General features: G+C 46.4%; 1 long non-coding RNA gene across 1 annotated transcript; it reads right to left on the bottom strand.

The window, feature by feature from the left end:
* Positions 1–62,500: 62,500 nt before the first annotated feature.
* Positions 62,501–70,485, bottom strand: LOC138102737 (uncharacterized). Its single transcript, XR_011147502.1, has 2 exons — positions 69,847–70,485; positions 62,501–65,424 (listed from the first exon to the last, which is right to left on the bottom strand). It is a non-coding gene; the product is annotated as an uncharacterized lncRNA (long non-coding RNA).
* Positions 70,486–72,089: the final 1,604 nt, after the last annotated feature.

Raw genomic sequence — 72,089 nt, 5'->3', positions numbered from 1 at the left:
AGTAATAATATTACTAGTCCTACAGTAATTAAATGCTACAAGAGTGAAACTAGCCATAGTCCTAAACCTAGTAACTTTAACCATCCTTCTAAGCTGAGACTGTCTTCTTTCTGTAATTGTGTGGTTAATTGATGTAACTCACTTATCTGCTTGTGAATCAGGACAGAGTGGTCAGAAAGATTCATACAGCACATACCTTGGAACTCTTCACAGCCGTGGCTGTGAGCTAGTAGTAAAAAATCAATGGCTACTTAATTTTGTAATATTGTATGTCTAACACTAGCAACATCTACGCTTAACTCATCAAGCATCTGCGAAGTTATGTTTAACTTATCCCTCACCCAGCAAGCAAGTTTATGCAAAATAGCGTAAGCCCTGGCTGCTGAAGTACCAGGTAAAAACATAGATGCTAGCTAAATTGACTGCCTTCACTTGATCTAAATGGGTGGACAGCTGATTGAAAATGTCCACTAATGCTTCTGTCTCAAGACAGTCAAAAAACTAATTCCCTACTCTATTTCTGTGTCTGATGCTATATCTAAAAATTTATGCAATTCTCCTTCTTAGTTTTGTCTTTGGAGAGGGTTCCCCGACACCCACCACCAGTCACTAGCAACCACCTAGGGCAGCTGTTACATTCGCCACAGTCTCGCTATTTCTCCTGCTACGGAGAGTGGTGGATCTGGCAAGTTCTCAGCTTCTTCACTCAGCCACGTCTGCAGCCTCTCCCAAGGCTTCTCGGGACAGAGGTCTCAGAGTTCCAGCTGTTGAAGTAGTGGCATCACTTTCCTCAGGAGCTGATGCTGACTGCGCCTTCTCGCTTCGGGGTCCTGTAGTACGGCACCACTTGCTGGGCACAGCTCTGGTCAGTGCTGCAGCGATGACTTGTCCCTGTTGTTGCAGGACATTCTGCAGTGTTGCAGTAAAAGCAGCTGTTTGAGATGACTGTTCTGCACAGGTAGCATGTACGAGCATCTTGTTTACACTTGCTCCTTGGGGCAGCATGGCAAGAATTGTCTTAGCTTGCCTATTAGCATTTTCAAATGCAAGTATTTGGAACATTTGCTCTTGGAGCTCTTCAGAGAGCTCAGTTGCATCCTTTAAGGCTGCTGACAACAAGGCTTTGTGGACAAAAGTCTGTGACAACTCATGAATGACTATGGGCATGGTCAGCTGTGTCACCGTCTCTCCATAAGCCCCGCTCCCAGTTAGCATGTCAGCTTGGAGTGCATACAGTGGGTCTTGTGTGTCACTTTGATGTTTGCTAGCTTCTTCTTGTGCTAGCTGTTTCCATGTTCGTTCCCAGAGCAGGAACTGTGAAGGGGTTAATAACAACTGTGCTATGCTGATACAATCATTCGGACACAGGACATCTGCTGTAAAAATAAACTGCAAAATGCTTCGTGTAGATAAGTCAGCAAGCTTTTTGATTACTTCTTGCATCATTTCTTGGTGCTTCTCCCCCTCCCGGGGCTGACCCCCAGCAGCCCCGGCTGGCTCTGGCTTTGCAGGGGACGAAACCGCAGAAGCTGCTCCGCAGCCAGACGTTACTTCGCTGTTCGGCGGGGGGGGTTGCTCTCTGCCGCTTTTGGCGGGGAGTTAGGACCTCTGGGTTGCTCTGCTGCTTTCGGCCAGGCAGCAGGACTGCCTGTGTCTCCTTGGCCCGCCTGAGCCCCGCCCCCTGGGTCGGGTCGCTCTGCTTCCGCGTTCGTGGTCATTACTCTCTCAGACGTCGGAAGGATAGCATCCTGCCCTGCTGAGTTCAGCAGCTCCTGCAGTGAGCGGACGGGTGCTGCTGTGCTTTTAATTGGTTTTCTTGTGGCCAGCCCGAAGGACCGTGCTACCCTGGGCTTCGCTCCGGTCTCTACCCGCCGCTCCGTAAGACCCCCGTCTGTTCCTTTCTCGGAGCTGCTACAGCCAGCGCTGCCACTCTCTGCTTTCATCTCTGCAAGAGTGCCAGTTACTGCTCTCCAGATTAAACCGACAGCTTTTGCTTCTTTAGCTTTCTTTTTAAACGATCTTGGATCAGCTAGTTCCTTATAAAGGTTTACTTCTTTAACTCCCCGCTTTTCTAAAAAGCGTAAAAATAAATCAAGGGTCACCTCTGTTTCCATATCTGCGTCCTACAGCGATCTGCGTCTTTCCGCAATCCCTGTCAACAGGATTTGTGCAGCCTTTTCCCAGGTTTAGCCCTTGTCAGCCGATATGGCGGACTCCTGTGTCAGGTCAGTCCAGGCACGGATCAGACGCTTGCCTGCAGCTGCTGATCATTTGCCCCCCAATTGCTGCTTATCGGTGCCACGTCGGTCTCCCACCATAGTCAAGAAAATGAAGTCCCAGTCTCTGCTTGGGCACCAAAATGCTGACTTCGGTGGGGGAAACCATGCAGACAATCAATGTGATTGGTAAAGCAAGCTTCGTTTATTAGCAATACAGAGGCACTTATATAGTACTGAATACAAGCTTATCAGTTCTTTAATTAGTTTAAGCTTACAAAGGTGCATTCTTACTTCTACATAATTTGGTTAGATAAAAAAAAATACATTTGGCAAGCTTTATGTTTTGTCTTGAGAGATCAAAGTCTTTCCTCTCTTCTCATGGTCAGCACATCTTTATCAGAACAGCACTGTACCTCCTAAAAAACTCCCTTTTTGTTCCCAGGCCTGTTTCTCACACAGGCACTTTCTCATGGAGGTTTTTTCTTATGCAGGCCTTTGCTTGCAGGCCTTTGCCTTGTACAGTTCTGTTATTGATTTATTCCTTTTATTAATAATCCATGTCCCTGATCCTCTAATCATTCTGCAACAGCTGCCCATTGGACATATCTGCCAGATGGATGAGCGCAGCAGAAGACACTGAGTCCTCTCCTGGGTTCTGAAAAAATTAGTCTTTAATTTATTTGGGGGAGGATCAGGCTCCTGCAGTAAAAGTGAGAAGGGTGTCCTTTGCCTCAGTTGGTACAGGCAATAAGAATCCCAGTGTCTAGCTATTTAGGGACCAGTGGTGAGCCTGTAAGGATAGCCTGTGCTTACTAAGGAGGGTGATCACAATGATGGATTTTAATCATTAAAATTATTTTATAACAAAGAAACAAAGGGAGTTGGTCTCCTCTTTCTTGTGAGCAATATTAGCTTTGTAGATATTATTCTTCTTTCTTGGATGGACTTTATTTTCTGTCATGGACATTGGCCAGGCAGAAAGGGATCTGGAGGTACTGGTTGACAGCCGACTGAACATAAGCCAGCAGTGTGCCCAGGTGGCCAAGAAGGCCAATGGCATCCTGGCCTGTATCAGGAATAGTGTGGCCAGCAGGACCAGGGAAGTCATTCTTCCTCTGTACTTGGCACCGGTGAGGCCGCACCTTGAGTACTGTGTCCAGTTCTGGGCACCGCAATTTAGGAAGGATGTTGAGATGCTTGAACATGTCCAGAGGAGGGCAACAAGGCTGGTAAAGGGCTTGGAACACAAGCCCTATGAAGAACGGCTGAGGGAACTGGGGTTGTTTAGCCTGGAAAAAAGGAGGCTCAGGGGAGACCTTATCACTCTCTACAACTACCTGAAACGTGGTTGTAGCAGGTGGAGGTCAGTCTCTTCTCCCAGGCAACTACTGACAAAATGAAAGGACACAGTCTTAAGCTGTGCCAGGGGAAGTTTAGGTTAGATATCAGAAAAAAAATCTTCACTGAAAGAGTGATTGGGCACTGGAATCGTCTGCCCAGGGAGGTGGTGGAGTCACCATCCCTGGACATGTTTAAAGAAAGACTGGACATGGCACTCAGTGCCATGGTTTAGTTAATGAAGAGGTAGGTTAGGTCACAGGTTGGACTTGATGATCTCAAAGGTCTTTTCCAATCTAGTTCATGCTGTGATTCTGTGAATGTTTAATTTTAATAAATTCTATTTTAGCCTTCTTTTTGCCTTCATCTTTTTCCCTTTTAAGTAGGCAGTGATGGAAGTTAATATTTCCCTTTTTTGCTTAAGCAGTGATGGTACAGTTTGTCATGAGCTGCAATCATGACAATAGTTTGATTCAAAGCATCTCAGCTTCAGCATACAGGAACTAAGCCCAGGAGAGAAAAGCACTGACAATGGGAGACTAAAACCAGCCTCTGACACTTGATAAGATTCTTATTATACAGTGCAAAAAGCATTTGCTTTCTTTTCTGCTGCTTTGCAAACATCATAAGATTTCTGCATAGTTAGTTTTTCAATTTAGAAATTACCACATTATGTTAATGCTGAATGCTGCAAAACACAAACATATGCACAGAGGGCTCGAATATTTGAAGTGTTTTAGTACTATAGGGAAATTATTTTGTTGTCAAACTGTGGCAGAAATAGTAGTGCTACGGGATACCTGACCATTTCATCAGGACAGTGTCAATGATGGCCTATGAACACCCAAGGGGGGAAATCATCTTTTATCACTATTGTGTAGCATGCAGGTCCAGATGGAGGATAAAACATGCATGAGTTGCCCGCAGCTCTAAAAATAATTATACTCATTTGCCAGAAATGTAGGAAGTGCATCCAACCAAGTTACCGCCCATCACAGTGTCACTCCATTTGCATACTGATGAAGTTTAAAGCCAGAAACAATGATGTTGGTATCAATAGTGGAGGCGGCCTTGAATCACCAGTAGTATAGGAATAATAGTGCCATCGTTTTATATTATCCAGCATTCCATTTATGCTGCATACCAAAAAACTCCTGGCACTGATCCTCACTTAGCTGTTTACAAGATTGGTTTGATTTAAGACTCCAAACATTACAAGAGATTCTGGTGAGAGAAGACTATTATATCCACCCCCTGTGAAAGGCTTCCTGGAAATAACATGTGATGTGCTATGAATGTATATATAGATCTATGTGTGTGTGCATGTGTGGCAGGGGAGTCACACATGCTATGCACCCTTGCAGTCTCTCTCTCCAGAAAACTGCACTGGAATATGAGTGAATTTAATAGGAGGGGGGTCCCGGGTGCAGGGGAATCCAGCCAGAGTCACAATACGAACACCGATACGATTTGAGCATCGTGCTTCAGTTTTATTGTTTACTAACACCAAGTTATACTTTGCAAAGTTCACGCCCCATTCCCACAAGAAAGCCTCTAAGCAGGGGGGAGCTGACCAGTATATACCTTTTCCCAAGGCTGTTCAAGGCTGCCGGCTAGCAGGTGCCTTGCAAGCCTATCTTCAGCCTGAGGCCCCATCAGGGGTACTTCTGCAACAGCCCTGGGATGCCCAAGCTCTCCTGGGGTATCCTATGCCCCTGTTCCACAAGGAATTCCTCTACATATCCCCCGTTTTCTTTTTGGGCAACCCAGGTCTGGTCGATGATTTTTCACAGCCCTGCTTTAAGGCAAGAAAAAATACACCCAAGTATTATTAAGCCTAACATAACTACAAATAGCAATCGGCAGCCTTCTACTTCCAAGGTACGCAGCCATCCGGTGATACCCAGACTCTTAAGCCAATCTCCAATAGGGTCATCTGTCTCTTGAAGGTTGTGCAGGCCCCTCTGGAGGTCAGAGAGGTGCTTGTGAATGGAGACAGAGTGGTCAGAAAGATTCATACAGCACATACCCTGGAACTCTTCACAGCCGTGGCCGTGAGCTAGTAGTGGAAAATCAATGGCTGCCCAATTTTGTAATACTGCATGTCTAACACTAGCAACATCTGTGCTTAGCTCGTCAAGCATCTGCAAAGCTATGTTTAGCTCATCCCTTGCCCAGCAAGAAAGTTTATGCAAAATAGCATGAGCCCTGGCTGCTGAAGCACCAGGTACAAACATAGATGCTAGCCAAATTATATCACGACTCCAAAAGACAGGCTCTTCATTTCTTTTACATTGGAGCTCATGGACTGAACGCCACACCCGGGTTTTAGTGCAGTGGGTGATATTTAAGAGTTGATGAAGGTTTGGGTGGAACAGGGTGAGTTTCCCTAAGTAGCACAGTCCCCCATGTGGGCTGGCGGGAACCCCATTCCACGCGCAGTCCCCCCATATTAAGAACGTACCACTGGGGAGGCGCTTTAGGGCTTGACCCGTGAGGTTGATTCAGTTGTAAATTGCTTCGGACTTGTAGTTTCTCAGAAACCAGTCTGCAAGAGGGTCAACAGTGGCCCAAATGCACCTATTAACATTCATTTGGCTGGTAGTGGGAGGCTCGAATGTCATGTAACCATCCCCAGTTTGGTTTCTGGAACCCAGTAAATCTAACTCTTCTGGTGTTCCCATGGTGACATTGATGCTTTTCAAGAATGCACCTTGCCAGCAGGCACGCTGCTGCGCAGGCTTGAGTCCGATCAGCCCTGAATACTTGCCATTGTTTGTGGCGTTCCCTATCAGGGAGCTATTGTCTAGCATCCCTTGGAAGTCTTGCGGGTTAAAATATGGGACCCCGATTAAACAGGTGCGAAATGGGTCCCCTGGCGTGGCCAGGCTCAAACACATGGAGTCTTGCCCTGTTAATTCAGCTAGGGTGACCCACATGTTTTGTCTCTTTTGGATTGCTGTCAACATTGCTTGGGACCCGGTTAGGATGCTTACAAGAAGCAAACCTCTCAGAATGTTTGCGGGTCCAGTGCTGCTTTGTTGCTTCCCAGTGCTCAGGGGCCACCACATGCTGCTGCGGAATCCCCGTAATATGTTTTACCCCCCACTGCTGCATAAATTTTGTTAGGCGACTGCTATTGTATGCTGGCCCATTGTCCGTTTTGATCTTTTTGGGTACCCCCATTACTGCGAAACACGAAAGCAGATGCTGCTCCCCATGCAATGCCTTCTCTCCTGTCTGAGCGGTAGCCCACAGGAAGTGTGAAAAGGTGTCAATTGTTACATGGACATAGCGCTGTCGACCGAACTCAGGGACATGAGTGACGTCCATTTGCCAGAGCTCGAGGGCTTTCAAACCCTTGGGGTTAACTCCCACACCCAACCCCGGGCTGTGGTGGCTACAGCGGGGACAAGCCCTCACTATGCCTTTCGCTTCTGTCAGCAGAATCTTAAACTGTCTCTGCGGGGATTTTGCGTATTGATGGAACAAATCATGGCTACATCTGGCTTGCTCAAAAGTGTTCGCAGGCAGGAGATGCACTATGGGGGCACAGGTCACCGCCTCGTCTGCATGGGCATTGCCCTCTCCCAGCCCGATGTTCCACTGATGGCTTCCAACCTGCAGGATACAGTAGGGGTGTGTCCGTTGTTGCAGGGTGTGCCGCAATGTAATGAGCAGTCTGCCCAGATGTTCGTTGTTGGCACGCCGGATTTCTGCATCATGGATCCATTGGGCTACTCCAATGATATATAAGGAATCACTGACTACATTCACCAGTTCCTTCAACAACTGTTGTAAGGCCCATATGATGGCGTGCAGTTCGAGTGTTTGCAAGCTGTCGGACGGTTCTCCCGCTATAATATGAGTCTTCCAGTGGTCATTCTCTTTCCACACACAGGCGGCCCACTTCGTCTTCCTCTCCGCATCCGTGAACACTGTGCGCCCTAGTACCGGCCATTCTACATTCAGCGGGCGGTCCAGCCACTCATAGCGCCCCAGCAACTGCGCCAGCCTTCCCTGTGGGTGCTTGTTATGGACCACGTCAGTGAATCCGAGCAGAGCTTCTTGCAGTGCCTCCGCATGGCGTAGCATCCACTCCAAGTCCCCTGTTTGGACTGGTATACTGATGTCCTCTGCCTCTCTGCTGCCCAACTCCACCACTCGATTGCGACTCTTTTGGATTAAAAACGCCACCATCTCTACCCTGGACTGCAGTCTGAAGCGTGGCTGAGTTGGTGGGAAGATCCATTTGAGAATCCGGATGTCCTCTCCCTTTTTCTTTTGCCATTGATGGATGATGGCATGTGAACCTGCTGCACTGATCAGGGTGATAAGGATGGTGAGTGGGACTCCTTCTTCTCTGCGTGATACCCATGCGTGCTGCAGCTTATCTGCGACCTTGGTAAGAGCTGCTGTTTGGTCCAGGGAGCATTCTCGAGGCTCGGCAGCATTTGTCCCATGCAGCCATGGCAGGAAGGGGCCGAGGTCAGCGTTCGTGATTCCCACGACCCCATGGACCCATTGCAGATCTCCTAACAGCCATTGCGCATCATGGAGCATGGAGATTTCTGTGTGTAGCTCGATCTTTTGGGGCCTAATTTGTGATTATGATATGAGCCAGGCCAGGTATTTCCATGGTGCAGTCCGCTGGATCTTCTGGGGGGCAATCTCTAATCCAATCTCATGCAGGTGTTCTCTGACCCATTGCATCTCTTGGTCTGAGAACTCTGTGGCAGTAGCTATCAGGATGTCATCCATGTAATGGTAGATGAGTGCTTCTGCGTAGCGTCGTCGAATCGGACGTAGCGCCCAGTCAACATATAGCTGACACAGTGTGGGGGAATTTTTCATTCCCTGGGGTAGGACAACCCACTCATAGGGCTTAGCAGGCTCACTGCGATTCTTTATGGGCACTGTAAAGGCAAAACATTCTGTGTCTTTTGGATGCAGTTGGACTGTAAAAAAGCAGTCTTTTAAGTCAATTACAGTGATTTGCCATCCTTCTGGAATCATTGTAGGAGCCGGTAGCTCAGGTTTCAGAGCCCCCATAGCTTGCATGCATGCATTCACTTGGCGAAAGTCATGAAGGAGGCGCCATTTTCCTGACTTCTTTGGGATCACAAAGATGGGGGTGTTCCATGGGCTGACTGAAGGCTTGATGTGTCCTGCCGCTAGCTGTTCTGCAACAAGCTGTTCTACTATCTTCAGCCTTTCGTGTGGTACTGGCCACTGCTCGACCCAAACAGGGTCATCTGTTAACCAGGTGAGAGCCTGTATGGGCGGCTGATCGGCAGCGGCCATCAGCATAAATGCTGGTCTGTGGTGAGCACAAGGCCTAGCTGCGCGAGGATGTCACGTCCGATCAGGCCTTGCAGGGTCTGAGGCAGCTTCATAACATAGGGGCGACACACAATAGTTTGATTGTCCTCAAACTCTAGGGTAATTGGGGTTGCACTTACTTGGGGGATTTGTGTTCCTCCCACCCTGTAAGAGATGGTCCGAAGATCCCTCATCTGCCTCACGATCATCGCCGAGGACAGAGACTGAACACAGGAGTCCTGGCCTGGCTGAGGTGGGATGTCTGCCAAGTGTTGCCTACAGGTGTGCCCACTGGGAACTGGTAGGCATTCCTGAGGAAAATTAGTGCAGGTAACAATGGACTCCACCGTTCTTGCTGTCCAGGCGGGAAGGACTGCGCTGAAGCGGAAAGGAACGACCTGTCCTGTACACCTCTCCTCTACACCTGTCTTGTGCATCTGTCCTGTACCTGTTTCCCAAAGCAACGGACCCCATAACAACAGCTGTAGATTTCCCAACCTCTTGGCCAGTTGCCCCTGGCTTCTGAAAAGGACTATAAAGGGACTTTCTGAAATAACCAAGTGCGAGATCTCCCCACGGAAAGAAGACGAATCTATTGGCGGAAGACCACGAGGACTTCGTCTCATCCGTTGGTAGCTATTGCCCCCCCCCCCCCCCCCCCCCCCTTTTTCTTTCTCTCTACTTTGTGTTTCTTTCTCTCTCTCTCTCTTTCTCTCTTCTATTGCATTACTGTGTTGTGGGCACTTAATAAAGGCGCACTGTTTTGACTAAAACTGAAATCTCCTGTGTCCTTTTACACTCTGAGATTGATAAACGAACCATCACGACCCCCGCTTGCATTAGCGGATCGTGACACACCCCTACCAGTGTGGCCGCTGGTTTTTCCAGTCCCCAGCCAGGTGGCCATACCGCTTGGTTGATTATGGTAACGTCAGCACCTGTGTTGAAAAGTGGCTGTATTTTGATGGCTTCTGCCCCCCTTCGCAGGATCACTTGCCGCTGAGGTCTCTGGGCCCGCTTCAATGTCCAAAACACGTCGAACCCAGAGGACCCAAAACTGTGGTCTCCCCGGACATTGTTTCTGGTTCCCCCGTTGGTCATTAGGGGAATGGGGACGATTTGGGCAATGTGACTGCCCTGCGGGATAGTCATGGGTGGTTGCAGCGCGTAGGCCATGATCTTAATTTCACCGGTGTAGTCAGCGTCGATGACTCCAGGGACCACCACTACTCTCTGCCGGCTGGTTGATGACCGCCCCACGAGTAGGCCTCCCAGACGAGGGCCGTCTGATGACAGGGGGCCCTTAGCTGTGGTTGGGATCAGGGTGACCTGGCAGTCCGTCAGCGTGACTTCTATTGAGGTTGCCATGTCCACTCCGAGGCTCCCTCGGGTGGCTGGCTGGTTCTGGTGAAGGAAACCACTGGGGTTGCACTCGACTTGTGGCTCTTTGGGGCTCTCATTTGTGTCTTGGTGCGAGACCCCACCGCGCTGCGCTGGCCGTTTCCCACACGACAGCATGCTATGGTGGCATGGGTGCCGGAATTGCAGTTGTGGCACCACACCAGTTTCTGGCAAGTGCGCCTCAGGTGCCCCTCTTCACTGCATCGGAAACAGGTTACTTTGCCCGTCTGGGGAACAGGAGGTGGGCCAGCAGCCTTCGCCCCCTTTTTTCTTGGCGCCCCTCCGATCAGCCCTGCGGCGATGACTTGTCCCTGTTGTTGCAGGACATTCTGCAGTGTTGCAGTAAAAGCAGCTGTTTGAGATGACTGTTCTGCATGGGTAGCACGCACGAGCATCTCGTCTACTCCTGCTCCCTGGGGCAGCGTAGCAAGAATTGTCTTAGTTTGCCTATTAGCATTTTCAAAGGCAAGGGTCCGGAACATTTGCTCTTGGAGCTCTTCAGAGAGCTCAGTTGCATCCTTTAAGGCTGCTGACAAACGGTCGATGAACTGACCATATGGCTTTGACAGCCCCTGTCGGACTGCTGCATACGGGGGAGACTTCTTTTCAGGTACTGACAACAAGGCTTTGTGGACAAAAGTCTGTGACAACTCATGAATGACTACGGGCATGGTCAGCTGTGTCACCGTCGCTCCATAAACCCCGCTCCCAGTTAGCATGTCAGCTTGGAGTGCATACAGTGGGTCTTGTGTGTCACTTTGATGTTTGCTAGCTTCTTCTTGTGCTAGCTGTTTCCACGTTCGTTCCCAGAGCAGGAACTGTGAAGGGGTTAATAACAACTGTGCTATGCTGATGCAATCATTTGGACACAGGACATCTGCTGTAAAGATAAACTGCAGGATGCTTCATGCAGCTTCAGACCGCAAGCCATGCGTGGTGACTGTTTGCTTGGCTTGCTGCAAGAGCTTCCAGTCATGGGGTTCCCACTTTGCAGTGTCCCCTTGTATCTGCACAGGGCAAGCAAGAGCATCCACTGCTTGCCAATCACCCTCAATGATTGCATCACGGATAACTCCATTCCATCTCCTTTGCAATGGGTCAGTCCTCCCTGTCGGGGCTGATGGAAACGATGGCTGCACTTCCCCTCGCGGGAAGGGAGGGGCTGTAGGAACTGTGCCCAATTCTCCCGATGGGAACGTAGGAGCTCTGGGTGCTAACTTGACCGGTGGGGCCACGGGACGCCACGGTGCTGATGGTGTAATATCACAAGCTTTGGACTCCAGAGCGTCCTGCGGTGTAGATAAGTCAGCAAGCCTTTTGATTACTTCTTGCATCATCTCTCAGTGGTTCTCCTCCTCTTGGGGCTGATCCCCGGCAGCCCTGGCTGGATCCAGCTCCGCTGGCGACGAAACCACAGAGGCTGCTTCCCTGCTGGACGTTGCTCCGCTGTCCGGCAGAAGGGGGTTGCGCTCTGCCGCTTTTGGCCGGGCATTAGGACCACTCGTTTGCACCGCCGCTTTCGGCCAGGAGCTAGGACCGCCTGTTTCTCCTTCGCCCGCCTGTGACCCACCTCCGGAGTCGGGCAGCTCCGCTTCCACCTTCGCAGCCATTTCTCCCTCAGACGTCGGAGGGTAACTTCCTTCCCTGCCGAGTCCAGCAACTCCCACAGCGAGCGGACGGGTGCTGCTGTGCCCTTAATCAGTCTGCCCACGGTCAGTCCGAAGAACCGCGCAACCCTGGACTCCGCCATTGTCCCCAGCTGCCGCTATCGTAAGACCCCCGTCTGTTCCCTTCCCAGAGCCACCACACCCAGAGCCGCCACTCCCTAAAGCCTCCATGGCGGCCGCGGCCACTGTCTTCTCTGCTTTCATCTCTGTGAGAGTGCCAGTTACTGCTCTCCAGGTTAAGCCGAGAGCTTTAGCTTCTTTAGCTTCCTTTCCACCCTCAATCGTGGACAGCCACAATTCGTTTCCTACTTCCCACCATGCTTTGGTCCAGAACAAAAGCGAAGTGTATTTCACACACCCATGTTACCGGGCCCACGTAACGAGGGCATTGAGATCTCGGTCTTTCACGATCTTGCCTCTCTTAGGATACTAGCTAGGAGTCGAGTCCCCACCTCATAATCCATAGCTTCTTACTTGCGGGTACCCGCTTAGACACACGAAATTGCGGTCTCCGGCCACTCAGCTTTGAGGTTTAGCCCCCGGCTTTACTCGGCTTTTGGGCTTATCCTCTGGCCTTCTATTCAGCTTCGAGACCGGGCCCCTGGCTTCACTCGGCTTTGGGGCCACCCGCTCTGGCTCCCCTGGCTCCGCCGCACTGATACAATGAAATTTGGAGTCTTACCGCATTTAAGTGAACCTGCATGTAGCAAAACTCACTCGGGTCCCTGTTTGGGCGCCAGGTTTAGCGGGGGGGGGCGGTCTCGAGTGCAGGGGAATCCAGCCAGAGTCACGATATGGACACCGATACAATTTGAGCATCGTGCTTCAGTTTTATTGTTTACTTTACACCAAGTTATACTTTGCAAAGTTCACGCCCCATTCCCACAAGAAAGCCTCTAAGCAGCGGGGGAGCTGACTAGTGTATACCTTTTCCCAAGGCTGTTCAAGGCTGCCGGCTAGCAGGTGCCTTGCAAGCCTATCTTCAGCCTGAGGCCCCATCAGGGGTACTTCTGCAACAGCCCTGGGATGCCCAAGCTCTCCTGGGGTATCCTATGCCCCCGTTCCACAAGGAATTCCTCTACAAGTGAAAGATAATATACACATGCTAAGCTCTGGTGTCATTGCAGAGTAATTGATGAATGGGTTTGTAAAGTGTAGAATAAGAATGAATACAAGTAGGACCCAGGAGAATAATTCTTTATATTGCAATCAGCACTGCTTATATGGGGTTGGTTTAATAGTAGAAATCAGCAGTAAAGAATACAGACTTTGCTATTTAATTCTTACCAAGTAAAAAATAAAATTGTTTAGGAATACTTCTTCCATGATTAGAGATATTATTTTAAAATTTCATCATTCTGGGGCATTATTCAGTTTTAAATAACCATCAAGTAAAATAACCAATCAATGCTATCATAAAATGAGATGATTTCTTTAGTTTCTTTAAATATTTAGTTCAAGTTATGTATACATATATAGACATTATGACATATACCAAATAGGCATATATGCCATTTTGGCTATTACAGTACTCCTTGCATTCCTTAAAATATTCATGCTAAAGTAGTCTCAATATGCTCTTGAATATGTGCTTTTTATCACGTCTAGTTAAAGTATGCCTCAAAAAATAAAATAAAATAAACCCTGAAGTATTTATTTTTACTAATTGATTTATATAGGAACATTTCCTATTCCAATGAAGAACTTTAGGTGCAGCTGCAAATATGTTGGCAAACATTAAGAAAAGAATGTTAATGTAGCATGTACCCAAGTGTAGGCAGAAAAACATCTTATTTGTATATAAAATTAATATTTTATATTTTTTTCCTGGCTACTCTATAGTATACTGCAAGCTAGAGGATGCATCTAATAAAAATGGGTAAGCAGCTATGTTTTATAAAAATATAGTTTGGATTTCCGATATTATTTTAGTTTTGATAAATTAGTATGTAATCATCATAATGACACAAGGACCCAAGATGACCTCTGATATAATTCTATAGATCATTTATGTGATGCTGGCAATGAATTAGACCCATGTGTTTTATCATTTGATAGAATTTCAAGTTTGATACTTTATGCTTTCAACACTTTAAAAAATATATTTGGAAGGAAAATGGATGATAGAGTAATGAAAATGTGTTTCCTCAGACTGATCTGGATCTAAGTATGCCACTATGCATTATTAATTCTTGTCTCATATAAACAAAAAAGAGCAGAGGAATTATGGGCTTTGTGGTTTCACTGCTTGTGGGTCCATTTCCTTTTCTTGGTGACACATTTCCATAATTGATAAGGCAGTTTTTAAAGTCCAGCTGTCATCACATGCTGCAGGAGAGCATACACTGATGTTGTCATTAGTGTACACTGTTGTTGGAGGTTAGGATTTTTCTTTTTTTTTCTTTTCTTTCCCTCAGGGAATTTTCTCCCATTTGTTGCCTAAGAGATGGGAAGGAGTGATACTTAAGAGACAAAGGATGTGGCTGGGAGGAGGAGGGGGAAGGGTGCAGTTGGCTACTCTCTTAGCTCGGGGCCTTTCTCTTGGGAAGGGCAGAGATAGCTGAGATTTTGGCTGGGGAGTGAGGGGCTGGGCTCAGCTCTGAGCTCTCTCTCACTCTCGGGACCGGAGGAGGAGACGGTGCTGTTGCTGCTGTGGGGAGAATTTGCTGCCATCGCGGCGTTCCGTCCTTTACTGCTTCTTCCTTACCGTGAGTTATGCTTTGCTCGTAAGAGTGGCCGTTGAACTGGGACCTTATTAACATCTGATCTCACTGGAAAGGACCCTCACCATCTACTTGGGTGCCTCAGGGGAAAACCTGGGACACCGATATCCTCCCTCCCCGTTCTGAGGGAGCGTCTCCTGGCTGTTTGCGGGAGACTGGCTGCCGCTGCCCAGCCCCGCTGTTTTCTGCCGCCGCTTCGGTTTTTTTCGCTACACTTTATTTTGACACCCTGTATCTGCCCGACCCCCGCGACTCCTGCTATGGCTGCGGAGTTTCTGCTACCTTTTGTTTGCCACCCCGGGGTCTGCTCGCCTCTGCCATTCCAGCCTAGTGCTCCCAGGTTCCTGCTACAGCCCACTTTGCCATCCGGAGAGGCACCAGGATCACCTGCCCCCCGAGAGTTTGTAAAGGAAGCCCCTTTTCTATCTCTCCCGCTGGCGCACCCGCCATTACCCACGTGAGAGAGACAGCTGAGCTCATGCCACAGCATCCCCTGCAGCCGCAGGGAATCATCGCACCTACCCTGCTTCGCCGGGAGCCAACAGTGCCTCTACACCAAAGGGGAAAGTGCCTGACAGCCAAGAGAAAGCTGTTACTGGGTTTCTGGTTTTGTTTGTTGTTGCTGCCATTGTTGTTGTTTGTTGGTTTTGTTATACATATATATATATAATAGTAAAGAACTGTTATTCCTTTCCCCATATCTTTGCCTGAAAGCCCCGTAATTTCAAAGTTATAATAATTTAGAGGGAAGGGGGTACATTTTCCATTCCAAGGGAGGTTCCCGCCTTCCTTGGCAGACACCTGTCTTTCAAACCAAGACAACTGTCTTATTAACATGCACTGTATGCTGGTATAGGGAGACTCCTGGCATTAGGATGGATAATGAATTAAAGGAAGTATCTTTCAGTTATTTAGCCAGCAAAAAGCAAAGATGGTCATTTGAATAAGGAAAAATCTAGGAACTGACATGCACCAAGATCAGACCTGTAGAGCAAATTCCAGGGCCAAAAGGATTTAAAAAAAATACCTAATTGAAATAAGGATAGTATCAAGCAATTTAAACTTCAATAAGAAGAGACATTCCTACCAGAAAAACCAAGCAAGTTCAAAAGATTACTTTCAGAGCTAATTTGACAATATAATCCAACATCTAAATGGAAAAAAACCCCACAACCCTTGCAGCAACAAAAAAAAGGTTTAAATCACACCAAACATAAAACATGAATTTACACAGTATTTCTGCAGCCATAAAAACAGAGGTACTCAGATGAATAACTAAGCATAAGGGCAAGGCAGATGTGTCTAGGGGTGGAAAATACCAGGCTTGCCAGTGATGAGCAATGAGATGGTATGCCAAAACTTGAGGAAATGAGCACTAATGGGATCCCTCAATCTGCTTCAACAGGTGCTGACTGCAATGAACCACACCTGAAATATTTCTACACTAATGCACACAGCATGGGGAACAAACAAGAGGAGCTCCAGGCCTTGGCCCAGTCCAAGAAATTTGACATAATTGGCATAAGTGAAACCTGGTGGGATGAGTCCTGTGACTGGAGTGCCATATTGGACAGTTACTGGTTCTTCAGAAGGGATAGGCATGGCAGAAGAGGTGGGGAGATGGCACAGTATGTAATAGAAAGGTTAGAATATATGGAGCTCACAGTTGGCAATGGCACAATTGAGAGCCTCTGGATAAGAATCAAGGGACAAACAAATAATGCAGATGTCATTGTGGGAGTCTACTATAGACCTCCTAGACAGGACAATGATGCCAATGAATTATTCTTTAAAGAACTAAAGGACGCTTCCAAGTCAACTGCTCTTGTCATATGGCGGACTTCAGCTTACCAGAAATTAACTGGGAGAATCACACAGCTGGTACAACCTGGGCCAGAATATTCCTAAGAAACCTGGATGACAACTGTATGAAACAGGTCCTAAGGGAACCGACTAAGAAGGATGCCCTCCTTGATCAAAAGAGTGGATCTCATGAGTGAAGTGGAGATTGGGGGTGTCTTGGCCACAGTGACCGCAAAGCAATTGAGTTTAAAATCTCTGGCGGCAGAAGGAAAAGTGCCAGCAAAACCTCAACTCTGGACATGAGGAGAGCTGACTTTGGGCTGCTCAGGGAACTAGTAAGGTCCCCCAGGAAAATGTTTTTGCAGGTGCTGGGGTCCATCAGTGCTGGTCACTTTTTGAACATCACCTCCTAAGGGCACAGGAGCAGGCAATTCCCAAATGTTGGAAGTCAAGCAGGCGAGGCAAAAGGCCAGCTTGGCTGAACAGGGATCTTCTCTTGGAAATAAGGCAAAAAAGGGAGGTGTACGGCCAGTGGAAACAAAGTCAGGTGATATGGGAAAAATACAGAGATGCTGCTCACCACTGTAGGGAGAAAGGTTGTGCAGCCAAAGCTCAGTTCGAGTTGAACCTGCCAGAAATGTGGGAGACAATAAAAATAATTATTTCAAATATATTAGCGGCAAAAGGCAGTGTAAAAATAACACTGGCCATTACAGAATGAGTATGGTCACCTCACAAACAGGGACATGGACAAGGCAGAGCTGTTTAACCCATTCTTTGCCTCTGTCTTCAACAGAGATGATGGGCTAAGGGGGTCCCAGTGCCCTGAGCTGGAGGACCATGGCTGTGAGAATGATCAACTCCCAGTCGACCCTGAACCTGTGTGGCATCTGCTGCTTCATCTTGACCCCTAAAAATCTATGAGGCCTGATGGGATTCATCCAAGAATCCTTAAAGAGGTGGCTGATGTTATTGCAAAACCTCTCTCAATGATTTTTGAGTGGTCTTGGGAATCCAGAGAGCTCCTGATGCCTTGAGGTGGCCACCTAAAAACAGAGACTAGACAAGAATAAGGGAATAAAGGTAGGTATTTATTTGAAGGGCATTCAAAGGTACACCCTGGGCAGTCAAAAGGCTACACCCAAGATGGACCCTGGGTCACGGGTTCTTCACACTTTTATAAGTTTGGTCCATTTGTCTATCAGGGTTAATTCACCAATTATAGCCTTACTTAATGATGTAATTACCCCAAGTTTGCCCCTGTCTTGGGGTGACCTTATGATGTGTATCCCATATCGCTGCCTATGCCCAGAAATTAATTTTTGTACCTTTCTATGCCTCTAAACTGAGCCTGACAGGGGGAAGGAAAAAACTGAGCAAAATTTTCCAAAGCAGTTTGCAGCTTGTTCAAGGTCACACAGAGATAGCATTTTTTTTTTTTTTCCCAGCTGTGGCAGGGGAGGGAGGAGGCACCCGGCTTGCTATTTTCCCAGTCAGCTTTTGGCCAGTGGTTCAGCTTCTTTTTCTCCGGAGAGAGACTGAGAGTTGAATTTTTTTTTCCCTTCCCTGGAATTTCAGATTATCTCCCTTTTCCACTTGACTGCTACAATATTAGAACACATTGGGAGGACTTTCCACTGAGCACAGAGGGCCTGGCCCTGGGCCAAGCCCCAGCTCCGAGGATACCAAAGGGAGGACTCTAACACTTTCCCAGGTTTTTCTCCACAGCGAGAGATTTTATTATTTAGCATTATTTTCCTTTTCCCATGTATTTGTTAAATAAATAGTTTTTATCTCCTTCACTTTCCTTTGAGGAAAATTTATTTTTTCTTTCCCGAACCTGGTGGGGGAGGGGTGGTTGTGCCTTCTCTCAGAGGATATATTTCTAAATTTGGCCAAACCGGAACAGCCCCCCTCTTCAGAGGCTTTTAGTTTAAACATTTTGGGGTCTGGTGTCCTTGAAGAGAAAACCTAGAGAGGGTTTCTTTTGTCTAACCAGCATGAGAGAACGGTAGCTAACAGACCACATGAAACTTCAGAGTTACATGCTAGGCAGTACAGGATTTGAAAAATATAAAACTTAAAACCTAAGGCATCATTTCCCCCTTTAGAGACTCGACAAGGCCTCTACCTTGTCGACACTATCCTTAATATTCTAAATATCTACTCTAAGAGCAGTATACATCTAACAATACTATATATATATATATATATATAAGAATTATAATTACAACTACTATGAACAATTCTTTAATCCAGGGCCAGTTTGGTAACCATGAAGTCAGGGTGTGGAAGATATAATCAGAGCTCAGTGTGTTATCTTTGAATGCTATCTAATGTAAGATCTGAGTTGGTTCTCAAATTGTAAACAAATTTTGCTGATCTTTCCACTTTGGTTTACATGTCAATTTTTAGCTCTGTATCCAAATGAATGTCTTTGGATACACTTTGGACTAGAATCAAATGCAAATTTTGGTTCCAAACCTGAGTCAGGGTTACCAACTGTGTAGATAATAAGCATAGGAAAAAATAATTTAAACTACATCATCTTCATTTGTATCAGTCTCTGTTTTCTCAGTTGTTTCAGGAGCAGAAGCCTTCTTAACTCTGGAGTAGTGAATCCAGGGTCCTTTGCCAGCAACTTTGACTGTGGGGAGGGTGGTCAACAAAATCTGGAATGGTCCTCTCCACTTGGCCTGTAGAGGATCATTGTCCCACCCCTTAACATAGACCCATTCTCCAGGCTGGAAGGGATGTGCAGGTGTGTCCAGTCCTATGGGTCTGGATAATTCTGGTAGTTCTGGAGCTTCTGCAAAGTAGAACCTAAAGCCATTAGATATTTCTGTATATCAAGTTTCCCCCTCATATGAATTTCACCCGGAGCATGCAGAATTTGATATGGCCTGCCATACAATATTTCATAGGGACTGATGTTATCCCTCCACCTCGGTTATATGCAGATCCTCAGTAAAGCTATAGGCAAGGCCTGAACCCATGTCATTAATGTCTCTTGACAAATTTTGCTAATTTGTGCCTTAAGGGTCCCATTCATGCGTTCCACCTTACTGCTTGCTTGGGGTCTGTAAGGTGTATGCAGATCCCAAGAAATTCCCAAATTCCGACTCACTTCTTGAATCACATTTGCAACAAAAGGTGGTCCCCTATCTGAGGACATACCTAAAGGAACCCTAAACCTTGGTATTATATGATTAAGCAAAACTTTCACCACCTTCTTGGCTGTGTTAGTGCGACAGGGGTAAGCTTCAGGCCATCCACTGAAGGTGTCAACTAATACCAATATGTACCTGTATCCCTCTTTGTGTGGTAACTCAGCAAAATCTATTTGCCAGTAATCTTCAGGAAGATCCCCTGCCTTTGTTACTCCTAACACAACTCTTTTCCTTGTATCAGGATTGTTTTTGCAGCAGATTTCACACTTGCTCACTACTGATTGTACAATATCTGTCATTCCCTTTCCTATTACTACCTTTTTCAGATGTTTCAGAAGATTTTCAACCCCGAAATGTGCGCTTTCATGTTCTCTTTGAGCTAGCTCTCAAAGAATTAGAGGTGGGACTACAACCTGATTTGCTGGTGTAACAGCCCATCCATTTTCTGTGATCTCAGCCTTAAGAAGCTTAATTAACTTGTGGTCTACCTAATCATACTTTGGGGTGAACCCTGACAAATCAATCTCTTTTTGTGGAATTACTGCAAGAATACCTTTTTCTGCAACTCCTTTTGCTGTTTCATCAGCAAAGCGGTTTCCCAATTCTGGAGTGGTTTTCCCTTTCTGGTGACCTCTACAATGCATGATGGCTACTTCTGTGGGTTTTTTGATGCCGTCCAAGAGGGCAAGGATTTGCTCAGCGTGTTTGATCTGGTTACCTTGAGCGTTCAACAGTCGAGGAAGCACCCGGCTTGCTGTTTTCCCAGTCAGCTTTTGGCCAGTGGTTCAGCTTCTTTTTCTCCGGAGAGAGACTGAGAGTTGAATTTTTTTTTCCCTTCCCTGGAATTTCAGATTATCTCCCTTTTCCACTTGACTGCTACAATATTAGAACACATTGGGAGGACTTTCCACTGAGCACAGAGGGCCTGGCCCTGGGCCAAGCCCCAGCTCCGAGGATACCAAAGGGAGGACTCTAACACTTTCCCAGGTTTTTCTCCACAGCGAGAGATTTTATTATTTAGCATTGTTATCCTTTTCCCATGTGTTTGTTAAATAAATAGCTTTTATCTCTTTCACTTTCCTTTGAGAAAAATTTTCCCCGAACCTGGTGGAGGAGGGGTGGTGACCTGCCTTCTCTCAGAGGATATATTTCTAAATTTGGCCAAACCGGTATAGTCTGATAAGCCCAGTGCTGGAACTGACATTAGAGAGTGTTTCAGCTGTTTAAATGCAGCTCTTGTGTTCTCAGTCCATGTAATGATTCCCTTTTCAGCTGCTTTTAATGCTCCATACAGGGGTTTTACTAGAAGTCCATAATTTGCTATCCACAAACGACACCAACCTACCATTCCCAGGAAAACTTGCATCTCTCTCATGGTGTGCGGCTCTGGAAGTCAGCAGATGGCTTCTTTCCGTTCTTTGCTGAGCTGTCGGTGTCCATGGAAGATCACAAGTCCCAAATAAACTACTGCTTCCTTGGCAATCTGCGCCTTGTCTTTGGAAACTCTGTATCCACTCTGTCCCAAAAAGTTTAACAAGCTTACAGTGAGTTGGGTGCAGTCATGTCTGGTCTTAGCTGCAATCAAGATGTCATCAACATATTGAAGACTAACCCTTCCTGGCTCTTGTCTCCTCCAATCTTCCAATTCCTTTGCTAGCTGGTTTTCAAATATTTTTGGGCTATTCTTGAAACCCTGGGCTAGGACTGTCCAAGTAAACTGACCTTTCCTCCCTGTCTCAGGATTTTCCCACTCATAAGCAAAAAGCTCCTGGCTGTTTTTATGCACAGGAGTGCAAAAAAGGGCATCTTTCAGGTCCACAACAGTAAACCACCCTAATTCATCTGTCAGTGTGGTCAAAAGAGTATAGGGGGTTTGCTACCACTGGGTGTATGTCCTCTGTAATTTTGTTAATTGTTCTTAAATCTTGCACTAATCAATAACTCTCACCATCAGCTTTCTTTACTGAAAGGATTTGCGTGTTATACCTGGACTCACATTGCACTAATAACCCATGTTGGAGGAATTTTTCAATTATAGGTGCCAATCCTCTACGACTTTCTAATTTCAATGGGTATTGTTTTTGCCTTACTGGTGTGGCTCCTGGTTTGAGTGCAGTGCTCACTGGTTCTGCCTGTTTGGATCTTCCTGGAACATCACTGGCCCACACAATTGGGTTGACAGCATTTTCAACTTCAATGGGGATTTCATCACATCTGTCCTGTATAAAAAGTGCAGTAACTTCGACAAATTTAGTTTCTGGAATTATAACTCGTACACCCTTCCCTTTTTAGAATTTAGTTTCAGCTTCCAATTTCTCCAGTAAATCCCTCCCCAGCAATGCTTTAGGGGAGTTAGGCATATAAAGGAATTGATGAGTTACCCAGTGTTACAGCGGGGATTACTGTAACACGCATATATCAAACCAGGAGTCCCGTGGAAAAAGAAATATCTATGGACAGATTCTTGATAGATGTTTCAGAGATGTTTATTTCTCCAGCCGCATGGCCGGGGCTCAGCTCAGGAACTCTGCAGTCACGGGACCCCGGGACCTTTTGCTCATCCCGGGGAACACAAACCAACCAATGGGGAACGAGGCTGACAGGGGCAGGGAAACCCCGTGTCTCTCCCCCCCAGGGCCCCTCCCCCAGGGCCCCATGGCAGGGTGAGGGACCCCAACATCTCCCCCGTTTTATTTTAATAAAATGAGAATGAAAACAACTGGATAAACATAACAAGAACAGTTTCAAAACAAAACAAGCCACTCTCCTGAGTCTTTAAATGTCCAAACAGATTCTCTGGAACATTTTACGGCTGACAGAAGGGAGACAGAACTTTCTGAGCATGCTTTGTGGGGAAACTGAGGCAGGAGAGGGCTTGATTTCTTCCCTCCCCCTTTTTATCCCCCCATCGGCATTGAAGAGGAATTGTAAGGAAATGGAACTGTATAAGGAAGCCATGGGGTGAAAAACGGATTAGGAATAAACTGGGGATAGGGTAAACTTAGGAAAGGGTTCATATTGGGTATAGGGTAAAAGGGGAAATTAGGCTGCGGGTAGGGAAATTGCTGGGATGGATATTGTTTATAATTTTGTGCATAACGGCTGCCTTTGACAGGAATACCCCCAGGCTCAGTAACATTCGCTGCTTGTAAACCCTTCTTTCCTTGCACTATATCAAATTGTACAGCTTCTCCATCTCCTACACTTTGCAGGTAATTTTTAGGGTTATTCCTTTTAATGGCAGTTCTATGGATGAATAAGTCTTCCCCTGTATCATCTCGTGTTATAAATCCATAGTTGTTTTTGACATTGTACCATTTCACAGTTCCTGTGATTTTCGTGGCTACAACGTCTCCTATCACTTGCTTGCGTGTTCGTCGTGGGTGCCGGTCTCGCGTGGCTGCTGCCTCGCCGACTCCGACGTCTCGGCCGGGCCCCCGCGTTGCGGCCGCTCTGCGCTCTCTGCACGGCCCCGCTCCGGCGCGTGTCTGGGCTCTGCACGGCCCCGCTCCGGCGCCTGTCTGGGCTCTGCACAGCCCCGCGCTGCCATCGCCGCTGGCTCCGTGCCCTGTGAGTGGTTCCGCTCCGCAAACTCCACGCCGCTTTGAGAGCGGCCCCGTTTCGACTCGGCGCTGCGCTGCGCGGCTTCTCGTGTCACTGTGGAAACCGCCGCTTCTCCCTCCACAGGGCTCTCCGAGCCAGTCGCTCAGAGCGGCCTGCCACGCCGAGCCCCGGTTCCTGGCTGCTCGTGGCCCACGACACCCGCGGCGCCTGCGGTGTCGCTCCCTCACTCGCGGCCGGGTGGCTGGGGACCCCGAAACAGGGATGGGGTCCGCGATAAGGCGCGCGCTCCCGAGGGGGCCGGGCGCATCCAGCGCAGGCACCTCCGCTGGCACGGCTGCAGTCATGCGCTCCCGGGATGGCGGCCGCGTGGTCTCGGCCACGGGAGAAGTATGATCTTCTGCTTTAGGGGTAATGGGACCATACAAATGCTCTTCAAGAGCGTCCCTGATTACAAGATATGCACGGAAAGCTTCGCTTTGATCCCATACCTTATCCCAGATCTCGTCCCAGAAACACCCCTCACAAGATTCAGGAGGTTCGATATCAAAAAGTAAGTCTCGGGAAATATAGGGGAACCTTTTGAAAAGCCACATAAAGAAGTGTTCTACATCTCCCGGTTGCATTACTTTTTTGTTTTGTTGTTCAAGAATTCCTTTTACTTCTAGATACATTTTTTTTTGTGGCTCAGAGAGCCCCATTTCCCACGATTCTTCCATAGTCCAGAGAGAATATCCAAACCAAGATGAGAAGAGAGAGGCCTAGAGTTGTTTTTTACTCACGAATTTCCTCAGGGATCGGTGTCTTGCCCGCATTCTTCCACCAGTTGTTACAGCGGGGATTACTGTAACACGCATATATCAAACCAGGAGTCCCGTGGAAAAAGAAATATCTATGGACAGATTCTTGATAGATGTTTCAGAGATGTTTATTTCTCCAGCCGCATGGCCGGGGCTCAGCTCAGGAACTCTGCAGTCACGGGACCCCGGGACCTTTTGCTCATCCCGGGGAACACAAACCAACCAATGGGGAACGAGGCTGACAGGGGCAGGGAAACCCCGTGTCTCTCCCCCCCAGGGCCCCTCCCCCAGGGCCCCATGGCAGGGTGAGGGACCCCAACAACCCAGTGCTTCCCCAGTTTAAATTTTAAAACTTCTAAGAAAGGCCATGTTTCAGTTACCCCTGTTGCCCCAACAACATGAACAGTATCTGTTACAGTGGGGATACTGCAACACGTGTATCAGACAACGAGGCCCGTGGAAAAGAAATATATATGGACCAATTCTTGATAGATGTTTCAGAGAGATGCTTATTTCTCCAGCTGCATGGCCGGAGCTCTGCCGAGGAACTGCTCAATCACGGGACCCAAGGGTCCTTGCCCACACAGGGGAACACAAAACAACCAATGGGGAATGAGGCTGACCAGGGGCTAGGGAAACCCCATGTCTCCCCCCCAGGGCCCCTCTCCCAGGACCACATGGCAGGGGGGAAAAACCCCAACAAGTATCTTGACTCAGTTTCCCTTCTAAAGTATTTAACACAGAATCCGCCGCTCCAGTATCTACCACAATTTCGATCTCATCTTTCTCCAGCTTAGCTACAACCCAAGGCTCTGCTGGAGGAGAATCCTTTGGTCCCCATCCCTCTGAGTCTTGTCCCACTGTGAGTTGGGGAACTGGGGGTTTATTCTTCAACATTGAACAGTTGGCTTTCCAATGTCCCTTTTTTTTTGCAATATGCACACTCATCTTTGTCCAGAGAGGAAGATTTTCTGTTGGGTGGCTTCTCCTGACTAACCCTCTTGCTAGGACAGTGTCTGACTCTGTCACTTGGGTCTCTGTTCCGATACACCTTCCAGGCTACTTCTAACAATTTGCTTATGTCCTGAACCCCATCCAACTTTTGCAGTTTTCTTCTTTTATCGTTTGTAGCTTGACCCATAAACAAGAGAACTAGGTGTGTTTTCCCCTCAGCTGAGTTAGGATCTAGATTTGTATATTTAATAGCAGCTTCTCTTAACCTATTTTAAAAAATCAGTGGGAGATCCATCATAATTTTGCTTTACTTCGTAGAGCTTTGACCAATTAGGAGCTTTAGCGATACCATGTTTTAACCCATATACTATGAGAGTCTGATATCGTTTTGATGCCATGATGATTTTTTGCCTTTTCTTTTATACCTGTTATACCTTTTTATAGCTTTTGTATTCTTAGTGTTTTTTCACCTACATTCTTAGACTTATTTGTCAAGCTAAGAGACTAAACATTTTAGAAGCTTCGTAGTTAGGGATCAGAATGCCCCAGACACCAAGGTCCTCTCCAGAACACATTCTGTAAACCAAGATAGAACCATCCAGGGGAAGGTTCCTTGGGGAGGGGGGTCACTCGAGCCTCTCATTGGGGAATCTTTGATAGATATGCTAATTAGTAAGACCTATAATGTTATACCAGATCTTTTGTGGGTGTGCATTGTGGTGTGCATTTTGGTGCATTCAACCTGGATGTAGTGCACGTAAGGATCCTTAAAATAAATACAGAGGTAAAATCCCTTTTCCTCTTCTAACCGTGTTTAATTCTTAAGACCAGGAAAAGGCATCAGTTTTAATCTTGCCATGTGTGCTGGCACATTTGGGTCCCACCCTGGATTATCTGTTGGAAAAATTTCCACAACCATACCTTGTATTGTCCCGCTTGCTATATTTGATTTCACAGAGTCTATAATAGCTTTATTAACCATCTCAGTGGGATCAAGCAATGTCTCTATCATAGATTTCAAATCACTCCAGTCAGGGTTTTGTGTGTTAATTGCCCTTTCTACCAAATTAGCTACTTTATCTGGATTTTCTTTATATTTTCTGACACTGGACTTCCATTGCTCTAACTCTATGAGAGAGTACAGAACTTTTATATAGATGGGTCCCTGGTTGCAGACTGCTTTCCTCAAAGGGGCTTGCAGCACTGGTTCTTCGCTCTTTGACCTAGTACTTTTGGCTATTGGGCTGCACTCTCTTATGGCCCTTCTCGCTGTCTTTCCCCTCTTTTGCCTGCTTAAAGCAGCTACTATCTCATCTTCCCCTTCGGAAGAGCTACCTGAGCGAGGGCTGTCCAATTCCGTTGAATCTGCTGTGTTAGATTGTGGGCTATGCCCAGCCCCTGCCCTGGAGGGACGTCTGCTGAGATAAGGAGAGTGCTTAACCTCCCAGCAGGACTCCCTGGAGAGGCAGCCACTTTTCAGTTACGGTGAGAAGAAGACAAACCCAAAATCCTCTGAGAGACGCTATGCAGATCCTTTGTAACCTATTGGCCTTTACCCTCTGACACCCACCCCCTGTATCCCTAGAAGAGCTAGCCCCCTGCCCCTGCGAGGGGAGAGAGATGCTCGTCCCTGGCTCCCCTTTGCCGGACTAATAAAGCTACCTCGTGTGGAACAGCTACACTGGCCTCTCGTCTCTCTCTCCCTGGTCTGGCCTAGAGGCTGCCCTGCAGAGATGGGCTGAAATCACGGGCTGACAATCACTAAAGAGCTGACAGCCTCAGCACGGCCACTCCAGCTAGCAGCTGAGGGAAGACACTGGGCCCCAGGAAGACGATCTCTCTTGGGACCATCTCTCCGGACCGGTCACAGCTTCCTGGGTCAGAGCTACTGACCCCACACCAGCTGCATTATTAGATCTGCCTCGGCCAGTCCTGGTAGCAGGAATCACAGACCAGGACTTGCTCTGTCGCAGGAGCCGGACGGTGTCCCTGGGCCTGCACGCTTCGATGATATCATCTCCTGAGCCAGCCCCCCGGCACGCAGTGTTGTCATGGGGACTCAAGGGCCTGAGAGCGGGAGGGACGCCACTCCCTCTGAGAGAGGTTCCCTCTCTGCCCTCCTGGTGGAAAGCCCAGCCCTCCGGCTCCACCCCTAGGGGTGGTGCCGTGGGCTGCACACGCTAGCTGTCTCCTCCCCTCGGTCCCTCCCACCCAAGAGTGAGCAGGGGACGGGGGGGAGGAGGCAAAGACAGGGAAGGCATCCAACCGCAAGCCAACGAGGATGCATGTGCCGTCCACGGTGGACAAAGCCACTCCCCCTCCACCTTCTGTATTGGCAGGGGCCCCGCCGAAGCTACAACCCTCCCCCAGGCGCTCCCGCCCATGGCGGCTGCGGCGGTGGCAGCGGCATGGCCAGAGCAGCCGCCAGGACTGCCGCTAGGACCCTGAGCGGCTGAGGGGGCGGCGGCGGGGCCAGGGCCCCGGACGGCCCAGGCCTCAGAGTAGGGGCCACTAAATCTGCTTCCACCTCTTCCCTGGCTCCCCACAATGGGTCTAACGTAGGTTCTCCCTTCCCATCCTTTTTCCCTTTTTTCTTTAAAAGCAGTATGTGCCCTTCTTTAGACTGTTGCATCTGTTTATTCTGCGATATAACCATAAAAAGCCTAGCATAATCAAGTACTAAGAAACAGAGGTCTTAATGAAGGTGAGATATCAAATTCGATATTAATTCTTCATCTAGGCTACCAAACTCAGCCCATCTCTGATTGCTGTCTAATTTATAAGATGGCCAGATTAGTCTGGAGAACCAAATCAATTCTGGTTTCATAAGGAATCTATATTTGCCAGTCAATTTTTGCCAGTTTTCTAATACTAAACTCAAAGGCGTGTTCTCTGGTACTTCAGTCCCTGCCCGAGAGAGATTACAGCCCATTGTTTATGCTTATAAACAGAAAAGATCACAGAATTAAATCAAAGCAATCTAATTACACACTAAGAAGCCGAGAGAGCAAACAAGGAAAAGCAGGATTCAAACTCACAAGCCCAGGCTTTCTAAGGGTGGCTGGCAAGGGCTCAAACCACTGCACCACCACTGGCTTTGAGCCAAGAGGTTGTCACTGTAGTGCTAAGCCCTCACGAGCTAGAAGGCTAACTATTACCGTATCCCACAGCCGTAGGGAGGAGAGAAGATCCAGCAGGCAGGAATTGTGCAGCAAGATTGATTTATTTAATTTTTTTTCAAACTCTTTTATAGACTTTCTTCTTCATAGTCTAATTGGACAAAGGATCAGCCACCCCCTGGGTTGATTGGCTAGAATCCTAAAACATCTGTTGGGGTTTTAAGAGGTCTAGTTTTTTTTCTGTTAAAGGAATTTTCCCCCATTCTGTTACTAAGATACAAATCGCTTGGTGCTTAAGAGAAAATAAAAGACCTGGCTACTCTTTTGTTTCACCTGGGTGTGGGGTCAGTTCACTCTCAGCGTTGGGAGAGAGAGGAGCTGCTGGTTCTTTTTCGGCCGCTTTTTCTTTCTGCGGGAAACAACGCCGGGATCCCAAAGCCGCCTTCCCTGCCCCGCTGGAGGCCGGGCCGTGGCCGCCCTGCCCTGCCGCTGCTTCGAGCCTTCGCTACGTTGTAGCCGTGCTCGCCCTGCCTGCCCAGATCTCCGGGGGGTTCCCTGCTTTGATATATGGCTTCTGCCACCCGGGATTTGTGTTCGTCCCTGCCGCTCCAGCCCGCCATTCCAGCCTGCTGTTCCCGAGGGTCTGGCCAGGGGTTTGTGAAACCTTTGTTCCATCCTTCCCCGGGACCCCAGGCCACCGGTGCCGCGTGCTCCCCGAGCTCGCTCCGGAGCGCCCCCTGCAGCCGCGGGGAAACCATACCACCTGCCCTGCTCACCGGGAGCCGCCAGCGCCCCTGCCGGCTGCAAGCAGAACTGCACCCAAGGGGAAAAAGGGCCTGACTGCTGAGAAGGCTGGGACTGGGTTTGTGATTGTTTTCTGTTACTGCCATAGTTATTGTTGTTTGTTTGACTTGTTATATATATAATAGTAAAGAACTGTTATTCCTATTTTCCCACATCTTTGCCTAAAAGCCCCTTGATTTCAAAATTATAATAACTCAGAGGGAAAGGGGTTACATCTGCCATTCCAAGGGAAGCTTCTGCCTTCCTTTGCAGACACCTGTCTTTCAAAACCAAGACAACATCCATTGTCAAAATATTTTTCTACTGTACCATAAACATAGTTCTACAAGGTCGCAGGTATTCATAGTTTATAGAACTCTGCTACTATCTTTGTGAGAGAGAAAAGTATCTCACGGGATTAGAAAGAAGCAGGAAAATTTCTTGCTAAGAGCATTTTTGTATCCACAGCTAACAAAGGGTGAATCAAATGAACTAGAACCCCCCTTGGACCCTCTCGAATCCCCAGAAAAGCTCTCACAAGCTGACAGTCTAACAGGCTAATGAAGGGGGGGTTAACAAACGAACTAGAACCCCCTTGGACACACTTGAGTCCCCAAAAAAACTATAAGAGATCGCTTAACACCCAACCGAGGTGCTAATAACAAAATACCAGCTTTATTCACTTGCTCACATGCCTCTGGAGAATATTTGAGTTCTTGGGCTCCGCCGCATTTTGGACTGTGGCAACTGCCCCCACCCCCAGAGGTGCCAGCAGTGAGGGGGGAGCTGAGCTAGATCTTTCTCAGTCCAGAAGGGTTTTTAATTAATTTTCTCTGTTTCTGAATTTCAAGTTCTTTTACTCTGAGTTTGGATTATCATACAGGAGATGCCAGGCTTTTCTTCTAATTGATGTTTATTATTTTCTTATCTATAGCACAGCTGCACGGTATGTGCCTCCTAGTTGGCAGGGTGGAAAATGGCCGTGAGTCTTAATTTACAAGGCTTTTTAAAGTCTAGATTAACCAATTATGAAATACCAAGTAATATGGTTTTACTTATAATCCAATAACTGTGGGAGTGTGTTTGTTTTGGTTCAGCCCGGGTCTCCCCTCTATGTTCTTTAAGTTTGGTGTACCCCAGTTGGTGCCCCCCCTGTTTTATTAAAATCACCCTATATGACAATTTTGTCTCCTCCCAGGACCCTGTCTGTCACTCTGGCACCCCTCCTAGGCTTCTGGAAAGTTCTAGCCAGGGGGCCAGGTGACTGGTCCTGGGAAAGGAGTCCCTCCCTTCCCCTGTTACAGTTGGTTCCCTTATGTGTCCCTCGTTCTGTTTGCCGCACCCTTCCCTTCCCTGGTTGGTTGTTCTGTACCCCCCCTCCCCCCCCATGCCTCCCCCTCCCCATAAAATGCCTTGCACGAGATCCGCAGGTGCGCAGAATTGGGCACCCCCTGATGGTTGAGGTCCCCCCGTTCGGAGGGCCAATAAACTTTCTGGATTTAACCCAACTCTGAGCCTCCCCCCTTTCCTCTGCCATCTGCCTTTATCGCCGCGGTCCCTTGGAAGGACCCACGAGCCAGACCTCTGTTCACTCCGATATCAGAGGCTGGCCCCCACAGCCTGCTGTGTCCCGAGCTGACCGGGCTGAGTGGGAACTGTTCCCAGAGGACACAAAGGCAAATCAGGATATCTATTCAAGATCTGCACTGCAGGTTTTTTGATGCAATAACAGAACCCCTAGATTTGTGAAGAAGAAGGAGAAAGGAGAAAGGAAGAAGAAGAAGATCCACACCCAAAATCCTCCATATTGTCACAAATATATACATTATGATCCCAGAAACCTAATTTTTCTAAACCCAGGGTTCCAACATCTCCCCCTCCTGTTTGAACTATGAACATTGCTTGACCTGCTTTGTTAAACCATTGTCGGATACACTGAAGTAGACAAGGTACAAGTACCATGATGACTATAATGACAATCAAAACACATGCCCAATTTCAAAAGCTCTCCACAATGGAGCGAGGCTCAACCAATCAAACAGATCATCCAACCATGATCATCTTTCAACTTTGAGTTTGGTGAAACCTTCTTCTAATTGTTTTTCAACCAGAAATGCAGCATTTGTGGTCCTCTGCAAGGCCCTTTGCAGAAAGGAGAACAAACACAGCACAAGGAAGAAAATGAGAAAGATAACAATTATAATTAGACATCCCATTTTTATGAGATCTTTGATCCATTTAGTAATTTGCTAGTTACCAAGCAGATCATTAAACTTAACTGGAATCATTTTCTTCTCTTAATTTTGAAAGACCTATTTGCAGTTCTTTGATATTAGCAAAAACTGACTCAAAGTGGTCAGAAAGATTCATGCAATACATTTGAAAAAAAAAGGATCATGTGTGAGGATCGAACTCATGACCTTCAGATTATGAGACTGAGGTGAAATTGTACCAAGATGTCGCATTTTCATACAATGCATGATTTAGAGAGACACCTGTGATTTTGTTTTTATTCTGTTTTGACTCAGGAGAATTAAATATTATGCAAAAATCCATTCTTACTGTGAAGAAGGGGCAGTCAATAACTATGTAAGCACAAGTTAACTATTGGGAGACAGCAAATGTTAGTTCAGACAAAGATGTTAATTACAAAGCTTGAGAAGCTGAATTCATCCTAATCTTGTCAAGATAGAGGGGACAAGGATCATCTCAGAGACTGCTGAATCATTCCTCAAAGGACTACGCTTGCCCAGGGAGAAAGGTGAAAAGTTCACTGAGAGGATGACTACTGGCCTTCATCAGAAAAGACCCCTGAGGAAGAGAAGAGGTCTTCCTCAGTGCGACCACCAGGACACACAGCACATGCGTGGCCCATATGCTAATGACTTCCAAGAAATAATTTGTATAACCACACCTGTCCCACGGAATGTGATGGATATTCATAATTTGACCCTTAATACTGTGTTGTAGAGAGCACCAGGTGTGTGTGTTTGGAGGAGAGATCCCCACACACCCGGTGCACCGAATAAAGCAAATACCCACTTCTCTGACTCTGTCTCTGAAGTGTCTCCTGGCCCAGTTGTGGCACGACTCATCTGGCACCCCGAAATGGGACCCACTCTGCCCGGCTGCCAGATCCATGGGTAAGCAGACCTCCCAGTCGCGACCCTGAATTTTCAGGGGGAGCTCAGCTGTCCTTTGGCTCACGGCGGGGGCAGACAAGGACCATCTGCACCAAATTAAGGTATTTGCTCTTCCTTTTAAACACAAAATACCTGCTCGTCCAGGGTTCGAGTCCCTGAGGGTGGGTTGAAAGTCCCGAGGAAGACTGGGTCTCCCAAAATTAGTCCTGGGCAAGAGGAAAAGTACTTTTAAGGGGTTGGACCCCGACTTTTAAAGGGGTTGGACCCCCCCGGGGTTGGACCCCGCTGTAAAAGGTATCTTTAAGGGGTTGGACCCCACTGTCATGCTCTATTGTACTGCTATTTTTGTTTTGTCTGTTGCTATTCTGCTGCTGTGTGAGTGAGAGTGGATGAGACATGCTGTCAAAGTACAAAGCGAGTGAGGAGCTCTATCTGCGGTTCCGTACCCCGGCGACGGGCTCGGCCAGAGAAAAGCGAAGTGTTTGGCAAAGAGTGAATGAGGATAAATCATATAAACCGTTGGTTTAGAATTCAACCTTACTGTCCGAAGAGGGGCAGATTTTAGAGGAGAAAAGATTTTAGCTATTGAATTGAAAACATCCAGACCCCCAACGCCTTTCTAATGTAGCTCCATCTGATTTCCCTTTTGAAATCCCGTGTTTAGTGTATGAAAACAGTTGTGAAGCTTGTATTTGTGTGCATGTATTAATTGTAAGAGAAAGTGGTATTGTACTTCTACTAGATGGAGTGGGTGGTGTCCAAGCTGCCAGAGGAGAGAGCTTGGTATCAGACTAGAAAGAGCAAGAATAAAAAAAAATGAAAGTGCAGATAGTGTTAGAGTAAGGGGAGAGTGGCAGAGAATAGTGAGAAATTTGAGAGGAACTGGTTAGAAAAGTACAGCAAGTGTATGTAAGAAGAGATGAGGAAAAGGCAAAAGCAATGGCAAAGGTGATGGTAGAAGTTGTAAGAATTGCAGACGTAATTAACAGGTTTGGGTGTGCAGAGCTGTAAGGCTCCTGTTTGGAGGGGACCCGTGCCCCTGTGCCTTTCGTGTTTTGTTGTGAAAAGCCAAAATTGTCAGGTTTCAGACCTGAGGAGAATCTGGAGCTCCTATCTTGTGGGGAACCCCGCCACCAGTCTGTGGTTTATTGTGGAGAACTAGAATTGCCAGATTCTAATCCTGAAGCCAATTCTGCAGTTGCAGCCTTGTGGGGAAAATGTTTTGCTGTCCTTCCTTGGTTAATTTGTTAGCCACCTCTCTACTCCTGGGGTAGACTTGGTAAAAAAAAAAAAATAAAAAAAAAGGAAAATCAATAGAACAAAAGGAGCAAACTGATAAGGCAAACTGCTCCAGGGTGAAAAGCAGAAGCCTACTAAAACCCTGAAGAAAAAAAAAAGGCAATCCAAATGCCTGATTCACAGACTGCAACTCTTGCAAAACTTTTAAAAGCAGTCTCACTCCCTCCACTGAAGAATCGGTTGGAAGAAACCCCACCGAAAACCTGTGGGAGACAATAAAAGTGATGCAACAAGCACTTCATAGAATAAAAACTAAAACTCCACTTGAATAAGTTAATGCAATTAAACTCTTGTTTCACTCAGACATATTTTTCATTTTTTTTCGGGGAAGTTTGTTTTCTCTTTTCTAGGAATGTCCTATGTCCCGACATCAAAGATAAAGAAAGCAGTTTGAGAGCAAGGAAACTGCAAGCAGCAAAATCACACCTAAATATGATAACCATTGCTTCACTGTCACTTTCTGTTAGCCCCAAAAAGTTTTACTACTTTTTTAATAATTGCTCTAGTGGGCCAAATTTTCACTTTTCTTTTATAGGAATCTACCAACACATGAGATGGAGCTGTATGAAAACCAATGAAATGTAAAGTGTCACCATAATTGCTTGCATTGTCAGTTAGTTAATGTTTGTAATTTGTTTGTGTTTTCATTGCAAGTGACTTGGTGAGAGATCAAATAGAAGTTAAAGCATTCTACATATTCTTGAGTTTAATTTTTGTCTAACTTGTTTTGTCTTTTTGCTGAAAAATGGTGTGGTTAAAGTCTTATAGATGTATAATTTGTCTCAACCAATAATATCCTGAGAGTTGGCATAAAAATTTATACATATTTGACATCCTACAAATATGAACTAACCTTCCCGGTTCTGCCTCAGAAGGCTTCAAAATTATTATAATCTAGCTAAATTTTTTGGATTTTCTAATTAGTGAATTAAAGAAGCTTGACAAAACACAAGCAAATGCTACATGAGAAATGATTGAATCCCCCTTCCTAAACCAAGAGGGGTAGCCATGGACTGCAGACAGGACATGAATAAAATACAGAAAAGCCTTCTACCAGCTTTCAAACTTATGTGCTGTTGAATCTCATGCCTTATGTCTTAAGAGGGTCTTTTAACTTTGCCTGACACCTCCCATTTATAGCACATTCTGCAATCTCAATTGAAGGTGCAGAATGTGATGAAGGCAATTTATTCACTAAAAAAAAAAAAAAAAAGGCTACTTAAGGTAATAAAACTAAGTTTGAAAGAGAATTCATTTCATTTTTAATCCCACCAAAAATAAAGCCACAGTTTGTAGTTTGTGTCAAGATTAAATTACAAGAGTGCTATAATCTGTCTCCTGGAAAACAGAGCATAGCCCTAATGTAAAGATATGTTTGCATGAGAACATCTTGTATGACAATGTTTTGTGTGTTAGTTTTGTATCATAAAAACTAATCCTTCATAATGTATAGAATTATACAGCAGAGTAAGAATATTATTATAACCAAAACTGTATAAAGAAGCTACAACCAAAGAAGCCTCCTGAAGATTCCTGACTAGGACTTTAAAGTGTAAGTTAAACCACTAAGATTAGATAAAGGAAAGAGAAATACCCATAGATAGTAAAATAACAAATCAAGTGATCCCATTAGTAGATGTTGAAATTCCAGAGATCAAAATGGGCTCCCCCAGTGATTATTGAACTACTGGAAGGGGCACAACCAGTGTCAATTAAACAATATACACTAAGGCATGAAACATGAGTAAGAATAGAACCAATAATTACTAAATTTATTAATCAGAGGTTGTTGAGAGAGTGTAGATCTTCCTGCAATACCCCAATTCTACCAGTACAAAAGCCAAATAAAAGTTATTGATTAGATCAGGACCTGAGGACACTTTACTCACAAAATTACAAAGTGACTGAGTGTGGTTTTCAGTTTTAGATTTAAAAGATGCTCTCTTTTGTCTGCCATTAGCTGAAAGGAGTCAGGAAATTTTTGCCTTTGAATGGCAAAACCCCAAAACAGGGAAAAAAAGACAACTTACATGGACTGTATTGCCACAAGGATTCAAGACCCATGATATCTGGAAATCAATTAGCCAAGGAACTGGAAGCCTGGACACCGCCACTTGGAGAAGGTACATTTCTGCAGTACGTTGATGATCTACTGATAGCAACAAGGACCCGTGAAGACTGCAAGAACTGGACTGTAAGTCTTTTAAATTTTCTGGGACTAAGTGGATATAGAGTCTGTCCTGAAAAGGCTCAGCTAGTCCTCCAGAATGTTACATATCTGGGGTATAAACTAGCAAGAGGGGAGAGAGCCTTGGGAGACAACAGGAAAGAGGCAATTTGTCAAATGCCCAGGCCAACCACAACCAAAGAACTGAGAACCTTTCTGGGAATGACAGGATGGTGTAGATTATGGATCTACAACTATGGACTCATTGTGAAACCTTTATACCAACTCCTAAAAGAGACTGGGGGAACTCACCTATGCTGGACACCAGAGACTAATAATGCAATTGTAACTCTGAAACATGAGTTGATGCAAGCTCCAGCACTGGGCATACCGGATGTCACTAAACCTTTTCTGTTGTTCTCACATGAGAGACAAGGACTGGCGCTGGGACTTTTGGCACAGAAGCTGGGACCATACAAAAGGCCAGTGGCTTATTTCTCCAAGCAGCTGGACGTGGTCAGCCAAGGATGGCCCCCCTGCCTGCATGCAGTGGCAGCTGTGATCCTGAATATAGCAGAAGCTTGCAAGTTCACACTGGGCCATCAGATAACTGTTTTTGTCTCTCACACAGTGTCAGCAGTGCTCACACAGAAAGGAAATCACTGGTTAACCCCATCTCGCTTTCTCAAATACCAGGCTGTCCTAGCAGAATCAGAGGATGTGAGTATCCAAGTAACTAACGTTTTAAACCCAGCAGCTTACCTCTAGGGCAAGGCTGCTGAAGAGCCTTTACAGCATGACTGCATTGAAACCATGGAGGCAGTTTACTCCAGCTGCCCGGACCTAAAGGACTCTCTGCTAGAAAATGCAGACAACTGGTTCACTGATGGGAGCAGTTATGTCAAGAATGGTAAGCGGCTTGCTGGGTATGCAGTTAAAACCACAGACGCTGTCATTGAGGCAAAACCATTACCTGTGTGGACATCAGCTCAAAAGGCTGAAATAATAGCCCTAACTCGAGCCTTGGCGTTGGCCGAAGGAAAACCTATCAACATTTGGACTGATTCAAGGTATGCTTTTGGGGTGGTACACTCTCACAGGGATATCTGGAAAGAAAGAGGTTTATTAACCTCACAGAAGGAAGAAATCAAGCATGCTACTGAAATCATGCAGTTACTGGAAGCAGTGGTAAAACCTTCAAAAGTGGCTATAATGCATTGTAAGGGACACTCCCAGGGTAACACTATCCCTGAACTGAGAAATGCTATGGCAGACAAAACAGCAAAGGCAGTGGCCAGTAGAGTTCAGATCCAAGCCCTAACTCTAATTATGATTTAAATTAGATACAAGAAAAAAAAAAAATGAGCACAGATGGGTGGGCTAAGATAAAAAAGTCTCATAGCCATACCCAGAAAACTGTTAAAATTATTTATCCAAAGTGAACATTGCATCAAATCACCTTAGATGACACTTCTTGAAGGCTTAAAGAGGTAGGAGACACATCATGGTTACCCAACTTATCCTGGCTTAAACAATTGTTTGTAATAGCTATTTGTGTTATTGCATTCTTACTTACTGTTTGTATTAGTAGTTACTGTTGTATGATATTATGTACTTAGAATCGCGATGCTTATGCCCAATGGCACAAGCACAAACTTAGAAATAAGATAGAGAAGGGTTCTTACTTTAAAGACATGCAAGATTTGAAAAGAATTACAAATAACCAAAGAAAAGGGGGGATTGAACAAGGGGCAGTCAATAACTAACTCATGTAAGCACAAGTTAACTATTGGGAGACAGCAAATGTTAGTTCAGACAGAAGATGTTAATTACTGTGCTAGTTTGAAAACAAACCAGTGGGAGGCACCAAGTCAGAATAACAATTTAATGGAAATTAAAGAAAAGGAAAAGAAAGTAAAATAAAACACGGACAGAGTCAAGATACAACCTGAGTCCCTGTTGGGCAGGGTGGTGGTAGCAGTCCTCTGAAGTAGTGATCCTGTAGTAGAAGGGGCCTGCTCTTCCTCAGAAAGTCCAGTGGTGGCTGTGTAGCTCTTGTCCTCTGGAAATCCAGTGGAAAGCCTGCCTCTGGTGTTTAGAGTCCCAGATTATATCCACGATGGGATGCTTGGTTCCTCCCTCTGGGTGGAGCATCTCGCAATAGGGTAATGAGTCATGAGGCCAAGTGTTGATTAGGCTCATTAACAGAAGATAGTCTGGAGGGAGTTATCTCTGACTCATGGGGCAGGACAATGATGGGCCATTAACAGCAAGATAGTCTGGGGGGAGGAGGCAAGGAAACACTGCCCCACCTGATTTCCTCAGCTCATGAGGATGGTAATAGAATACACCTCAACCCAGGACATTATCTACCCCTTATTCTATTACCATCTACATCATCCCAAATCAATACCTTCTTAAACTCTAAACACACATACTTATATATATACATATACATACATACATACATACATGCATATATATACACACATATACAATGAAACCCTACACACCATTCTCACCTAAGATTAGGTCTCCTTGTGGTACACAACGGGTTTCCCCATCTTTCTGCATTACCCACCAAGTGCAACCAGGTCCTTGAGCAAAGACAATCCCACGGATGGGTTTGCCTTTGCCTGAGGTGGGATTAATCCAAACAGTCTTTCCTAAAATACCTCTCAGCTGTACCACACGGATTCCATCTCCATCCACTGTGTGCAAGGGTTCAGACTCAGCAGGACCAGCTCGATTGATGGACCCTCGGGTATTGACCATCCAGGTGGCCTTTGCTAAGTTCACTTCCCAATTCTTGAAGGTCCCCCCACCAAGTGCCTTTAGGGTAGTTTTAAGTAGTCCATTGCAGCGTTCAACTTTTCCGGCAGCTGGTGCATGATAAGGAATGTGATATATCCATTCAATACCATGTTCTCTGGCCCAGGTGTTGATGAGGCTGTCTTAAAATGAGTCCCGTTGTCTGACTCGATCCTGTCAGGGGTGCCATGTCTCCACAGGACTTGCTTTTCCAGGCCCAAGATGGTGTTCCGGGCTGTAGCATGAGGCACAGGGTAGGTCTCCAGCCATCCAGTGGTTGCTTCAACCATGGTCAACACGTAGCGCTTGCCTTGGCGGGTTTGGGGAAGGGTGATGTAATCAACTTGCCAGGCTTCCCCATACCTGTACTTTGACCATCGTCCACCATACCACAGAGGCTTCACCCGCTTGGCCTGTTTGATTGCAGCACAGGTCTCACAACTGTGGATGACCTGTGAGATGCTGTCCATGGTAAGGTCCACCCTTCGGTCACGGGCCCATTGGTATGTTGCATCTCTCCCCTGATGACCAGAGGCATCATGGGCCCAATGAGCTAGGAATAATTCTCCCTTGTGCTGCCAGTCCAGATCCACCTGTGATACTTTCACCTTGGCAGCTCGGTCCACCTGCTTGTTGTTGCGATGTTCTTCATTAGCCCGACTCTTGTGTACGTGCGCATCCACGTGTCGAACCGTCACGGTCAGCTTCTCTACTCGGGCGGCGATGTCCTGCCAAATCTCAGCGGCCCAGATGGGTTTCCAGTTGGCTTTTCTCCAGCGAACCAGCCATCCCCACAGAGCATTAGCTACCATCCACGAGTCGGTGTAGAGATAGAGCCTCGGCCACTTCTCTCGTTCAGCAATATCCAAAGCCAGCTGGACGGCTTTAAGCTCTGCAACCTGACTCGATCCACCTTGTCCCTCGGTAGCTTGTGCAACTTGTCGTGTGGGGCTCCATACTGCAGCTTTCCACTTCCGGTTAGCGCCTACAATTCGGCAGGAACCATCAGTGAAAAGGGCATAACGTCTTTCAGTCTCCGGTAGCTCATTATATGGTGGGGCTTCCTCAGCATGAGTCACTTGCTCTTCCTCTTCTTCAGAAGTTAATCCAAAAGTCTCACCTTCAGGCCAGTTTGTTATAATTTCCAGAATCCCAGGGCGATTCGGGTTTCCAATACGGGCACGCTGTGTGATGAGAGCAATCCAAGTTCTCCATGTGGTGTCGGTGGCGTGATGCGTGGAAGGAACCTTTCCTTTGAACATCCAACCCAGCACCGGTAGTCGGGGCGCCAGGAGGAGTTGTGCCTCTGTGCCAATTACCTCTGAGGCAGCTTGGACTCCTTCATAGGCGGCCAAGATTTCCTTCTCTGTGGGAGTGTAGTTGGCTTCAGACCCTTTGTAGCTTCGGCTCCAGAATCCCAGTGGTCGGCCCCGAGTCTCACCAGACACCTTCTGCCAGAGGCTCCAGGACAGGCCATGGCTCCCGGCTGCAGAGTAGAGCACATTCTTCACCTCTGGTCCTGTCCTGACTGGGCCAAGGGCTACGGCATGAGCAATTTCCTGCTTGATCTGGGCAAAGGCTTGCTGCTGTTCAGGGCCCCAGTGGAAATCCTGCTTCTTGCGGGTAACCAGGTAGAGAGGGCTCACAATCTGGCTGTACTCAGGAATGTGCATTCTCCAGAAACCTATGGCACCTAGGAAAGCTTGTGTTTCCTTCTTGCTGGTCGGGGGACACATTGCAGTGATCTTATTTATGACCTCAACGGGAATCTGACGTCGTCCATCTTGCCACTTTACTCCCAGGAACTGGATCTCTCTGGCAGGTCCCTTGACTTTGCTCTTCTTGATGGCAAAGCCGGCTTCCAGGAGAATCTGGATGATTTTCTCTCCTTTCTCAAATACTTCCTTTGCTGTGTTTCCCCACACGATGATGTCGTCGATGTATTGCAGATGTTCTGGAGCCTCACCCTTTTCCAGTGCAGTCTGGATCAGTCCATGGCAAATGGTGGGACTGTGCTTCCACCCCTGGGGCAGTCGGTTCCAGGTGTATTGCACACCCTTCCAGGTGAAAGCAAACTGGGGCCTGCATTCTGCTGCCAAAGGAATGGAGAAGAAGGCATTGGCAATGTCAATAGTGGAGTACCACTTCGCTGCTTTGGACTCCAGCTCGTACTGAAGTTCCAACATGTCCGGCACAGCAGCGCTCAATGGTGGCATGACCTCATTCAGGCCACGGTAGTCCACCGTCAGTCTCCATTCTCCGCTGGACTTACGCACTGGCCATATAGGGCTGTTGAAAGGTGAATGGGCTTTGCTGACCACCCCTTGGCTCTCCAGTTTGCGAATCATCTCATGGATGGGAACCTCAGAGTCTCTGTCGATGCGGTATTGCCGACGGTGCACTGTTGCTGTGGCGATTGGTACCTGTTGTTCTTCACCTCTTAGCAGTCCCACGGCAGAGGGGTCATCTGAGAGGCCAGGCAATGTACTCGGTTGTCTGATATCTTCTGTCTCCACAGCAGCTATCCCAAAAGCCCAACGATGTCCTTTTGGGTCCTTGAAATATCCATTTCTGAGATAGTCTATGCCGAGAATGCACGGGGCCTCCGGGGCAGTCACGATGGGGTGTTTCTGCCACTCGTTCCCAGTTAAACTCACTTCAGCTTCCAGTACAGTCAGCTGCTGGGATCCTCCTGTCACCCCAGAAATAGAAATGGGTTCTGTTCCCACATACCTTGATGGCATCAGAGTACATTGAGCACCAGTGTCAACCAAAGCCGTGTATTTTTGTGGGTCAGATGTGCCAGGCCATCGGACCCACACAGTCCAAAAGACCCGATTATCCCTTTCCTCTACCTGGCTAGAGGCAGGGCCCCTCTATTCCTGGTCATGTTGCATGTTGCTCCCTTCTGGTGAATACGTTCCTGAGGTCCCCTCAAGAGGATCGGTCATACTATCATTCCTATACCGTCTGGAGTTCTGTGTGCAAGAGACCGGAGCAATGTTGGCTCTAGATGCGCTTCTTGTGGTAGTTGTCCCTCTTTTTAGTTCACGTACCCTGGCTGCTAAGGAGGAGGTGGGTTTTCCATGCCACTTACTCATGTCTTCTCCATGTTCCTGAAGGAAAAACCAGAGATTACCTCGTGGGGTGTATCCTCTCTCCCTGGTTGGGGAATGCCGGCTCCTAATGGCAGAGACTCTTGTTGGTTCTGGCGAGATCTGGTAAATCTCTTCCTTAAGTTCCTTTTTCAATTTCTGATGGCCTTCTTCAATCAAGCTCCGGACTTGCTCAGCTGAAAGACTTGTTTCCACGGATGAGACATGGGTGCGAAACGGGGCTGTGACGGTGTCCTCGTAAATCCTCAGCTTGTTCACCAAGACACCCACCCTGTCCTCACCTTCCCTCCATTGCAGCGTTGCCAGGTAACGGGAGTACATCTCTGGTCCCAGGCGTGCGAACCTCAACCACATCTGTGATGTGCACTGGACACCATCTGGGCTCTTAGGAAATCTCTCGACTTCTGAGAAAATGATCTCCAACACAACCAATTCCCTCAGGCACCGGATACCTTGTTCCATTGTGCTCCATTTCCCTTGGTGCACCTGGAGGTCTTCTTTACAAAGGTACCTGTCCCTTACACTTGTAAGCAGTCGCCGCCAGAGGCTGAGAGTTTCTTGGGTTCTCCCGATCCCCTGGTCAATGACCACATCCCGGGACAGAGATCCCAGCTGCCTGGCCTCACTTCCGTCCAGAATGGTGTCATTGGCTGCAGCGTCCCGAATGAGGAGCAGCCAGGTCAGGATGGACTCATTTGTCTGGCGGGTGAATTCCCTCCGCAGGTCACGCAGCTCACCCAGGGATAGCGACCGAGTGATGATCTCTGGCTCTGCCTCTTCTGCTGGGTGTGAAGGTCCTGCTGCATCCTCGTCAGTCACTATACGGACTGACTTGCTTTTTGATTTCTTCTTCTGAACGGGGGCAACTGCAATCCATTTAGGCTGTTCTGGTTCAGTGACAGTTTGTGTGGAGATGCTTATAGCTCCTTTGGCTTTTTCCTCCTCTGTGACAGTCTGCGTGGACATGGACGCTGTGGTCTTGCATCTGGGTTCTTTCTCCTCTGTGACAGTCTGCGTAGACATGGATGCTGTGGTCTTGCGTCTGGGTTCTTTCTCCTCTGTGACAGTCTGCGTGGACATGGACGCTGTGATCTTGGGTCTAGGTTCTTTCTCCTCTGTGACAGTCTGAGTAGAGATGGATGCTGTCACTTTGCTTTTGGTTCCTTTCTTCTTTGCGACAATCTGTGTAGACATTGTGCTTGTTGCTTGGCTCCTTTTTTTTCCTCTCATCCTGAGGATGCTGTGCCATAGCTTGATCCTAAGCATGGTGTACACAGTGCAGGTCCTGGAGAAAAAAGAGAAAAGAACTGACAAGAAGATTATGCCATCCTTAACATCCACAGGGAACTCAATATTTTCAAAAACTGCTGTGTCCGGTCTGAAAGGCTGGAAAAAAACATTCTTTAATCCTACCCCCAGGGGCTGGGTGTGATTGTTGAGGCCCGAGATGTAGCAGCCTAAAGTAGGACAAGCAGACAAAGTTGAGTATATATTCCGAATTATGTTCATTGTCTCGGAGGTTATCATGCAGTAGGCATAATACACTAATAAAGCAAATTTTATACCATACCCTGGTCTACACAGGAGCATTACAATCGGCAGATAGTTCCCCATGTGCAGAAAAATATAGAGAGCTAGGTACAAGACCCATGTAAGCATGTTGAGCATCATAGTGAGTAGGTGGCTTCTATAATACAAAATTGTAATTCTGACTTTTCTCAGCAGTTGGGCCCCACATTGGGGGCCAAATTATGTGTTAGTTTGAAAACAAACCAGTGGGAGGCACCAAGTCAGAATAACAATTTAATGGAAATTAAAGAAAAGGAAAAGAAAGTAAAATAAAACACGGACAGAGTCAAGATACAACCTGAGTCCCTGTTGGGCAGGGTGGTGGTAGCAGTCCTCTGAAGTAGTGATCCTGTAGTAGAAGGGGTCTGCTCTTCCTCAGAAAGTCCAGTGGTGACTGTGTAGCTCCTGTCCTCTGGAAATCCAGTGGAAAGCCTGCCTCTGGTTTTTAGAGTCCCAGATTATATCCACGATGGGACGCTTGGTTCCTCCCTCTGGGTGGAGCATCTCACAATAGGGTAATGAGTCATGAGGCCAAGTGTTGATTAGGCTCATTAACAGAAGATAGTCCGGAGGGAGTTATCTCTGACTCATGGGGCAGGACAATGATGGGCCATTAACAGCAAGATAGTCTGGGGGGAGGAGGCAAGGAAACACTGCCCCACCTGATTTCCTCAGCTCATGAGGATGGTAATAGAATACACCTCAACCCAGGACAATTACAAAGCCTGAGAAGCTGAATTCACCCTAATCTTGTCAAGATAGAGGGGACAAGGATCATCTCAGAGACTGCTGAATCATTCCTCAAAGGACTACGCATGCCCAGGGAGAAAGGTGAAAAGTTCACTGAGAGGATGACTACTGGCCTTCATCAGAAAGACCCCTGAGGAAGAGAAGAGGTCTTCCTCAGTGCGACCACCAGGACACACAGCACATGCGTGGCCCATATGCTAATGACTTCCAAGAAATAATTTGTATAACCACACCTGTCCCACGGAATGTGATGGATATTCATAATTTGACCCTTAATACTGTGTTGTAGAGAGCACCAGGTGTGTGTGTTTGGAGGAGAGATCCCCACACACCCGGTGCGCCGAATAAAGCAAATACCCACTTCTCTGACTCTGTCTCTGAAGTGTCTCCTGGCCCGGTTGCAGCGGGATTCAACTGAGCCAAGGATTTCCAATTCTTGAGGTTCATAGGGTGTCTCAGGGAGAAATTTAGTACAAACACCCCATTCCTCTGTGGGATTCATGAGAAATCATGAAAGATCTGAAGAGACATTTTTTGGTATTGGCCAATTGTCTACTGGTAAATCGACTAAGCTGATTGAAAATGGCTTTTCTGGACTTATTCAAGTCAAACAAATGGTATCCAAGCTGGAGGCATTGTCTAAGGTCACCCAAACATTGGTTTTAGGTTGACTAGCTGGGAAAGCTACACCAGTAAAAGCAGACAAAACAAAAGAAGCAAAAAACAAACTTAACATCTGATTAAACTTCATGTTTCTTTAAAGCTATCATTTGGCAAAAGATTATTTTCTTAAATTTTAATTTTTTAAATGAATTTTTAAGAATATTCTTTTGTATTTTTCAATCTTGTTCAAACATCACCTAATGATGACGCACAAAGGTACTTCATGCCTTCTTTAAAATGAGAAAGTGAGGATTATTTGCCAAAAGAGCTTTACAATATTCTCTTTTTTTATACTCTTTAAAGTGACATAAAACCCAAAGTTCACGGTTTTAACAATAAAAACAATACATTGCAGTTATGAGTTGTAGTCTCTGCGTAGTTCACATCTGTGTACTTTCTTCTTTACTTGTGGGGTTGTCAACGTGTTTCTGTGGGTGGTATGGCTTCACATTCTTCGCAGGAAGCCACCTGGGTCTTGTACCTGTAGAAACACAAGAGTACCCTTTGCCCCAGGTTATTAGAGGAAATGGACCTTCAATTTGTCCTTTCTCTGGATTTCTAATTAGAATTAAAGGATTTTCCTTTAATTTTGCATGTATGCTGCTAGAAAAATGTCTGATTATTAGCGAATTTGGTTCTGCAAAAGAGCTGTTTAAAAATTTAAAACATATTGCGCTTTATTCAAGCTCTGCCTACTCCCTTTGTTGTTTATCCAAAAGGGATTTTAAAGTGTGGTGTGTTCTTTCAATGATTTCTTGCCCTGTAGGAGAATGAGGAATACTGAAGGAGTGACGCACACCCCAATTCATTAAGAATTTATGTAGCTCTTTTGCTATATAAGCTGGACCATTGTCTGTTTTTATTTCTTGAGGCACACCTAATGATGCAAATGCTTGCAGAAAATGCTGATGTGCATGTTTTGCTGTTTTTCCTGTGTGCAAGGAGGCAAAAACTGCATTGGAAAATGTATCCACTGGCAGATGGATATTTTTATATTTTCCAAAAAATGAGTATTTGGTGATAACTGTTTGCCACTCTGTCAAGAGCCTTTTGATCCTCAGGAGTAAGAGTCCTGGGAGACATGATGTCACAGTCTCCTCTTAGCAAGTCAAAAACTGGAGCAAGTTCATCATTGGTGATCCCCAAAATTGGCCTGATTCAATTAGTTTCTCCTAACAGCTGCTGTAGATACTGTAGATTGTTGATGCAGGTTCTAAGTTGTATCTTCTTGGGCTTGTCTGCCCAGTTGGTAAAGTTAGGCATATCTTCTGAAGAATTACTTGGATTATTGTTTGAAAACATTGCTAACTCAGGAGGAAATATGACTAATTCTCTATTTGCATTCTGTACCTTGCTTGCATTGTGTATATTTGTGCCTTGTAAAGATGCTTTTCCCTCTGGCTTCGAAACTGCATTCATGCTTTCTTCCCCTGTGCAGAGATTTGATTGTTCTGATGATGCCTTTTCTTGGTCTTAAAATCAAGAGTCATACACGGTTAGAAGAGGAAAAGGGATTTTACCTTGGTATTTATTTTAAGGATCCTTAGGTGTACACGTCCAGGTCATATGCATCGAGATGCACCCCGCCGAGTCTATCTCAGTCTCTCCCAACATTGGGTATATCATTATAGGTTTTACTAATTAGCATATCTATCAAAGATTCCCCAATGAGAGGCTCAAGTGAGCCCCCCTCCCCAAGGAACCTTCCCCTGGATGGTTCTATCTTGGTTTACAGAATGTGTTCTGGAGAGGACCTTGGGGTCTGGGGCACACAGATCCCTAGCTACGAAGCTTCTAAAATGTTTAGTCTCTTAGCTTGACAAACAAGTCCAAGAATGTAGGGGAAAAGCACTAGGAATACAGAAGCTGTAAAAAGGTGTATCAGGGGTATAAAAGAAAAGGCAAAAAATCTTCATGGCATCATTTCCCCCCTTTTAGAGACTAACAAAACTCTATCTTGTCTGGTCTTTACTCTATTTTTTTTTACCTGCAGAACCAGTTTACACAACCGGCTGCTCCACAGGATATTACACAGAAAATAACTACAATAACAACTATTATGAATATTTCTTTTATCCAGGCCCAGTTTGGTAACCATGAGGTGAGTGTATCAAAAATATGATCAAATTTAAAAGTGTTATTTCTAGAAGCCACTTTGTTGGGGAATAGAATTATTGGGATCAATAAAAGAACTGTGCAAGCTATTGGGCTGGAGGTTTTTAGGCTTGTGTGTGTGAGAGACATTTTCCATGGGAAAGTCCCTGTGTGAAAGTAAACAGTTCGGCCTGAGAACATACAGGGAGTAAAGAACTTGCAGCTATGCTGTCCGGGAGTGAGACGAGGGAGGCAAGCACAAAATTCTTTTTGATCATAACAAGACTGTGGAAAACTGCCAATGTAGTCCAATTATGTAGAAATAGAAATGTGTCTTGATAAGCTTTAAGCCACTTAGGAGCTAACAAGCTGGTATACTATATAAGTGCCATCAGACTGCTAATAAAAGGGAGTTCATTTATTCAACCATATTGGTTTGGCTTCTGTTTCTCGCTCCCCCCGCCGGGGATCCGGACTCTCCGTCCCGCGCGACTTCCAACACCACTTCATGTAGAATTTGAGTTTTCTTCTAAATTTCATCCAAATCTTTTTAAATTTTTTTATTAAAATGCAAATTAATGGCCAGTGACCCTTCCCATCTAGGGGTAGTAACTGAGTACAGATCCAGCAATCGCTCTTATTAAGAATTTTGGACACATTTTGGACCACAGCCTTATGCAAATCATGGGGTGAACCCTGAACCATGGTTACCAGTTGGGCAAACAGCAAACATGTAAAAAACAGTTTCTACTGCATCTTTCTGATTTGTATCAGTCTCTGTCTTCTTGGTGGTTTCGGGAGCAGAAGCTTTCTTTACCCTGGAGTAGTGAATCCACAGTCCCTTCCCAGCAACCTTGATCGCAGTAAAAGTGGTCAGCAAAACTTGGAATGGTCCCTTCCACTTGGCTTGCAAGGGGTCGCTGTCCCACCACTTGATGTAGACCCAGTCTCCAGGCTGGAATGGATGAGCAGGTGTGTCCAATCCTATTGGTTTGGATAACACGACGAATCTCTGGAGCTTCTGCAAAGTGGAACACAGAGCCATTAAATATTTCTGCAAATCATTTTTACCTCTCATATGAATTTGCCCTGGGATATGTGGAACCTGGTATGGCCTGCCATATAATATTTCATAGGGACTGATGTCCCTTCGCCTTGGCTGTATGCGGACCCTCAGCAAGGCTATAGGCAGGGCTTGAACCCATGTCATGGATGTCTCTTGACAAATCTTGCAAATCTGGGTTTTGAGGGTCCCATTCATGTGTTCAACTTTGCCACTTGCCTGGGGCCTGTATGGTGTGTGCAGGTCCCAGGTAAGTCCCAAAATCCTGCCAACTTCCCCAACCACTGTTGCAACAAAATGTGGTCCCCTATCTGATGACATTCCCAAAGGAACTCCAAATCTTGGTATTATATGATTGAGCAAAGCTTTCACTACTTTTGCTGTGTTGGTGTGACAGGGAAAAGCCTCAGGCCATCCACTGAAGGTGTCAACTAGTACCAGTATATAGCTGCATCCCTCTTCATGTGGCATCTCAGCAAAATCTATTTGCCAATAATCTCCCGGGAGATCTCCTGTCTTTGTCACTCCTAACACAACTCTCTTGCTTGTGTCAGGGGTGTTTTTACAGCAGGTTTCACACTTGCTTGTTACAGATTGTACAATATCAGTCATTCCTCTCCCTATCACTACGTTCCTCAAATGTTTTAAAAGATTTTCTGTTCCCCAGTGGGTACTTTCATGCTCTCGTTGGGCTATTTCCCGAAGGATCAGGGGTGGAACTACGACTTGTCCTACCGGGGTAACAGCCCACCCACCTTCTTTGATTTCAGCTTCAAGGAACTTAATTAATTTGTGATCCCTCTGATCGTATTTTGGGGTAAATGATGACAAATCTATCTCTTTCTGTGGTACCACTGCAAAAATGACTTTTTCTGCAATCTCTCTAGCAGTTTCTTCCGCAAAACGATTTCCCAGTTCGGGGGCTGTTTTCCCTTTTTGATGACCCTTGCAGTGCATGATAGCCACTTCCGTAGGCTCCCAAATGCTCTGTAAAAGTGCAAGAATTTGTTTAGCATGCTTAACTTCATTACCTTGAGCAGTCAGCAGGCCACTTTCCTTCCAAATAGCTCTGTGGGCATGAACAACACTGAAGGCATATTTGGAATCAGTCCATATGTTCACTTTCTTCTCCTCGCTCAGTTCTAGAGCTCTCGTTAGTGCAATGAGTTCAGCTTTCTGTGATGATACATCTGGAGGGTGTAGGTACAAAAATGCTGTTAGCGAGGATTTTCTTGTTATTTTCTAAGTCCGTGAGAGACTTTTCACTCTCACAGAAGACGTAGCAGGGAATGTAAACAACCAAGACACCTGCAACCTTGAAAAGTCTTGTTTATGGTATAGTAGAAAAATATTTTGACAATGGATGTTTTAGGATTTTAGTCAATCACCCCCAAGGGGTGGCTGGTCCTTTGTCCAATTAGACTATGAAGAAAAAAGTCTATGAAAGGGTTTGTAAAATAATTAAATAAATCAATCTTGTTGCACAATTCCTGCCTGCTGGGTCTTCTCTCCTCCTCCTCCCTATGGCAGCGGGACACGGTGATATACCGTAGGAGCCAGGCCTGCTGTAATAGGAGGCAAGGCTTTTGCCTCAATGATTTTATCTGAGGTGGTTATGGCGTAACCGGTCATCTTCCTACCGTTTCTCAGGAAGCTGCTCCCATCAGTGTACAATTCCCAGTCTGGATTTTTAAAAGGAACATCTTTCAGGTCTGGTCTGCTGGAATAAGTTTCCTCTATTGTCTGCAAACAATCATGCTCAGGCACACTGTCAAGTAACGTGGATGATAAAAACATTGCAGGGTTTACCACAGAAGTTGTCTTTAGAGTAACAGCATCCTGTTCTAACAACACAGACTGGTATTTGAGCATCCTGCTAGGGGAGAGCCAGTGTCACCCCTTTTGCTCCAGCACATTTATCACTGCATGGGGTACATACACGACAATGTGCTGCCCAAGGGGGAATTTACGGGCCTCCTGTATCAGAAGGACTGTTGCTGCCACAGCTTTCAAGCATCCTGGCCAACATTATCTAGTTGTTTGAGAAATAGGCCACTGCTCTTCGCTGGTCTCCAAGGTGCTGTGCCAGTACCCCCAGAGCAACATTCAGTTGCTCATGTGTAAAGAGTTCAAAAGGTTTAGTCAAGTCCGGCAGCCCCAAAGCTGGGGCTGATATCAAGGAATGTTTCAGCTGTTTAAATGCAGCCCTGGCATTCTTTGTCCGCATAATTGTCTCCTTTTCAGCTGCTTTAATGACCTCATATAAAGGTCTCCCCAATATACCGTAGTTTGATATTTACAGGCGACACCAACCTACCATTCCCAGGAAGGCCTGCATCTCCCTTACGGTATGGGGCTCTGGAAGTCGACAGATGGCTTCCTTCCGTTCTCTGCTGAGTTGTTGATGTCCATGGAAAATTTCCAGGCCCAGGTATACTACTGTTTCCCTGGCAACCTGTGCCTTCTCTTTCGAGACCCGATACCCACTTTGGCCCAAAAAGTTCAACAGACTTACAGTGAGCTCGATGAAGTCATCTCGTGTCTTGGCTGCTATCAAGATGTCATCAACATACTGGAGAACCGTTCTTCCTGGTTCTTGTTTCCTCTAGTCTTCAAGCTCCTTTGACAGCTGGTTTCCGAATATGGTCGGGCTGTTTTTGAATCCTTGTGGTAAAACTGTCCAGGTGAGCTGGGTCTTCCTCCCTGTTTCTGGATTCTCCCACTCAAATGCAAAGAGTTCTAGGCTATTCTTATGCACAGGAATGCAGGAAAAGGCATCCTTGAGATCTAAAACAGTGAACCACCCTAATTCATTTGTTAGTGTTGTCAAAAGTGTATAAGGATTCGCTACCACTGGGTGTAGGTCCTCTGTTATCTTGTTGATTTTTCTCAAATCCTGTACCAACCTGTAGCTTTTACCATCAGCTTTCTTTACTGGCAAGATTGGTGTGTTGTACCTGGATTCACACTCCACTAACAACCCAAATTTGAGAAACTTTTCAATCACAGGTTTATTTGTTTTGGACTGACTGCTCTCATAGCTTCTCGGGCTATCCTGCCCCTTCTTCTACCTCCCGGTGAGAACCATCTGTATCAAAATCATCTCATTCGCTTTTAATAGAAATTGGTTCATTGGTTTTAAAACTTGTTCCAGGCAAATGTTGATCAGGAACTGTCTCGCTCTTTGCGGCAGTGGAGGGGTAGGGAGGCAACGGCTGCAAGCAGGTTCTCCCGTCCCTAGCTCTGCAAGAGCCGCCTGGGTCGGGGCCATCCCATCTGCCCTCAGCTTTAACACTGCCTGTGCCGCAGGGTGGGGAGAGCGACCGGCTCCTCCTGTCTCTGGTTCGGAAACTTGTGGTTCTCTGTATTGGGGAATGCCGCCGTAATTGTCCGTGTCCATTTCTACCTTCACTTCTGTGTTCAGGGTACTCGGGGAAAGGCGGCCAGCCTGGCCCTCCCCTCCCCCTTTTCCGTCTCTGCCTCTGGGGCGGTCAGGGGGCAGTGGCCAGTCTGCACTTTCTCCGCCTCTGGAAAAGTCTGGGGGCGGTGGCCAATCTGCATCTCTCGTACCTTTACTCCCGCCCTCTGCACCTGACGAGGCTGGGGGTGGGGAGGCCCCGCGCCGCTCCTTCGGCTTGGAGCCGGCCGCCTCCTCCCTCCCCTGCCCCCGCTCAGACAGCGGAGGCGGCGGCGGAGGTGGCGGTGAGGGCGCCACTGCTTCCCCACTCCCCCCTGTGCGGGCCGCCCCGGCGGTTGAACCGGTGGCGGTGGTGGTGGGCGAGACACTGCTCCCCCACCCCCACTTGTGCGGGCTGCCCCGGCGGTTGAACGGGGGGGGAGACTCCCCCGTTGCGCAAAGCTGGTGTTACCATATCTGTATCGGTCATATCAATTTCTTTGTCCGTATTAGTATACGAGTCAGCTTGCTGCGACTTTTTCTTTCCCTTTCTCTTCTTTAAAGTCATTTCTATATTACTTTTGTCTACTACATATGCTTCTTCTCTGTTCAAATACATAGTTAAAAGTTCTGCATATCTTAGTTCATCAAACCTACGTAATGATTTCAATTCTACCATCAGGTCAGTAATGATGTCATTTTCCAAACTCCCATAGCGAGGCTAATTTCCTTGACTTAATTTTAAAGTCGGCCAAACCCGTGTGGACAGTCTGATCAATTCTCGGGTGTGCAAAGTAGTTTTTCGCCCTTTCAGCCATCTCCAGTGTTTTATTATCAGCTCTAATGGGCTGTTAGGAGGGATTTTTTCATTCACACTGCCCATGTTTGTTCACAGACAGGAAAACTCTGCCAGAGGAAAGCTCTTCACTCTGGAATTCAGCCTGCAATCTGGCCTTGGAATTCCGATTTCCCAGGCAGTTTATCTAGGTTACTACACAAACACTTTAAAACAGCACTTTAAAACACAAAAAAGCAACTAGTTTTAGCAAGCAGTAAATGTGCGTACGCGCGAAAATCTGGTCTCAACAGGATTCGAACCCACAACTTCCCGACGTTCCAATCAACCAACCACCCAACCAACCAAGCAACCAACCTCTGAGCCACTCCTGTAGCCGCGTAGGATGCAGCCTCTGGGCTCTTGTGGACTCCATGGAGGGCGTCCCCTCCTTTCCACAGTTCGCAGGGGAAAAGTTTAAGCTTTCCCCTTTTGTGGGCTTTTATGCCCCCAACCTTTCCAACCCCCTTGGAGATCTCCTTCCCTAGTGCTAGTGAAAAGCGGAAAGGACTCCACTACTAGAATAAGTAGTAAAGTAGGTATGCTTTATTCCAGCGCTGGGACGCACGGGGGATCGCTCCTCCAAAATCATCCGTGCCGACAACTGCATTCAGCTTGGTATTTATCGGGTTACAAGTTCCATATTCATTAAGTTTCCTAACAAACTCATACATATTCATCACCTAGCCCCGCCCAGCCTTGCTTCGTATTATAATGAACTCAAAAGTCATTTACATCCGCATAGCGCTTGCGCAGTGTTGTTTGGTGGTTGTGGTAGGGGTCTCCCGGGGGGTCTTGTGATGAAGTCAGGGGAGTCTTCCTCGTCCGGAACTTTTCACCTTTCTCTCCTGCGCATGCTCTTTTATACCTTTGGCCTGGGTTTAAGCTTTGGTACTGGTTTGAGCTAGTTTTGGGGAGGGCAAGATGTCTGTCTGAGGCTCCTGCTGGTCTTATCAGCAGTCTCTTATCTTTTTTCTTCCTGCTCTGGTATGCTGACCAAGCTAGATGCATTTTTCCTGACAAACGAATTCTTCTGCTCCCCATCCCCCTGATTCACTAGCACAGTCTCAGTAGTACTGATACACTTTTCACTCACCTCTTTCCGTGCTTCTGCCTTTCTGTGCTGGGTCCTAAAGTCCTGGTCACAGTCTTAGATTGTTGCTCCGGCCCCTCTGTAATTTGCCGGCAAAGAGAGGGGCAAAGCAAAATGTGTTCCAACCCAAGACTGCGAGTTTCAAGGTCTTTAGGGTCCCTTCGTGGTCGCCAGGAGCTGATGCCTTTTCCTGGTCTTAAAATCAAGAGTCATACACGGTTAGAAGGGGAAAAGGGATTTTACCTTGGTATTTATTTTAAGGATCCTTAGGTGTACACGTCCAGGTCATATGCATCGAGATGCACCCCGCCGAGTCTATCTCAGTCTCTCCCAACATTGGGTATATCATTATAGGTTTTACTAATTAGCATATCTATCAAAGATTCCCCAATGAGAGGCTCAAGTGAGCCCCCTCCCCAAGGAACCTTCCCCTGGATGGTTCTATCTTGGTTTACAGAATGTGTTCTGGAGAGGACCTTGGGGTCTGGGGCACACTGATCCCTAGCTACGAAGCTTCTAAAATGTTTAGTCTCTTAGCTGAACAAACAAGTCCAAGAATGTAGGGAAAAAGCACTAGGAATACAGAAGTTGTAAAAAGGTGTAACAGGGGTATAAAAGAAAAGGCAAAAAATCTTCATGGCATCATTTCCCCCCTTTTAGAGACTAACAAAACTCTGTCTTGTCTAGTCTCTACTCTACTCTACTTTACTCTATTTTTACCCGCAGAACCGGTTTACACAACCGGCTGCTCCACAGGATATTACACAGATAATAACTACAATCACAGCTATTATGAATATTTCTTTTACTAAGGCCCAGTTTGGTAACCATGAGGTGAGGGTATCAAAAATATGATCAAATTTTAAGGTGTTATTTCTAGAAGCTACTTCATGTAGGATTTGAGTTCCCTTCCAAATTTCATCCAAATCTTTCTTAATTCTTCCACTTTGGTCCACATAAGAACAAGAGGTATTGACAATAGCACATACACCTCCTTGTGCAGCAAGTATGAAATTGAGAGCTATCCGCTTTTGCATAACTGCATGGGACAGACTGTCAACTTCTTCCTGTGAGGCTGAAATTGCATCTGCAGTATGCTGCTCAATACGTTCAATGACAGCCGAGATGTTTACAATTGCTCTCTCCAGTTCAACTACTCCAAAAGCGGGTTTAAGGGCTCTGATTATGCTATGGAAAAGTGTGGGACGTTCAATGAGGGGATTAAGAGATCTTTTTCTCCTCTCATGTGGTTTTTCAAGATGGTCAAATATTGTTATATTTGGGACCACAGCCCCAATAGCACAAGCCTGGTCTTTGTTCACAGGCATAACTTTCCAGGCCTTATCACCACATATCCAATACAACCCCGTCCCAAATGGCTGAGCCAGTCTCCACCCTGTCAATTTCATCTTTGCTGCAATACTTGGGTCTATTATTTCCCTGAAATGGGCCTGATGACAATATGAAGAATGGCCTTTCCTGTGGCGTTTACAATTGCACAAGGAACCTTATAGTTTGCATGCTCTACCAGGCCACTCAGGTGTATGGGGGGCAGAAGGCTGCTATTAATTGGTTCCCACGTTTCAGTGCGGTTTTCTTCCATTAAAATGCCAATCAATGGCCAGTGACCCTTCTCATCTAGGGGTGGTAACTGAGTACAGATCCAGTGTCTTGGTTTGAAAGACAGGTGTCTGCTAAGGAAGGCAGAAGCCTCCCTTGGAATAGCAGATGTAACCCCTTTCCCTCCGAGTTGTTATAATTTTGAAATCAAGGGCTTTTAGGCAAAGATATGGGAAAATAGGAATAACAGTTCTTTACTATTATATATATAACCAGTCAAACAAAACAACAATAACTATGGCAGTAACAGCAAACAATCACAAACCCAGTGCCAGCCTTCTCAGCAGTCAGGCCCTTTCCCCTCGGGTGCAGTTCTTCTAGCAGCCGGCAGGGGCGCTGGCAGCTCCCAGTGGGCAGGGCAGGTGCGATGGTTCCCCCACGGCTGCAGGGGGCACTCCGGAGCGAGCTCGGGGAGTGCGCGGCACTGGTGGCCTGGGATCCCGGGAAGGGATGGAACAAAGGCTTCACAAACCCCAGACGGCTGGCCCCGGTGTCTGACTGGAGCTTTGGGAACAGCAGGCTGGAGCGGCAGGCTTAAGCGGTGGGCTGGAGCGGCAGGCTGGAGCGGCAGGGATGAGCACAGATCCCAGAGGACAGACGAGATGTATCCAAACAGGGAACCCCCCGGCGGTCAGGCATGCAGGGCAAGCACAGCTACAGCGTAGCGAAGGCTCGAAGCAGCAGCGGGGCAGGGCGGCCACAGCCCAACCTCCAGCAGGGCAGGGAAAACAGCTTTGGGATCCCGGCGTTGTTTCCAGCAGAAAAGAAAAATGGCCGAAGAAAAAAGAACCAGCAGCTCCTTTCTCTGCAGCTTCCCTCTCCGAATGCCAAGAGCGAACTGACCACACACCCAGGTGAAACAAGAGTAGCCCAGTCTTTTGTCTTCTCTTAAGCACCCAGCGATTTGTCCCCTAGCAACATGCATATGGGAAAAAATTCCTTTAACAGGAAAAAAAACTAGGACTAAACTAAAACCCCAACATTATCCACCCTGAATTTTTCCCATACTAACATGTTACATTGTCTTAGGTTAGCAAGCATAGTCCCGGAAGGGATGTCCTTGCAAAGGGGTGCTTACAGTTTCCTCTGGGACCTGATAGAACCTATCAGCTGGACAGTTTGAATATGGACAATTCTTTAAGCCACTTAAAGTTGTGACCGCCTCTGTGATACACACTTAAGAATAGACAAACTCGACCCCCAAGCCCTCTCTCGTTTCCGGTGCTGGGACAGGTGGCTGCGACCTCTGTGTGGGGGCCAGCGGGCCCGGCCAGGCCCTGCTTGGGCCAGGCCGGGCTGGGCCACGGCCATCCTGGAGTCGATGGACCTGTTCCAGCCGTGGAACCCCCCCCCCCCCCGCCACTGCCTTCCTGTGGGCAGCCGGAGCGGCTTGGCTCTCCCCCCTCTCCACTGCAATAAGAAAAATTCAACATTCCAACTGCAAAGCGGCAAGGCCGAGGTGAGATTAACCCTTTTATTGCTGTGAAGAGCTGAAAACCTGAGGAAAGAGAAAGAGGAGATGCTTAAAGCTGAAATTCTGTTGTGAAGCTATGATATATCAGAGTATCCCGTTGTAATTTCATGAAGATATGGGGGGTGGACTGTTCAACTTGTAAGCAAAAGCACCTGAGCTGAAATAAGCAGGTGCTGACGCAGCTGTAATTTCATGAGAAGTTTGGACAGGGAGAGATGGACCAGATGAGGACTTTTGCTCCAAATGGGAAAGGAGAAACCTCAGTTCCTAGAGATGCTCCCAGAGATAGTCCTAACAATGAAGCTGAAGAAGACCCTTTGCTCCCAGGGAAGGAGAAGGGCCTCTGTTTTTTTGTTTCTGAACGGCTCAACCTTAAAATTGTACCCCAAAAAAACTTCAAGAGTGGACCCTTCGAAAGCAGTTGCGGGAAAAACTGCAAGTCGGGGGAAGGGACTCACATTGTGAGCAGAGAGACTCCTCTTCCTAAATGGACTGAACAATATTTGAAAGTGGGCAGCTGTCTCGTCGTGATACTGTTTTCATAACACGAGCAAGAAGAGACTTCTCTTTCTAAATGGACTGAACAAGGTTATTATGGAAGTGGTAAACAGACTGAACATCGTAAGGGTTGTCTTTTTACATTGTCAGTGGGAGAAGGGAGGAAGGTGGGGGGAGGAGGAGAGTTCTGAAGGTGGTATAATTTTTTTCCCTTCTTTTAGGTCTGTTAATAAACTTCTTTATAATTTTTCAAGGTTGGTGCCTGCTTTGCGTTTCTCCTAATTCTTATCTCACAGAAGATAAACAGTAATGAGTATTTTGGGCCAAACCACTACACTAAATTGATGTTTCTGCCCGATTACAAACCCAACCTGCTACATACATGAAACTTAACCTTTTTAACCATATAAATGCATGCATCACCCGAATTATATACACATATATGTGCTGATACTGATACAAGTACAGAGCCATGGGTAGTTCACCCTAAAACAAGGTCCCCTTGCGGTATGCATCGGGTCTCTCCATCCCTTTGCATCACCCACCAGGTTCAACCTGGTCCCTGAGCAAAAACAACCCCACGGATGGGTTTGTCTTTGCTCAAGGCAGACTTTACCCAAACAGTTTTTCCAAGCATACCTCTCATGTGTACCACTGGAACCTTATCCCCATCTGTTGTTTGTAGGGTTTCGGATTGGGCAGGGCCTGCTCGGCTGGTGGAGCCTCGGGTGTTAACTAACCAGGTGGCTCTTGCTAAATGCACCTCCCAGTTTTTGAAAGTCCCCCCACTCAGTGCCCTCAAGGTGGTTTTAAGCCGTCCATTACACCGCTCAACCTTCCCAGCTGCTGGTGCATGGTAAGGGATGTGGTACACCCACTCAATGCCATGTTCTCTAGCCCAGGTGTTTATAAGGCTGTTCTTGAAATAGGTCCCATTGTCAGATTCAATTCTCTCAGGGGTACCATGCCTCCAAAGGACTTGCTTTTCAAGGCCCAGGATGGTGTTCCGGGCCGTAATGTGAGGCACAGGGTAGGTCTCCAGCCATCCAGTGGTGGCTTCTACCATTGTGAGCACATAGCGCTTGCCTTGGCGGGTTTGAGGCAGTGTGATGTAATCAATCTGCCAGGCCTCCCCATACTTGTATTTGGACCATCGCCCACCATACCACAGGGGCTTCACTTACTTTGCCTGCTTGATCGCAGCGCATGTCTCACAATCATGGATCACCTGGGAGATACTGTCCATGGTTAGATCCACCCCTCGATCTCGTGCCCACTTATAGGTGGTATCTCTGCCCTGATGGCCTGAGGCATCATGGGCCCATCGAGCTAGGAACAACTCTCCTTTATGTTGCCAATCCAAGTCTATCTGGGACACCTCTATTTTCGCAGCCTGATCTACCTGCTTGTTATTACGATGTTCTTCATTAGCCCGGCTCTTGGGAATGTGAGCATCTACATGACGGGCCTTCACAGATAGCTTCTCTACTCGAGTGGCAATGTCTTTCCAGTCCTCAGCAGCCCAGATTGGTTTTCCTCTGCGCTGCCATTTTGCCTTATTCCACCTTTCCAGCCAACCCCACAGAGCATTGGCTACCATCCATGAATTAGTGTAGAGGTAGAGCTTTGGCCACTTCTCTCTTTCATCTATGTCCAGAGCTAATTGAACAACTGTGAGCTCAGCAAATTGGCTCGATCCACCTTCTCCTTCAGTAGCCTATGCAACTTGTCGTGTGGGGCTCCAAACAGCAGCTTTCCATTTCCGGCTAGTGCCTACAATTCGGCAGGACCCATCAGTGAAGAGGGCGTATTGTCTTTCACACTCTGGTAACTCATTATATGGTGGGGCTTCTTCGGCACGTGTCACCTGTTCCTCTTCTTCTTCAGAAGATAACCCAAAAGTCTCACCTTCCGGCCAGTTCATAATTATTTCCAAGATCCCAGGGTGACTTGGGTTTCCAATTCGGGCCCACTGTGTGATGAGGGCGATCCATTTGCTCCAAGTAGCGTAGGTGGCGTGAAGCATGGAGGGAACCTTTCCTTTGAACATCCACCCCAGCACTGGTAGTCGGGGTGCCAGGAGGAGTTGTGCCTCTGTACCGATTACTTCTGAGGCAGCTTGGACTCCTTCATAAGCTGTTAAGATTTCCTTCTCTGTGGGAGTGTAGTTAGCTTCAGATCCTCTGTAGCTTCGTCTCCAGAATCCCAGTGGTTGGTCCTGAGTCTCACCAGGTACCTTCTGCCAGAGGCTCCAGGAGAGGCCATTGTTCCCGGCTGCAGAGTAGAGCACATTCTTCACCTCTGGTCCTGTCCTGACTGGGCCAAGGGCTACAGCATGAGCGATTTCCTGCTTGATCTGGGCAAAGGCTTGCTGCTGTTCAGGGCCCCAGTGGAAATCGTTCTTCTTGCGGGTAACCAGGTAGAGAGGGCTCACAATCTGGCTGTACTCAGGAATGTGCATTCTCCAGAAACCTATGGCGCCTAGGAAAGCGTGTGTTTCCTTCTTACTGGTCGGTGAAGACATCGCAGTGATCTTATTGATGACCTCGGTGGGAATCTGACGTCGTCCATCTTGCCACTTTACTCCCAGGAACTGGATCTCTTGAGCAAGTCCTTTGACTTTGCTCTTCTTGATGGCAAAACCAGCTTCCAGGAGAATTTGGATTATTCTCTCTCCTTTTTCAAACACTTCTGTTGCGGTGTTCCCCCACACAATGATGTCATCAATGTACTGCAGGTGTTCTGGGGCCTCACCCTTTTCCAGTGCAGCCTGGATCAGTCCATGGCAGATGGTGGGACTGTGCTTCCACCCCTGGGGCAGTCGGTTCCAGGTGTACTTCATGCCCCTCCAGGTGAAGGCAAACTGAGGCCTGCCCTCTGCTGCCAGAGGAATGGAGAAAAAGGCGTAAACAATGTCAATGGTGGCATACCACTTTGCTGCTTTGGACTCCAGCTCGTACTGGAGCTTCAACATGTCCGGCACAGCAGCACTCAGTTGGTGGAGTCACTTCATTCAAGGCACAATAGTCCACAGTCAATCTCCATTCCCCATCAGACTTGCACACAGGCCAAATGGGACTATTGAAGGGTGAGTGGGTCTTGCTGACCACCCCTTGGCTCTCCAGCTCACGGATCATCTTGTGGATGGGAATCACAGCATCTCGATTTGTCCGATACTGCCGGCGGTGCACTGTCGAGGTGGCAATTGGCGCTTGTTGCTCTTCCACTTTCAGAAGCCCAACTGCAGAAGGATTCTCTGATATTCCAGGCAGGGTGTTCAATTGCCTAATGCCCTCTGCCTCCACAGCAGCAATCCCAAATGCTCACCTGAGTCCTTTTGGGTCTTTGTAATAGCCATTCTGGAGGAAGTCTATGCCCAGAATACACGGGGCCTCAAGGCCGGTCACAATCGGATGCTTTTGCCGCTCCTTCCCAGTCAGGCTCACCTCAGCTTCCAAAAGGGTCAACTGCTGTGATCCCCCGGTCACCCCGGCGATGGATACAGGTTCTTCCCCCACATGTCCCGATGGCATTGAAGTACACTGTGCCCCAGTATCAACCAATGCATCATATTTCTGTGGCTCTGATGTGCCAGGCCTTCGAATCCACACCGTCCAGAAAACCCGGTTCTCCTGTGCCTCTCCTGGGCTAGAGGCAGGGCCCCTCTAGCCTTGGTTGTCATTCTTTCCCTGGGCGTACATGCTCGAGGTACCTTCAAGGGAATTCGACATATCATCCTCCCTTCTGTAATACCTGGCAGCTCGGTCACGGGAGGCTTAGGCTACTTTCACCTTAGTGGAATCCCCTCGGTTAGTGCCTCCCTCCTTGAGTTCACGCACCCGCGCTGCCAGGACAGAGGTGGGTTTCCCATCCCACCTTCTCATGTCTTCCCCATGCTCACACAGGAAAAACCACAGCTCAGCTCGTGGGGTGTACCCTCTCTCTCTAGCTGGGGGACGACGGGCTCTGACTTGGGGGCCTGTGACTCGCACTGGTGCCACACTGACCTTCCTCATCTCCTCCCTCAGCTCCTCCCTCATCTCCTCCCTCATTTCCTTCCCTGATCTCCTTCATCTCCTCTTTGAGGTCCTGGACCACAGCAGAGACATGAGCTTTCAGCAGACCATTGACCATACTGTTATAATTCCTGAGCTTGTTGGCAACAGAGCCCACTGTTTCTCGGTTGTTGTCAGCATCAATCGTTGCAATGAAGGTGGTGTACTGCGATGGACCTAGCTTTGCCAGGTTCCACATCATCTGTCCTGTGCACCTGACCTTATCAGGGTCATTGTCATGCTGTCCATCCCTCCCAAAGAGTTCCTCTAATACTGCCACCTCTCTTAGCTGTTGGATCCCTTCCTCGAGTGTCTTCCCCTGCATTCTATGATGGTACTCCTGCATTCTTTCTTTATGAATGAACCTTTCTCTCACACTCATTAAGAGCCGCTCCCAGAGAGAAAGGGGCCCTGACTCCCTCAGAAATACCTGGTTCACACCTGGGTCCTGGGTCAACGATCCCAGATACCTTGCCTCACCACTATCCAGTTGCACACCTGTGCCCATAAGGTCCCAAACCCGAAGTAGCCAGGTGGTATAAGGCTCATGCCCCCTTCGCACAATGTCTTTTCGCATACCACGGAGACTGTCGTACGACAGGGACTCAATGATGATTTCTGGCTCTGGCTCTCCTGCTGGTTGTGAGGGCCCTGGTTCCCCATCATCATTAACTGGTCGTACTGATTTGGTCTTATACTTCCTCCTTTGCACAGGGGCGACTGCTGCTGGCTGTGGTTGTCCTTGTGGTTCAGCTGAAACCTGGATGGTTGTAACATTTGTGGGTTCCACTGCTGCACCATCGAACTCACCCTCTTTGGGGCAGGGAGAGGGTTTTTCACTAGCTGAGGAAGTGAATTCCCATAGCAATTGGCATATCTCCTGGCGCACCTGGCCCATCTCCTGGCTCATCTCCTGCATCCCTTTCGTCAGTACCCCCACCCACTTTGGGTAGTCCTTTTCTGAAGTGGGCTGTTGGGCGGTATCAGGCTCTGGGGTAGGATCTCTAGTCTCTGGGGCTGGTGTCTGGGTAGTTATCCAAGCCAATCTCAACTTATCCTTGAGTGCTAAATAGAGTGGGCCTACCAGCAGCAGGTAGTTACTATTCAGAGGGAATCTAAACCCATCGAAAATTGGTGGGGTGGGCCCAAAGAACTGGTTGAGTGGTTGGGGGAAAACTTCCCCTAGTGTCATTTCCTCACAGAAGGTACCATTTTTAACATAACCCCAAAAACATGCACTCAGTGTGTGATAGCCCTTTATCCATGTGCCCACATTCCAGAGGAAGTTAAAAACCTATGAATTCCTCACCTTCTCAACCCATAGCGCAAGCTGGATAACAGCAACGGTAGCCTTAGTCAGAGGACCCATATTCAAGTAAGGAGCTGCAAAGGGTAAGAATATAGCCACGACCACCTGCCTCCCGAACCAGGGTAAAGTAGACCACATAATGCTGCCTAACAAGGTTCCTATATCCAGCACACAAAATTAAGTTATCCAGGAACTGTTATTCCTTTTTCACCTCTCTCTCTTAATGCCCTCAGGCCCCACATTGGGCCCCAAGATCCAGCAATCGCTCTTATTAAGAATTTTGGACACATTTTTGACCACAGCCTTATGCAAATCATGGGGTGAACCCTGAACCATGGTTACCAGTTGGGCAAACAGCAAACATGTAAAAAACAGTTTCTACTGCATCTTTCTGATTTGTATCAGTCTCTGTCTTCTTGGTGGTTTCGGGAGCAGAAGCTTTCTTTGCCCTGCAGTAGTGAATCCACAGTCCCTTGCCAGCAACCTTGATCGCAGTAAAAGTGGTCAGCAAAACTTGGAATGGTCCCTTCCACTTGGCTTGCAAGGAGTCGCTGTCCCACCACTTGATGTAGACCCAGTCTCCAGGCTGGAATAGATGAGCAGGTGTGTGTCGGGGCCCTCGCCGGGTCACCCCCCGTCCGTTTCTCGCGCTTCACGTGTCGGAGGAAAATAACTTTTCAGGGATGGGACTGTGCAACTACACGAATTTATTGTTTAAAATAACAAACGCATCAGTCGAGGCGTGAGCTTTTACAACACCTCCGAGTAATGGCGACTAGTCACAAGATTTAGGGTTACATCGTAATTTATAACTTCCTAATCCAATAGATACTTAAAACGACACTTTGTTTTAGATTAATGACCTATCACCTGTGGCACTTCTCACTGCAATGCAGCTATATTTTGACCAATAACTTCTCATGTCACGTACACACAGATGTCTCTCTTATACCATCTAAATTCTTAACTTAAACTATATAAAATCACACTATTATATTTTAAAACCCTTCACCAAAACACCCAGTGTACAATTTTACTTATAATGATAGGAACACAAGTTTGTAATCCTTTTGCTTAAAGTCCACAAATCTTTGTCAATTAAGCCAGACCTAGTCTCTTCCAAGGTTGTAAATCAAAGCCTCCTTCAATTGCAGGAGTCTCTACTCCTCTGTCTCCCACATCTCCCCCTCCTTTCTGCACCAAAAAAATTCCTTTGATGGATTTATCAATCATTCGCTGTACACATTGAAACAGACACGGCACCATTATGAGAACTATTACTATAACTGCCAAAATATATAGGCCTGTTGTAAGACACTTTTTTACCCACGATGCTAAACCCCATCCACTAAACAAATTATCCAGCCACGTTCCATCATCGATTCTTATTTTCGACACACCCTCTTTAAGTTGTTGTATGCTCTTGTAAATAGACTCTGAGTGGTCAGACAGATTCATACAGCACATCCCCTCAAAGTCTTTGCATCCATGTCCATGGGCTAGTAAAAGAAAATCAATGGCTGCTCTATTTTGCAAAGTGGCATGCCTCACATTTTTGACATCTGCTAAAAGGCCACTTAATGCAAGGGATGTAGCGTTAGATTGTTTGCTCAGCCAACATCCCAACCGATCCAACTGCTTTAACGCAACTACTGAGGCAACTGGTGGTATAAGAAGAGATGTTACAAGCCTTTTTCCATAGCCCCATGGGGTGAAATCATCTTTGCACTCTGGTCCATATTGATGCGGAGTAGATCTTTTTTGTCTGTGTCGCACATTGGCAATTGTCTTCATATTAGGAGTAAATAATGTAAGCTCTCCCAGAGTACACGGACCACCCTTAATGTTTGAAGGGATAGCTGGCCATGCTCTGTCTCCACATACAAAAAACATTCCTCTTGGTAATTGCAGAGGAATAGAGCTAGGTGCAGATGAAACTACAAAAGTATTATTACACCAAAAGGAGTGGTTCTTATACACAGGGTGATATGGAGAAACATCTCTCATCAGTGATTGATTCATGTTTGTAGAATAGAACTCAACACAGAATTTCACTTTTACAGAACCAAGGATTTCCAATTCTTCAGGTTCATCAGAGATTTTAGGAAGATAGGGAGTCCACCATTCCCATGTATTTACTGGAGTATAGTGTTCCCAAACTTCTGATCCTGCAAAGATACCTCGTAAGGCCCTGTCAATTTTCTCTGGGATTGGTCAATTCTCTATTGGAACATTGACTAGACAAGTTGAAAATGGATTTTCTGGAGTTGTGGTAGACAGACATAGAGTATCCAATCCTGAAGCATTAGCTAAAGTCACCCAAACATTGGTCTTAGGTTGATCGACCGGCAAAGCTACTCCACCGAAAGTAAACAAGACAAACAAAGCAAAAAACAAACTTAACATTTGATTAGATTTCATGTTTCTTGAAAGTTCTCTTGGCAAAAGACTCCTTCTCAAATCTCAATCTCTAAACTAATTTGTAAGAATATTTTTGTATTTCCCAATTTTACTTTCACTTTATTTAATGATGAGGATTATTTGCCAAAAGATCTTTACAACACATTTGCTTATACACGCTTACATCAATCTAAAACCTAAAATTTACAGCTTTAACAATAAAACAAAAGATTGCAGGTATGGGCTGTAGTCTCTGCGAAGTTCACGTCTGCGTACTCTCTTCTGTACTCGTAGAGTTGTCAGCTTCTTTCTGCGTGTGATATGGTTTCACATTCTTCGCAGGAAGCCACCTAGGTCCCGTACCTGTAGAAACACAAGCAAACCCTTTGCCCCAGGTTATTAATGGGAACGGACCTTCTATTTGTCCTGTTTCTGGATTTCTAATCAGAACCAAAGGATTTTCTCTTAACTTTGCATGTGTGCTATTAGAGAAATGCCTAAATATTGGAGGATCAGGCTCTGTAGAAGAACTATTCAAAAAGTTATAAACATACAAAGCTTTACTTAATCGCATCTGTGGTGTTGCTTGTGCTAGATCTCCCTTTTGCTGATCTAAAATACGTTTCAAGGAATGATGTGTCCTTTCTACAATTGCCTGACTCGTGGGCGAATAAGGAATGCCGAAAGTATGGCGAACACCCCAATTCATCAAAAATGTGGCTACTTTCTGAGCTGTATAAGCAGGACCATTATCTGTTTTTATTTCTTGAGGCACCCCCAAGGAAGCGAAAGCTTGCAAAAAATGCTGACACACATGATTTGCTGTCTCTCCTGTGTGTACAGAAGCAAAAACTGCATTGGAAAATGTATCCACTGATAGATGGATATTTTTATATTTTCCAAAGGACAGATATTTAGTGATATCCGTTTGCCACAATTGCAAACTCTGTAGCCCTCGAGGATTTACTGCTCCCATGGAGACAGGAGGCTGCACCAGTTGGCAATCTGGGCAGGTATTTACAATTGCTCTAGCCTGGTCTCTGGAAAGATGAAACATTCTCATAAGAGCTTGTGCATTCTGATGAAAAAAGGCATGACTCAACTTTGCTTGTTCAAAAGCATTTGGCAAGGTGTTCACTATAGCAACGGTTAACTTATCAGCCCTGGAGTTGCCCTCCGCCAGGAATCCTGGGAGTGAAGAATGAGCTCTAATATGGGAGACAAAATATTGATTAGTTCTATTTTGCACAAGGGTATAAAGACAGTTAAGATGACGATACAGAGCATCATTGCTAACATTCTTCAGAACTGATCCTTCTATTCTCTTAACTATATTAGCAACATAAGCAGAATCTGTAATCAAATTAAAAGGCTCTGGGAAAAGCTGAAATGCCCTAACTACTGCGGCAAGTTCTACTACCTGGGTTGAACCTTCTACTATTTGAATATTCTGTTTCCATGTTTTAGTTTCTGAGTCTTGCCACGTAACGACCGAGCGATGGGTCTTCCCTGACCCATCACTAAAAATTGTCACAGCATCCAAAGGCACTTCACTTAACAGTGGTCTTTCTCTAAAGCTTAATTTTGCCTGAAATAGTTTATGACTAGGGAAATGAATAGAACAAGTACCTGGATAATTCAATAACGCAATCTGAAGTTCTTCTGAGTTTAGTAATGCCCAATCAAAATATCGTTTCTTCAGAGGCAAGTAAATTATCGCAAACTCCTTGCCTGCCATAGTTAACAACCTTGACCTGCCTCTGATTACAATCTCAGCTAACATTTCCATCGTTGTGAAGATTGTTTTTGGAGATCTATAAGGCAAAAAAACCCATTCTATTATCAATAAGGGATTTTTGGCAGAAGCATCCCATTGAAATATAAGACCATACAATTGCATTTTTTCCCCCAGTACTGCAAGGAAAAATGGTTGTGAATCTACACAACGATGTGCTTGTCTTTTCTGTAAAGCCTCTGTTACTCTGTCAAGTGCCTTTAGAGCTTCAGGTGTGAGGATTCTTGGGGAAGTAATGTCACAATCTCCCTTTAACAAATCAAAAACTGGAGCAAGTTCGTCATTAGTAATCCCTAAAGTAACTCTAATCCAATTTATCTCTCCCAAAAGCTGCTGCAAATCTTGTAAAGTATGAACTTTAATTCGAAGCTGTATTTTCTGTGGCCTTATTGACTGTTCTGTCATTTTCCATCCCAAATATTGCCATGGTGGAGTTTCTTGTATTTTTGACGTAGAAATCTCAAGTCCAGCCCTTTTAATCTCTGTTACAACGCTGTCACGAGCTTCCTCCATCTCCTTCTGAGTGGGTGCTGAAATTAACAGATCATCCATGTAATGTAGAATCTTTGCTTTAGGGTGTTTTCGCCTAGCTGGAGACAAGGCTTTTGCCACAAACCATTGACATATAGTAGGTGAATTTTTCATCCCTTGGGGAAGCACAACCCAGTGGTACCTCATCAATGGTTCTTGTCGATTAACACTTGGAACGGAGAATGCGAAACGCGGGGCATCTTCTGGATGAAGTGGAATATTGAAAAAACAGTCCTTTAAATCAATGATAACTAAAGGCCAGTCTCGGGGAATCATAGAGAGCGAAGGAAGTCCAGGTTGGAGGGGTCCCATATCTTCTATTACTTCGTTGATCCTTCTAAGGTCTTGAAGCAGTCTCCAGGTATTAGAGGTCTTCTTGTGTATAACAAACACTGGTGAATTCCAAGGACTAGTTGTTTCTATGATATGTCCTTCTTGCAATTGTTCCTGCACTAATTTCTTAAGGGCACTCAATTTTTCCTCTTCTAGGGGCCATTGATTAACCCAGATGGCTTCATCGGTTTTCCATGAAAGCTTAGGGGTGATGAGTGCCTGCATGGCCCCTACTAAAAATCCACTTCCAACTTGACTCCCCACTGAGATAACAAATCTCTTCCCCAGACTGTAATAGGCTTTTTCACAATAAAAGGACGAACAATTGCTGTTTTTCCTTCAGGTCCTCTGACTGTAATCGCAGATTCACTTTGTAAGCATAAAGTGGCACCCCCTATTCCTGTGAGGGTATCCAGGGGAGTTACCAACTTCCAGTCTTTTGGCCAAAACAAGTAAGAAATAATAGTAACATCTGCTCCTGTATCTAGTAGGCCTTGAACCATGATTGTTTTATTGTTATGCATTAAACTGCAAGTCAGTAAAGGCCTGTCACGTCCAATATGCTCTGTCCAGAAAATCTCTGGTCCTAAGTTTGAATTTTCTGTTATAGGTGGCCGCCCTTCCATCTCTATCGCTCTGCGTACAGCTGTAGTAGGCACTGCAACAGCAGTGGCTAATTGCGTTCCTGCAGGAACAACTAAAGGAGGTTGTAATGCTTGAGCCAAAATTGTAAGCTCTTCATGATAGTTTGCTGAAACAATTGTTGGATAAACCACGAGACCTATAATACGACACGCATCTTTTCCCATAATTAAAAAGTCCTGCTTTTCTTCAGATGTCCCAGTAACTCCTGTGGGTATCAGGTAGTGGGAACTATTCATAAAACATATCAGTTTGGAGGCTGCCAAGATACAGAATGCTCCAGGGGGCAAGAGGTTTGAGTCGCTCGGGAGATGTTTGACCATTCTGCTAACTGTGTGCGACTTTGGTTTCCATAGGATTGAAGCTCTGGGTAATGAACTGCTGCTATTTGTTTCGTCACGCGGCGAGGCATCGCGCTCAAAAATTCGTTTCCCGGCAAGAGATTCCCATCTACATCATATCTAGAGTGACATCTGTTAGCATAATGTCTTCCCTTTCTACATCTCGGACAACGTAATGGTTTTGTTGAAATCTCTCCAAGCCCTGGACAATTTTTCATTAAATGTCCAGGCTCACCACATCGAAAGCACACTCTTTCATCTATATTAGCTCGTGGCATTGCTCGAGAATTGCTTACAGCAAGAGCATTAAGTGCTGTTACAAGTCTTTTATCCAACACCTCAGCTTGAGCAGAAAGCCTCTTATCCATCATCTCAGCTTGACTGGTAATAGCTCTTTCCAGTTTTTCTCCTAATGAATCAGTTTGAATAACAGCCGTATGCTGTGCATTACCAACTTTACTACATGCTTCAAGCATATCTGAAATACTTGGTTGTACCCCTGGTAAAGCTCTAATAGTTCGCTGACACTCTTCATTAGCATTAACATAAGCAAGATTTCGTAATAAAATCGGACGAGCAACATCATCCTCACACTGTCTCTCCAAAGCCTGGGTCAGCCGATCAATGAAGGAAGAAAAGGTCTCGGTCGGACCCTGCTTGATTTGTGTATAGGCACCTTGTGGAGAACCCACAGGCTCAATTTGCAAAAGTGCCCTTTTAGCTGCTTCTTTGAGGTCAGCAAGGACTGCCCTTGCCAGATCTGCTTGATCTTCTGGCCTGTCATGAGGTGGATCTCCTGCCAGTTGTGCAAGTGTCAAAGCTGCATTAGGACCTCCTGCATAATTCTCTATCAGTTTTCCAAGAAGTCTACGCCACTTTAAATCCCACAACAAATACTGCGAGTCAGTCAAAAGCATGGAGGCAATGTTCTTACAGTCAAAAGGTGTTAAGTCCACATGATCTAAAGTTGCTTTTAATAGCTGCTTAAAGTAGGAAGATCCCAAACCACTCTCCTTTATAGCTCTCCTTAAATCCTTAATGTCATCATGTGCCAGGGCTTCCCATCTCGGGTTTGCTCCTCCTCTCCCATACCTCACCGGCAATGCTAACAGTGATTTACGAGCTGGGACAAGATCATCCTCTTTAGATACCTCCCGATGTATAACATCCCAATTTGTTAAAACAGGCTTTTCCCTTAGATTTATTTCTCTCTGCTTATCGGCAGAGGAGAGCCTATTCATATCTTGAAGGCTTAAATTAGATTCATTCACCGATGGTAAACACTCATCCTGAGTTTGCACATCTGCTGTGCTACCGGCAACCCTCCGAGCTGTCATGGGGGCATCCATCTTTGCTTTCATCACTTCCGAAGATGTCATTTCCGGAGATGTAATTTCCAGGGCCTCCCGCCCTCCGGCACCATACATCACTTCCGAGGGCTCCCCCCTCTTCTCTCCACCACCCCCCCCTTCGGGTGCAATTTTAGAAGCGGCCGGAGGGGGCGACTGCGAGGGAGCCCGTGGCGCAGTTAAAATTCCGGAGCCGCCATTAATCACTGAGTTGTTCAACAATTCTATCACCACTCGGCAAGCAGGGATTAACATAGCTGCCGTCTTATCGTGTTTTGAAGCGAGATCGTAAAGTCTAGTCGCAATATCATCCCAAACCGATTTAGTAAGAAGAAGTTCAAAGTCAACATCAGGGCAATTACGGAAAACCCAAAGCAATAAATCTTTCACTTCTTTGCTGGGAAGAGGCTCAGAATGCAACTTCAGCAAGGCATCTAACTTATTATAAACATCCCTCTGTTCTTTTGAAATATTTTCACCCATCTCTCTACCTACACGGCCCCTGCCTTCACTCAATCGTTGAAGACAGATTTCCTACCGGCGTGCTGGGGAGAAATCGACCTGCGGCTCTCCGTCAAGCTTCCTTTCAGCTTAAGCTCTCGCCGGATCACCCTTCCTTTCAGGGTACGGATAACTCACGTTGACCGAGGGAATCCTCTTCATCCTACTCCGACCTCTGCGCCGTAAATCCGCCACACACCGGGCACCACTTGTCGGGGCCCTCGCCGGGTCACCCCCCGTCCGTTTCTCGCGCTTCACGTGTCGGAGGAAAATAACTTTTCAGGGATGGGACTGTGCAACTACACGAATTTATTGTTTAAAATAACAAACGCATCAGTCGAGGCGTGAGCTTTTACAACACCTCCGAGTAATGGCGACTAGTCACAAGATTTAGGGTTACATCGTAATTTATAACTTCCTAATCCAATAGATACTTAAAACGACACTTTGTTTTAGATTAATGACCTATCACCTGTGGCACTTCTCACTGCAATGCAGCTATATTTTGACCAATAACTTCTCATGTCACGTACACACAGATGTCTCTCTTATACCATCTAAATTCTTAACTTAAACTATATAAAATCACACTATTATATTTTAAAACCCTTCACCAAAACACCCAGTGTACAATTTTACTTATAATGATAGGAACACAAGTTTGTAATCCTTTTGCTTAAAGTCCACAAATCTTTGTCAATTAAGCCAGACCTAGTCTCTTCCAAGGTTGTAAATCAAAGCCTCCTTCAATTGCAGGAGTCTCTACTCCTCTGTCTCCCACAGGTGTGTCCAATCCTATTGGTTTGGATAACACGACGAATCTCTGGAGCTTCTGCAAAGTGGAACTCAGAGCCATTAAATACTTTTGCAAATCATTTTTACCTCTCATATGAATTTCCCCTGGGATATGTGGAACCTGGTATGGCCTGCCATATAATATTTCATAGGGACTGATGTTGTCCCTTCTCCTTGGCTGTATGCGGACTCTTAGCAAGGCTATAGGCAGGGCTTGAACCCATGTCATGGATGTCTCTTGACAAATCTTGCAAATCTGGGTTTTGAGGGTCCCATTCATGCGTTCAACTTTGCCACTTGCCTGGGATCTGTATGGTGTGTGCAGGTCCCAGGTAAGTCCCAAAATCCTGCCAACTTCCCCAACCACTGTTGCAACAAAATGTGGTCCCCTATCTGATGACATTCCCAAAGGAACCCCACATCTTGGTATTATATGATTGAGCAAAGCTTTCACTACTTCTTTTGCTGTGTTGGTGTGACAGGGAAAGCCTCAGGCCATCCACTGAAGGTGTCAACTAGTACCAGTATATATCTGCATCCCTCTTCATGTGGCATCTCAGCAAAATCTATTTGCCAATAATCTCCCGGGAGATCTCCTGTCTTTGTCACTCCTAACACAACTCTCTTGCTTGTGTCAGGGGTGTTTTTACAGCAGGTTTCACACTTGCTTGTTACAGATTGTACAATATCAGTCATTCCCCTCCCTATCACTACTTTCCTCAAATGTTTTAAAAGATTTTCTGTTCCCCGGTGGGTACTTTCATGCTCTCGTTGGGCTATTTCCCGAAGGATCAGGGGTGGAACTACGACTTGTCCTACCGGGGTAACAGCCCACCCACCTTCTTTGATTTCAGCTTCAAGGAACTTAATTAATTTGTGATCCCTCTGATCGTATTTTGGGGTAAATGATGACAAAACTATCTCTTTCTGTGGTACCACTGCAAAAATGCCTTTTTCTGCAATCTCTCTGGCTGTTTCGTCAGCAAAACGATTTCCCAGTTCGGGGGCTGTTTTCCCTTTTTGATGACCCTTGCAGTGCATGATAGCCACTTCCGTAGGCTTCCAAATGCTCTGTAAAAGTGCAAGAATCTGTTTTGCATGCTTAACTTCATTACCTTGAGCAGTCAGCAGGCCACTTTCCTTCCAAATAGCTCCGTGGGCATGCACAACACTGAAGGCATATTTGGAATCAGTCCATATATTCACCTTCCTCCCCTCGCTCAGTTCCAGAGCTCTCGTTAGTGCAATGAGTTCAGCTTTCTGTGATGATACATCTGAAAGCAAGGCTTTTGCCGCAATGATTTTATCTGAGGTGGTTATGGCGTAACCGGTCATCCTCCTACCGTTTCTCATGAAGCTGCTCCCATCAGTGTACAATTCCCAGTCTGGATCTTTCAAAGGAACATCTTTCAGGTCTGGTCTGCTGGAATAAGTTTCCTCTATTGTCTGCAAACAATCATGCTCAGGCACATTGTTAAGTAACGTGGATGATAAAAACATTGCAGGGTTTACCACAGAAGTTGTCTTTAGAGTAACAGCATCCTGTTCTAACAACACAGACTGGTATTTGAGCATCCTGCTAGGGG

The sequence above is a fragment of the Aphelocoma coerulescens genome (genome assembly GCF_041296385.1).
Source record: "Aphelocoma coerulescens isolate FSJ_1873_10779 chromosome W unlocalized genomic scaffold, UR_Acoe_1.0 ChrW_unloc_scaf_1, whole genome shotgun sequence".
Lineage (NCBI taxonomy): Eukaryota > Metazoa > Chordata > Aves > Passeriformes > Corvidae > Aphelocoma > Aphelocoma coerulescens.
This window is presented reverse-complemented; position numbering and strand designations above follow the sequence as displayed.